Here is a 72,089-nt window from a genome sequence, read left to right as displayed (position 1 = left end):
GCATGCCTCTGAGAGGTCTATAGTGCACACATTAGAGAGTCCTCTAAGAAGCAGAGTGCCCAGCCTTGGCTGCAGCCCATGTTGGAGCTCTGTGGCTTGTCACAGAGACTCTCAATAGCTCCCCAGCTGGAGGTATGGATGGAGTGAAGAGGCTATTGGTGCTGTACCTTCACCCAGGTGGGGACAGTCTGACTGCAGAGAGGCAAAGTAAATGCTATTCCACTTGGCCAGCTGAAGTCTGCAGGCTGTGCCCCATACAACCCACACACAACCTCCACAACCCCTCCAAAATCCCCACATAACCCCCACACAACTCTCACAACCCCAACAGAACCCCACACAACAGATGGTTTGCTCAGAAGGTCAGTGCTCCACGCCAGGCCCTGCAGAGGCGATCACCCCAGCACAGAAGCTGCTGTGCACACTGTGCCAGTGTGAAGAAGGTGAGCAGGAACGACAGAGAATTGTAAAGAAGCACTGTGAGTTCGGGATGTGGGATTTCAGCTTCTCCACCCATCTCCAGAATGGGAGCAAGGTCTCCATGTGCCTCATCCTCATTTCCTCTATTTTTTTGACGGTGAGATATGAACACTGTGTTTATCAGCAATGCTTGCTCACTATGCTGGAGTCTTGAAAGCTTGTTCAGTGCACAACTTAGGGACTCTGTGTTTTCCATGCAGGAAACCAAGCTCAGACCAGCTTGTAACTTTTGAGGGCAGATGCCGCTTCCCTGTGCAGTCGTCATTCAGCTGAGCCTGTACCAATACCTGGAGGCCTTGAGTTGGGCTTCTGCATTGCTTCCAGGACTGCAGGGAGCATGTTTGCTCCACCTTTGGAGACAGACTTCTCAAGCATGCTGACTATCTGGGGACTGGAGCTTCACCATTTTTCTCATGCTAATCCTGATGCCTGTACTAAATTTCAGCTGGATGATCAGCAGTCCTTCTGGAGTTCCATCAGCCCAGCTCACTTAAGCCAAGCCCTAGTATTGCTGGGATGCAAGAAGAGACCCGTGTCCCTTGCCTCTTGGATAGGTTTATGGAGACGTAGTTTTCATTCCTGTCTTTGCTGCACTTCATTAAGCAAATGATTTGCAGTCAGGTTTTTCAGGAATCCAGCATTCACCAGCAGAACTTGATCTTCAAGGCATGCAGGTCTTGCTAATGCACCATGATGGAGGGGCAGAGTTTAGCAGGAGATTTTAGGATGGGTTTTTTTCACAGCCAGAGAACTGTCATCTTAGAGCAGCCTGTCTCTCTGCTCTGCCCAAATGGAAACCACACTCCTCCTGCCCTGACCTCGGCTTTACCTGTGCCTCAGTTCTCCATCAGCAAAGCTTCACTGCAAATTCTACATTGGGATATTTGTAAGAGAAAAACATGGGCTTTTGAGACAGTGAGCCTTGTGAATTAATGCTAGCAAATGTCTGGGTGGTCACTGTTTTTAAACTGCTTGAGTGCTCCTTGCCACACAAAAAGCTTTCCAGGTGTTGTTCAGAACCAACAACAGGCCAGGTTCGTCTGTTTTGGAAGCTGAGAGTTCATTAAGTGGGAGGCGGGTTGGCCTCAGTGCCTGAAGTAGGTTCAAAGTGTCTCTGATGTACCCATACAAATGTCAGCCCAGATTCTATAGTACAGGAGAACCACAGAAAATAAAAACACATGCTGTAAGCACTGCTATTTGAAAGGCTAGTGTTTTAGCCTGTTTCTTTTTAACTTCTTTTAACTGATGGGTGAAGAAGTCACTTGGTTAATCCTATATGTAAACATGCACACATCACACTCAAAACATGAAACAATACTGAATCAAAAATACAAAGCTCTGTTGGTTTGAGTGCTACTCCCAGGCTTTCCTGAAAGTAATTGTTATTTGTAAGCGTTCTCAAACACTTCAAAAACAAAAACCAACATTTTTTTATGCTGTGGGTTGTCTGCAAATGTTCATTTTGACAAGCTGCTGTCTGTTACTGGTATTGGACTAGTCACACAGTGTATCTTATGTTCCCTAACTGGATGACAAGCTTGTAAAACAGAAGAATAGCTGGTGACAGATACTAGCGTGATATCTGGTTATTTTTTATAGTTCCTTATTTCATGGGCACTGGAAGCTGTATGCATATGATGAACAGGATATTAGCAATGAGGAGGTTATTGGAAAATATGTCAGCAGTGGCTAACCTTGTCAGAAAAATGAGAGGCTTAACGATGAATCAGGTAGCTTCTCCTCATACAATTAGCATTCTGTTGCTGAGATGTACGAGGAAAGGTTTATAGGAAATAATGGATAGGACACAGTAAGGTTTGCTATATGAAAGACTTACCTAAAAGCTCCTGGCACATCAAGGAAAATGGTTCACATATGTTTAACTCATATTTAAACACAGGGGAGAAAAAAAGGAGATATCCTTAAAGCTCGAAACAACAAACTAGTGTCCCGGAGGCTAATAATACTTTTATCAGTAGGTCCAAAAGGTCTAAAGTGTTCTTCACACCCTTTCTTTCCACTCTAGTGAATTCAACATAGTTTCAAGCTAGAACAACAATCATACAGAAGCATTTTGTTCTCAGAAACTTCTCCTTAATACTTGCACAGCAAGCACCTGGTATTTCAGTTAATTCTTGCACAGAACTGCAATAATTAACCATCTGATTCCTGGATTACAACTCAGTGCAAATTGCCAGTCTGACAAACAAACATATTTCATCAAACAAGCTATTTAAATTAAGTACAAACAGCTCAGGATTTTAACTGCTCTTCAAAAAAAAATATATCTTTCTGGATAAAAATAATTCTTACAGTACTGATGTTCATATAAAAGGAATATAATTTCTTCCAAAGAGAAGCTGTAACATAGGGTGTGGGGCTTTGGTAGCACTCTTTATCCACAAGAAGAGCCAAGACCAGTAGAGTATTTCAAAGATGGTAGGATATTCATCTGGAGTCTCCTTTGCAGTTATTCCACAGGCTCAGTTTTTCTCTGCTCAGGACTTCACGTTCTAAACTGTCAGAATTATGGAAAGGTATTTTAAAGGCCAAACGTGACCTTCAAGTCCATATATAAGTATGTCCACATTGAGAGGTAAATGCTAAAAGAAAATGTTTGTTTCGGTCCTCCTTTCCTTAAAAGTCCTCGAAAAGAAAATAGGCCTTCTTAGGAGGCTGTAGACTCTGGCATCAGCATAAAGTGATGTGAACCTCTGGTTGGTATCAGCTGGTCCAAAAGGCATAGTGTGCACGAGTCCTTATAGCCTACATGGTAGTAATGGATTTGGTCTGAATTAGAGGACTAGAAGAAGAAAACCTCTACCACAGTTGAAAGGAAATATCTGTATCGTCCACCCAGAATAAGAAGCATTTTCCTATAATCCATGAAACCAGGTTTCCTGGAACTCAGGCTTTATGCATTTTGTTAGTTTTTGGGGGATGAAGGTCGGGTAAGAATATCCACAGATGTCAAAAAGGTATTCAGCTAAGTAAATTTGTGACCATAGGGGTGAAGGGCTTTGAGGAACTTAAAAGAATGTAGGTGAAGAGCAACACAGGGCACAAGAAGTGCAATGCAGAGAAATGCAGAAAGTGCCTGCTAAAAGGAAAAAATCAGTGCCTGCTGCACATTGCAGAGTTCATTGACTCTGTAAAGACATGTGGGCATAGTGATAGCTTTCAGCAGGGACCATATAAGTACCATAGAAATTAAAAGAGAAAGTCTACATACAAACAGAACAGGGTTCCCATGTCACATCTTCCCTGCCAGCCCCCCTGAGTGTGATGGGAACCAAGAAGAAGGAAGCACATAAGCCCAGACACAAGGCCACCTGCCCTCTCCTTGGCAGAGATTGGCAGTTTAGAAAGGACTTATGAGGCTCCAGTAAAGAGCAGTTCTCTTCTGTAAATGCTTTCAGTCCAACAAACACTTCCAGAGGCAGCTTTTGAAGACGAGCATCATAGGCTCAGCGAAGTGAAGGCATTCAAATTTGTATAGAAATTGAACAAAAGTCAAATGAAAAAAGAGGTTCTCCAAGGAACTATTTCATCCTCAGTGCTATCATTACATTCAAATCTCATTAATCACTATGCCAACCATCCAGTTTAAAGGCAGAATGACCCATTTCTGAAGGAGGGTGGTAACAGAGAGACTGCGAGTGCCACGTTCTCTCTCCAAAGGAAAGAGAAAGGCCTGAAAAGTATAAAATTGAGGTGGTTCTGGACCTCGTTCCAGCAACCAGTGCTACCCCACATACTCAAGAGGGAAGGATAGAGATGTTATTCTTCCCTGGCCACCACCACAGACAAGGTAGAGTCAAACACCCTGAGTCAGCTGAGGCAGAATTCACCTCACACCAGGTCTGGAGAAGCTGGGTGGCTGCTATGTGTCGGCTGTCTCCCTCTACTCTGCAATCCATGGAGAGAGATAAGCACTCTCATGGGTGACTCACCACCTCCAAGTGAGGTGTGTAGAGTAGGTGGGATGATTCATCCTTGGGGTGGTCCTCTCCACGGATGTTCACATAAATTATATGCCTGCCTTTCAGATGGGAGGCAAAATGAATTCCTGTCTTGCATGACAAGACATGTGTACAACCTAGGACTTCTGGAGGAATCCACAACCTCGTCTGGGACCTGATGCATGTCGTTAAGGCCTTACGTATGCAGGAGGCTGAAATTATTAAATGGTTCTCACAACTTTAGACAATTTGTGCTTCAATTATATCACATCTCAGGCCCTTTCCTTCGTGTGGTGGCTGTATCATAAAAGCCAGAGTGAGAGGAAGGTTCAAATTCTGGTTGGTGCCCAGTGTAGGCAGCACTACACTGGTTCTCATCTTCTAAATAGCAATGCAGAACATTTTATCACTAAGGTGGTAAAGCATTAAACACAGAACATTTTGACATGTTCTATGTTTCCCATCTTCCCATGAATCTACAGCATCGTTAGCAGACATGCTGAGAAGCGGATTGTCAGAGAGTCTGTAGTCTTATTTAAGAGCTTATTATGTAAAGACCAAAATTGAATAAATTAGAATAACTTAATAAGTAGCCATAGCAAAAGGATTTGGGTTTGGGGTTGGGTTTTTTTGTAATATTATAACCAATGAAAAAGTTCTTACCTCAGGTCAGAGACACGGAGAAAACCAGTAGTTTTCTGGAACCTACATCAACCCCTCAGTATGCCTGGGTGCCTGTCAGGCTGCTGTCTCCTCTCTGCTTGGAGACTAGCTGAACTGCCTACATAGGACTCAGAGAACAAAAAGCAGGGCTCAGAAAGAGTATTAGGATTTCCTTTCAGGGAAATCCAGAGATCTGCCAATGGACATGTGGAATGCCACCTCTACTCTCTGATCTTTGTTAACACATCTCTGAATCGAAAGTCCTCCTGAAGGCACAAAATAGTTTGACTTCATCATTTATGGAATAAGGCCACAAGGATGGGATCCAAAAGCTTTACTTTGCATCCAGATGTGCTTTTTGTTGATGTTTTCCCTAAGGGGATAAACATCTTCCTATCTGTCAGACTGTGGTTATGTCAAATGCTTTAAAACCATGTGTCGTAATGAACACCATTGAGAGCACCAGCTCTGTGCAGCAGATGGTTGCAGAACATGGGCACCCTGAAAAATCTAGGGGATGGTCCTGAGCCGTGCTTTTATGGTATCTGCTTTCAGCTGGCACTGGAAAATACATCACTTTGACAGTGAGGGTGCTAAGCCTCCCCCAGCATAACAACCTAACAGCAGTCCTGCCTTCTCAAGATGGTGGGAAGCATGCTTTCATTTCTCACACATACAGTAGTTGTTACACACCTGTAAGAATACCTTTTGTACCACTTTTTTTTTTCTAGATCTTTTTTTTTTTGGTCACAATTCAAAATGGCACTTTTCTGGGCATCTTGGAAAGCTAAAGCAGTGGATAAACTTGCCTGTCTCTGAGCAGAGGAACACAAAATGAGCACTGTATTTCAAAACTGGTTAATAATGTTCATGGAGGGCTTGATTCCACCAAAGTTAGTCATGCTGAGTAGCTTCTTGTTCCACAAGTAGCCTATTCATCTCAATTAGATTAGTCACAGCAACAAGGGGAGCAGAATTGGACTCTGAATAATTTCAATTAATTTTCTGCTGTAAAAAAGCACCATTAATTAATATTTCCCCTCTTTCCTTGGCATTTGCCAAATATGCTTTAACTATGCATAAATATTACTCATTTTACACATTTTCTTCCCATAAAACATTTCTCAATGGTTTGTCAAGTTCCACTTAGCTTTTTAATAGAGCTTTTGTCTAAGCACAATTCACTGCATAATCTAAACAGAAGTGCTAGCCCAGAGCAGGCATAGCTAAAGTTTAGAGTACTTGCAATTAAGGCCACATCGCTTATCTTCTGAATTAGGAGAATTATATGACTGATCTAATGAAATTACCAATGTTTAATAGTATCTTTTTTTTGTGGGAAAGTGCTTAGTTCTTTAATATTATCTTACTTAGGTAGGGAAGTGCTAAGTTCTGTATTTACTCCCTGTGGTTCAACACAATGCAATTTTGCAATTGGTAAATCAAAATTCTCCTCCACTCTCATGCTGTGTTGGTTCAGCTTCTTTGTAGGACAAGATGTCCTTTTCTGATAGCTACAACATTGGTAAATACATTGCAAATTGTGAGTATACATATATCTCAAAATATGGGTGAGGAGGATGTTATGGACATGGTTTAGTGGTGGGCTTGGCATAGGTTGGTTAGTGGTTGGACTCAATGACCTTAAAGGTCTTTTCCAACCAAAATTATTCTATGATTCTACACACATGGCCTCAGGATCAGAGGTGATGACCTTGCCCCGAAGCAAAACTGAAGGAAGGAGCTGTGCTTCTCGAAAGAGGTGCTACAGCTAGATGAACTCCATCCATCAGAGGGTATTGCACCCAGGTGGGAGGGCAGGGGGCACTGGCCCTCCTAAAGTAGGAGTGGGAGGTTGCTCCTGAGTTTAGCCCTGCTGATCCCACGTGCTAAGGGCTCAGTTTCTGTATCAGTGCTGATCATAAGCAAGGGTTTAACCAGCTCAATGAAAGGCTCAGCAAAATCTTCCAGAGGGAAATGGAATGACATTCTTCTGCCACCAACAGCACCAGAAGGAGGCTGAAGAGGCCGAGGCAGCTAGGTGAACTTTGAGGTTGAGTTTCACCAGCTCCAGTCTAACAGAGACGTCCCTGAAACACTTCTACAGACAGAGCTTGCTCTGCCACTCAGCAAGGGGAGAAGGGGAACGGGCACTGGTCGTTTGCCTGACCTGCCGCCGGGTGAATGCCAGTTCTTACTGGCACTCAGACAGGTTTCTGTCAGAAGTATCTTTAGCTGACAAAAATATCTGGCTAGCTTGGCCCAGGGGAAGCCTCCACGAGAGCCTCTGGAAACATCTGAACAACATGTTCCTTTTGCTGCCCCCCCTATCCAGTGTCTTCAGATGGCATTTGGTGAGGTCCAAGTCTGTGCTCATGTCTGAGAACTTGTCTTTGACATGCTGCAAGTGAGCTATAAAGGTTAGAGGAAAAATTGAAGAAGGGAGCATCTGTATCTGTTTTTGCCGGATGCTTAGACATTTCTCTCCTTTAGTTCTTCTATGAAACTGATACCTGCCAGAAGTTTCACTGTCACCTTATGTAACTACACCAACTTCCTCCCCTGCATCACTGCTCCTGACAGCCACACAGTCGTCCCCTCCCATACAAGCAGCTGATCTCTGTGAGGCTAACCAGAAAATGAAGGAACCAGATCGAGAACCACAAAGCAGACAGAAGCCTCACTTCCATTAATTTCAATGAGTATTGGGCTGTGTTAAGATCAGGGCCTTAGTCATTCTGAACACAGAAGGTAAGCAAAAGTCATGTTATGAATGCAAAAGACATACATTTGTTTCATGATGCTGCACTGGGTTATACAGATGACATTACAGAGGAGCAACCTCGGGGAAAACAATGTTTGTCAGCATCCTTGAATCCTGAAAATTTAAAACCCAGAAGCAGAGAAACTAAAGACTCTTCAAGCAATCATCCAGAATGCAGTGTTAATTTGCTGCTCTACCAAACTCTAAAATGCCATCCTTAATAGATAGGAACTGATTTGCCAAGTTTGGCGTTATTTCCCTGTGGGATTTACAGGGATAACAGCAAGATCAGATAGAATTAACACTTCATCCTATAATTATCTCATTTCTCTGAGAGCATCTGAAAACTCTTTACAAATAGCAGTGATCTTTTACAGGTGCACCGTGTTGCAAGCACACCATCACCTCAGAAGAATGGAGGAAGGATCACTTATGCTCTCTTCCTTAGCAAATACAATAACAGGGAAGGAACGAGGGCAACTTTTCACCACTGCTTTGCCTTGTGGACACTTTTTTTTAGAGCATTCCTTGTAAAATCATTGAAAATAAACGGTGTACATAGCTACTGTTTTTCCTTACCATAGAAAAGATCTGCCCATAGGACCAGTAGTGGCATACTACAGAAGCAGTGCTGGTTTCCATAACCTCAGAAGCTGCATTTTCTAGTTGCTGACACTGAACAGCTGGTCTGATTTGTTTCACATAACAAAGACGGTATAAATTAAGTTGCCATGTGAATCAAGGATGAATCCCACACACAAAGGGATATGTAATACCTTTTATTTAGCGTTGTGCACTAGAAGTGTTCACAACACTGAAACCTACCATCCTGCAGTGAAGGAAAAATTCGTATTGTACCATCTCTTTGAAAACCAAACACATTCCTTCAGGCTTTGATTTTAAGAGTAGGTGCATCCATACACAATATATCCATTTTTTTATTTTTACAGCTTTACAGAAACTTTCTGCAGCATGGCTGTGTTTGTCTTCAACAATGTAAGGCTTTTATCCTATTTGGCATTCACACAACCGCAGTTATATACAGGGGTTAATGAATATCCGCTTTGCTGATGTCACCTCAGGGAGCTGTGCTTTACTGTAGTGATGGAACTTCAAGTGTTATCTCACTTACCTGTCAACCTTGAGATGTAAGACTGAGGATTTCTATATTCTCACTTCACTTGTAAAAGTATTGCTGTTAAAAGAAATTGTTTCTGGCAGTGATCAGATGGCATTTCTGAATGACCTAGTTCCCCTCCTGAGGGATGATTCCTAAAACCACTTAATTCAAAGGCAGTGATCCTTGTTTCCTTAAAAACACTTTGAGAAAAAAAGGATACCAAATTCAGTGTTGTGTTTATCTGGCCAGCTCTTCTGTGCTGGCTCAGAAATACCATACTTTCAAGAGAAAGTTCATTTTTGGCATATCCGATCTAGTAAGGGTTAGGGCCTCTCATGTGGGAAAAAAACATCAAATAGGCAGCTTCAAAGAGTCATCCCACCACCTTGGCTTTTTGCTCATTTTTTATTTAGAAATATTGACCTTTGCCTGCCCTTCCAAATGCCAGCAAGGGGAGGCAACTGGGAACCTTGGCAAAGGGGCCACCTTCTCCTTTCTCATCTTTGAGCAGAAACCCTGTGCACCCAAGGGAGGGACAGGCCCTTTTCCTCAGACGTTTGAGCATACTTGGTTTGCACTTCTGGAAGAGTGCCATTGCGTTTCCCTCCCTGAAAGAGCTTTCCCAGTGTGCAACGGCCCTGTGGACACACGTCCCCCAGCGAGGGATGTGCTGATGGGTGTGCCATTTAAGGAATGATATGACTGCAGTCCCACCTGCCACCACAGCCTGCTGCATGGGTCCCCCCAGCATCCACCCCGTAGGATCACAGGGAGGTTTCATGGAGTGAGAACGCTCTCTAAATCCTGCTTATCTAGCAAGATTTGCAAAGAAGGAGCCCTCTGCCCCCTCATCTTGCACAGACGCTCTGACTCACTGGACTCAGGATTCCCATCTGGATGTCTCTTTGAAAGATGGGTGCAAGCCAAGGAGTTTGTCTATTCTTAGCCCTATCTGTTACAAAGATAGTTTTCCCCATAAAAATCTCCTTCGGTTCAGCCGTTGCAGAGAACACCTGTCTCTAAGCAAACACAGCAGCCATAGCAGTGTGAATCCTGTTCCCTGCTCATTTTAATGAGGTGTTAATATCAGAGCCTGCTAGAGATTATGTAAGTGTTAACATTGCGAAGCAAAACCGTGAAAGAAACAAAAATAAATGGAAGTCAAATAATTTGAACCCTGTCACCATGCAGCGCCAGCTACGGGAACCTGAACTTGCACTTGGAGGCAGAAAAATCATCTCACATCTCCTGTGCTCCAGAAATGACACCGCTCGCTTGCCAGCTTCTCCGACCAGCACCTTCCCACTTTCTCCCATGCTGCCTGAGGACATGGTGTATTCTGGCTGACGTGAGCTGTAAAGCTGTGCCACCCTCCCGCTCTCTGCAGCCCTGCTCCTCTCTGAGATTGGCACCCGGCAGGCAACAGCAAAGAGGAAAGCCAGGGAGGCAATGTGTATTAAAAAACAACCACACAGCCTCTTGAATGCCTGGAACATAATTGTGCAATAACTGGCTTGTGCACCCATGTGATCTTATCACTGCGAGTCAGGGTTTTCAGAGGGAACTGAAAGGAGTGAAACACCCACCAGATTCTGCCTCAGATCATCTGAAAAGCTCGGCTGTTTCCTTCATCCTCCTCTCTTCGCATTTTACATTTGCTTATCGTGGTGTTTCTCCCTGGGAGCTCCTGGGAGGCCGGGCTCCGTGCCAGATCTGTGTGTACGCAGTCCCATGGTAGGTTTGGGTTGCTGGCCGGCTTCCCTCGTGTCCTGGCTTTCCCTGCAGCTTGGAGCTGAGGCAGCCCCAGTCATCTTCCAGCAGAGGGCTGGTATGGCCAGGCTGGGTCAACCAAGTGTGGGGTGGGATTGGCCCCAGCTGTAAATGGCTCTACAGGCTGCTGCCCTAACATGAGGGTGCAGGGCAGACCTTGAAAGGTGTTGTCTTGGGATAGACAAGATGTGGAGACTGAAAAGCCTGAAGAGAATGGGGAAAGAGAGATTTTCCACACTAAACGGTTAAGACAGAAAATATTAATCACAGCAAACATATGAGTGTGTTGGCTGGTTCCTGTGCTGGGTTTACAGAGCATTCAGGGTCACTGAGTTTCTGGTCTCTTGGCTGTCCATGGCAAATACCTGAGTCTTTTCCTTTCTCACTGATGTATTTTACAGCTTACTCCACCTTCAGATGAGATCTCTGGTTGCAACATTCTGTGTATCAGCCAGGATTACCCCATGGGGCCGTGTTGGCTGCCTGCGTGTGTTTCCCATTGAAGCTATGATCAGTCAGAGATGCAGGGAGACATGAGTGACATGGGGAGGAGGAGGCTGTGGTGCTGGGTCAGCAGCTCAAAAGAGAAATGCTGGGCTTCTCTGACAGTCAGTGAAGAGAAATCAATATGTCCAGAATGTGATTCCTCTTGTTCTTGGGCAGATGTCTCAAGGAGACCAGGCAAAACACCTTTTACGTGCCTCTTACGCTCTGACTACAAAGGGAGCCCAGTTGCCTGACCGAGACAAGAGACACAGAAAGCACTGAAATCAGGTGATATCAATCCCATCACATCTTTAGAAACCAGGGCAATTTTACATATGGGTTTGATACATGACACTTTGAGACAACTACATGTGGAGACACTTGCATGTGTAACATTATACCAACCTGAGAGAAAAACACCATCCTCAAGACGATAGAAACACTACTCTTAATCCTAGAGCCAGAGAGCTGGAACACCCTACAGCATTTTGGAACTTAAAATTGGGTAAAATATCAGAGTGGCCTTAAACAGCCTCCAGGGCAATGTCCAGAACCAGTCAAGGAGCAGCCTGACCCCAGTGTTGCTGAGCCCCACGTTGAGGGTGTCGGTGCCACTAGGCCCCATCTAGAAGTCACATGTGCCACATTTTTTTTCCCTTTTTAGTACAAACTGCCCTTGATTAGTCATCGACCTGGTTTAGAAGTTGCACCGCTTACACTCAAGCTGTGAGTGGAGTACGTATTTAAATATAATAGGCACTGCAATCATTTTAAAACTGGCCTAGATCTAAGCCCACAGGGGGCTATAACTAATTTGATAGAAACTGTAGCTTCTAAAGAGAACCACCTGAGACCTCTCAAGAGTTCAGCTACAGGGTTCACTGTTCCAGCACAAAATCTTGCCTGAGACTTTGCAGCCCTTTTCAGTAAACCCAGGCAGGGTAGGGGGGAGGCTGCAGGACCAATACCCTGATGAGTATCCATCCCCACAGGAGTTACGAAGCACAGCACGGGAGGAGGGAATTATGGTTTCAACTCCCCCAAACCATTGAAAGGCTGCATTTTTGGACAGTTTTGAGTCAAACCCACATGCAGCTCCACGTTTTTGGGTGTATTTTGCCTCAGGGGTTTTTTTTTCAGCTAACTGCAATAGTCACTGATCCAAAAGGTAGGAGTAAGTAAAGTCACTGTATGTTTTAAACCTTCTATACTGGAATGTTTTGTGAAGTATGCAAATACCATTTTTAACCACTTCCCATCTGAGGTTTTTACTTCTTCAGCATTGACCAAGTACCTGTGCAAACCCAGGACTAAATGTCTGTCTTTTATCAGCAAGCACAATGCTACCAAGCAAATAAGTGTGTATATTTGTAGTGAATTAGTTTGCATTAGCAAGTGCTACCTTTTTGCATTAGATGGTACTCTTGTAGCCTCCAGACCAGAACATCACAGGTGCTGGCTCTATATAAATAGTGAACCAAACTTTGTCTGATGGTGGGTGGCACTTAGGTGCTACTGAACTAAAAGTGGCAGCTTTCAGATGGTACCATAGCTGAGATTCCCTTGTCCAACTCTGATGTCTGCTGAAGTGGAAATCAGACATTGCCCCAGGCTCTTTTTTTCAAATTTCATTTATTTCAACTTTTATTTCTTCCCTCTCAAAAAAAAAAAGGTTTTAATGGAAGCTTTGAGTGACAGTGTTGTAGGTGCTGCAAAATCACTTTCCCATTTCTGTAATGTAGTATAAATGCCATGAAATCACAATAAAAGGGACAGTAAAGGAAGTATTAGTAGTATTGAGCTCTAGGATCATCTTCATTCATTGCAGACAGTAACACAACATGCATTCTAAATTCAGTGCTACACAACTGACTTAAGATTTCAATGTAGGTAAGACTCACCAGTAAAAATGTAATTAATATCAAGTGCAATGTATTGGCTAACTAACTTTCTTGCATCAAATGAAAGCAGGCATTCCTAAAATGTTTACTATTTTATGCCTCCTCCACACCAGCACAATCAGTATTGCAAAGTTTGTGATATTTGTAATGAACTCCACATTCCCCTAGATCCCAGTCATTCTAGAACTATATTGTGCCCTTTCTTTCCTGAGGCACGGGAATAATGTTCAAAACTTGCACATGCAAAGGGAGTCTTTCCCTCAGGATTTGAGCGAGGGCCACGTCTCACTTTGCATGTAGACAGGGTTAATTTTCCCTTCTTCCTGCATTCCTTCGAACAGCCATCCCAAGAGGAAGTATCATATTACCTCACCTCTCATTTCTAGGCTTCTAAGCTGGATCTGGATTTGAATCTCTCTGGCATGAGAGCCAAGTTTCATTCAGTGTTCTGGTTTGGATCCATCTTACAATGGTGGGTGGGACCTTCACTAGAAGGGAGTTTGGCTTGTTTCTCCCTATTCCAGCTCATCTCCTTTTGCACAAACCTTGGTGTCTAGTCTTCCCTATTTTGTGCAGCTGTGGAAGACACTGGGACGAATCACTGCTTTAAAGAGGAAATAAAGCATTGCCTTCCCATGGGAGAATCCCTGCAGACAGAAAGATAGAGCAGTTAGCACTGCAGCCTTGTCCTGGCTTGTCCACACAGGAAAGTTATTCCAGAATAAGCTAGGGCTGAAAGTAAAGCAGGATAGGCATTCCACAACTGCTGTGTGAGTTGCTCAGATCCCAGCAGAAGCAGTGGGTCAAGGTAGTTGCGTGTTGATTCTTTGAGACTTCCCTATGTCTTCTTTAACTGTGTCCAGCAGAAAGAAATAGGCAAGGATTTTGATGACTTTTTATGCAGTATAATACAAAGAAAAGCAGAAGTAAACTATTGCAGAATAGTCAGAATTAAATAAAACTGAAGTAATGAGACATCCCTAGGACCTCTTTTCTTCACCTTTCATGCCATTGGCTCAGAGTAGGATGAGAGAGTAAGGCAAAGACACATGAAAAGGTGGTTTCAAACCATTTTGCTCTGCCTGGATCTCACACCAGAGAGAGCTCAGTCTTGCCTATGTCCCCTCCAGCTCCACCATCCCTGGCTCCAGCACATCACTGGGAAGTTCATGGGTGCTCTTTGCTACCTGAAAGGCACATAATGGTTCCCAGTCCAGAAACATCTAGTCTATTTTCCACACCAGCACTGATGCAGGCTAAAGACAAATGCTGCTTGGCATAGCTAGATTGCACTCTACGTTACCCTAAGCATCAGGGATACAAAGAAAGGTTGTTCTATATGGCTTTTAATTGAGACTTCATGCTTACCATCTCCTTGAACAGACTGGCAGTGTACCTTTGGCCTGCACTTCCATCCCTCCCTGCTATCCACTGCAGGGTAAAAGCAGGTCGGTCAAACTGATACAAACCCCATCTAGAAGGCATTGGCTGCCCACCTTTTTCCAGTGACATGTATATCTTTTGCAGTGGTGGTCATCAGATCTTTTTCAAAACTAGATTCTGGTGACTGTCTGGACATTCACTAGCCAATACACCTCATCTGATGATGCTAGCACTCAAGCATAATGATCATGCTCTTTATTAGATTTTTGTTTGCTTACTTGGGATAAAACTCTCCTAATGCCATGGTTCTGCTGTATGTTCACGGAGAGTCCCATAGCATTGACACCAGCTGGCATTATTTGGCATTAAACTGGTGCCTTAGGTGCTGAACAGACCTTAGGAGCAGGTGCATGTGAAGGGAAAGGTGTGTGGGTTTGTTATGGCCTCTGCATGTTCCCATCATGTAAGTGTAAAGTCAGCCTTTCCACAACAACGTGGTGGGCATTGTACAGCTGGGTGGCTGGGGCAACTTGGATTTGCTCTTTGGATGCTGAAGTATTCTTCAGCTACCACTGCCAACAGTTTGCTGGAGAACTCCATATAGTAATGAAGGGAGAGACAGTACCAGTAATACATCACAAGGCAGAGAAAGGAGTAGAAAAACGTATCCTTTGAGCATTTTAGCCAACTTTCTCTCTGTGTATGACAGTAATTAAAAAACAGTTGTTTTCCTTCTTGCTCCCATGTGTATACGGAGTTACAAAGGAGAGGCCCTTGCACACACACTGCCCTAAGATGGCCGTGGGGCTCTGCCCCAGTGTAGCAATAGCAACTAGACCTACCTATCCCCCTCAAGGCCTCACCCTCAGGACCCGCCCTGACCAAGCTCAAATTGCTAATTAATGCAATTAACCAGCACCCAACTGAGGTGCTAATTAGGGATCTTTGAGCCTTCCTCTGACAGTATGCTCTCTGTTTTAGGGACTGGCCCAGTGAGGGCAGCAATGTTGTCAGGCCGTGGCAGGTGAAAACCCTCCATTCTGCTCAGCTTCACAAGTAACCAACATTTTGTGTTCACCTGATGAAATAAAGATTCACGAGGGCTATGGCTGGCCTGGATTGAGAGCTTGTTGACCCTTGGGCCGAAGTGGAAAACCAGCAAAGAAACAAAATGTGGGAAACAGGTACAAGGGCCAAAGGCAGTGTGTTTTATTTGGGGACAAAGGCTGATTTTGACTAAATTGAATGTAAGCAAAATTTGAAAAGGCTGCTAAACGTGAAAAGAACAAAAGTTTCATTTTGAATATGTTGCAATAAAATATTTTCAAAAGGGCGACTGCTGAAATGAACACAATTGAGTGCATTTGGCATAGATTTAAAACACGTTTTTAATATCCTCTCCTCACACCAGCGTGCTAGACTCCAAACTCCCCAGCTGGCTGAGTAGAAACACTTTATGCCCCCCAAATTTATGAAAATGTTTCCCTTGGATTTTAAAAGATGCACTGCTTTGTCTTGCCTAGTAAGTGATCAGAGACTAACAAACAAAAATACTTTACCAATGGCTTAAAGACTTTAATTTTTTCCTGAGGAGTCCTAGGCTATGTCTCTTGTGAGGGAAAAAAAAAGAATGTAGCTATGAAGTCCAAGTTGAAACAAGTTTTCCTACTGTTCTGCCACAAACTGACCAATGGAGCAGGGGTTGGGTTCGATTTTTAGAGGGCCTTTGCAAAAAGGGCACTTAAGTGTTATTTTGAACTTCCATGGTGAAATCTGGGAAATTGCACTGTATTACCTGGGCCTCATTGTGTGAAACATCTCCAACTGTGAGCAATAAAATTAAAAATGTATTTGAACAGCCATAATATCTTTGGAGGGAGGTGAAAGAAAGGCACAATAAATCACATCAATTTGGTAAATCCGAACACTTCTTCCCAACACCTTTCCCTTGGTAGGTTGGCAGTAGTCCTGATATTTTCTGTGCTAGCTGGGAGTACTGTGCAGTGAGCACAGTACCCTCCTACCCTCTCCTCTCCCTGCTTTCCATATTACTTTTTGCCCAGCTCACAGGAATGCAGTCAGGGAACATGGCGATGTCTTGCTCCTGTTTTCTGCAGCAAAGATTTAATTCTGTAGTCAAACGCATCAATTCTATAGAGGTAAAGCTTCAAAAAGAGACATACGCACAGTGCTCCAGTGAAGAGTTACCATCTGCCTTCCCCTCTCCTCCTCCTCCTCAAAGGAAGGAAGAAAGAAATTTCGCAGGGACTTAGCTCTTCATTACCTGCTTGCACTGACATTCATGAGATTCCCTGCAGGATTTTTCTTGCTACCCAGGCAGGATGAACACCCACAAAAATTGGCAAGGAGTTGACTTTTAACTCGTTTTCAAAAGCTGGCTCTATTTCAAGTAGACAGTGTCTCTCTCATATCAAACCAGGAAGAATTTGGTTTTGCTTTCCTCTGAAAAACAGAAAAGGCAAGTAGCCATCCTACTGGTTGGCTTAAATACAAACAGAGAAATACGATATTTCAAGGATTAAAAGGAGTACAATTTCATCTGTCTAAGCCTGAGGATGAAGTTCCATGTTTGCATGATAATACCTTTTAGTTGAGCATCCTACAAACCTAAAGCAGTTTGCTTTCTGCATAGTCTGCTCCCCTGCCTCTACTCTAGAGATGGAGGCACTACTGCTTGCAACAGGGAACACTCAAATATCAAATTCAGAGCTCAGCCATTGTCTCAGGAGAGAGATGTTACTGCTATCGCAGTCAATAGTGTGCAATGTGTCCGAATGGTATTGATACAGAAGCAAAAAAAACCTCCACAACAAAACAAACAAAACAAACCAAACCACCAAAACCAACAAAACCTAAACAAAAAAAAAAATCCTCAACCAAACTTCTTTAGTTAATGTGTCTTGAGTAAGGAAACTTACTCTCCTGGCAGACATAGACAAAGTTTGACAGGGCTTGAGATAGATTTGACAGATGACTGAGAGTTTAACAGAAATGCAGCAGGTCAGAAAGGACTGTTGTAGAAGTGTGGCTGCAGAGTTATTCAGCATAGAAAGGTGCCTATGTTCTCAGACAGTATTAATAAACTTGAAGTCAATTTATTTTCTGGGAACTACCAGTAACTGTTATCCCTAATAGGTTATCCAAGCTAGTTCTCTATCTTGGAGCAGACACTTCTGGGCTTTGAGTTACAACTTGTCTGATTTGAGTTCCTCAGGGCAGTGAGGTTCTGTGATTGTGCTTAAGTGGTATGTTTGAGAGACAACAACCAAGCTCTACCTCAGACAAATGGAAAAAGACAAACTTGCTGTACAGTTCGTATGCTGCAGACAGGGAATGTTTTTCTTTGGTATGGCCCCTAAAGCAAGCTCAGCAAGCAAAGCACTGTGAGGAACTAGCTACATGACTGAGGCTTTTATCACTTACTGGAAGTCTCCCACAGCCTGAAGAAACGGTTGCAGTTTATTGCATCAATAAGATGCAATACATTAGAAAGTAAGAGTACAGTCAGGAAATTACTGCTGTAGCTTGATGCCACTTATCTTGAAGGTGAAAAGCAATATCACTGCCTTGTAGTCTTTAGCAATAATTATGAATAGCTAATCAACCTTAATACCTCCTATGGCAGGCAGAGAAACTGCCTGCAATCTCTGCTGTCCACAAGTACAGAAAGCAAGTAAAACCCTGAATATTGACAACAGTGGGATGGATAACACTTTCACATGCCACAAATTTATGCTTTCTAATAAAACACAAGAGTTAGTTACGCGCCACCACTTTTTCTTGATTAAGATTTTTCATAGGCCAAGCATGAGACTTCTGCTTACCATAGGAGCTTTACATGCTTTTCTTTTCACCTATGCCTTTAAAAAATATTATAAGAAATATTGATATATTCTGTTTTCTGGCTTACCTTATGTTCCTCCAGTGCTATGTCAGGTATAGAGTCTTGCTCCATGTTCATGTCAGTTGGACCAGCTTGTCTTCAAGGTGCTTATATAGAGATGGCCTGCCATTGCATCTGGCTAATCTTCTCTTCAGATTCAGGATGGTTTTGAGATAAATCTGTTGTTCAGGTTTACCACCACTTCTGTCCTGGACATGGTCCAGCAGCAAGAAGAGACTCCTCCTATTTTATGCACCTATACTGAAGGGCCTAACCTAAACTCCAAAACCACCTACTCTACTCATTGTAGACATTTGCATTTTGATCCTATGGTACAGAAGATTTGCTAATCACTATACACACAAATTGTCTGCTGGCTGGAGAAACATTTTATACTAGCAATGGAGACCTGATGCTGATACCATCTTCCTGAAAAATTCAAGCTATCTAGCCAAACAGCGCTTTTGCCTCTGTGTGTTGTGTCTGCTTTGGCTGTGGGTTACAGGAGAAGTGCCGGCAAATCTTTGTCAGTGAGAATATTGTTTTTCCTACTCCTGGGCCAGCGGGACCGTGCCAGGAAAAGTATGCAGGACCTGCCCAGTGTGACTCCAGTCCACTTCCACTCCATCTCTGAGCAGACTTTACGATGAATGATGTGCAATATCTTGCTTCAGGCAGCTCACCCAGTCTCCCTCTCCAAATCACTGTAGCTGCTAGGAAAACCAGTATTCCTCAAATTAAGACACCTACTCTAAAGAACAGTATGCCTCACAGTAACAGACATGATAAATGCTATGAGTAATGACAGATCCATGTGTTAACAGTACTCTCTATCAGCCACCTCCTGCCTCATTTCTTCTTTTGATAAAGGCTTTTCTCCTCTGGTTATGTATGAAATGCACACTTCTTGTGTGAAGGTGAATCTCTCTGCAGAAGCAGTGGGAGCAGAAAGAAAAAGCTCTTGAGTCTTGACTGCAGCTGCCAAAGAGACTTAGTGCTGGTCAAACAATTGGTGCTCTTTGCCTCAGTTTCCCCACTTGTGGTATGAGTAATGTCTTTGTTGTAATCACGCTGCAAGGGGTGGTTAATATTTGTAGAGTGGTGCCTTGGAGATGCCAAGCCTCAGATAATCCCAAGAGATGCCAGTATCGTCAGTAAATCAATTGTATCTACACGCTGAACAAAAGTAGGCACAGATGCTAGCATAATGTTGTGTATTTTGGTACAAAATGAAATAAAAATCTTGCCTTCTGTCCTTAGATTTCTTGTCAAGCATTCATCACTTCTCATGCTGAAGCAGTTAGTAATACAAAGCATATTTCTATCCTACTTTATTTTACATAAAAAAGTGAAGAACCATGATTTAATCTTAATACCAAAAAAAGGGCTTAAGTTACATTCTCCTGGGATCATCTGTAGCAAAGCATAATAAGTTTCTCAATATCTGACCTAATTATATCTGTCCTTCTAAGTTTTGTTTCCCATAAGAGCAAAATGTCTATGGTTAAAAATAACATTTGAAACTCCTCCAAGTTCCAATAGAACTTTTTCAGCTTCTCTCAAATTTAATATCTATTTTTAATTTGTTTTAATTGTTCACTCAATTTCAAAAGTTATGATTTTGAGGCTGGCATTGTGCTCTATTATTCCACTCCTAAAAATGTTTGGGTTAGATAAACTTGGAAGCAGGGTGGGGGGGGAAATATGTGTGTTTATTTCATGTTGGAAAAATACAACTATTGAAACCAGTGACAGAGAGGCACGAGGATGGAAGGATGCCTTTGTGTTTGAAAAGGAACTGGATCTGTTAGAAGTGCATCTTTTAAGTCATGTCAAGGTCTCTTGACAGGCAATACCATGCAATCCTGCAATGGCTGTTTGTATCATTTGTGTCTCCCCAAGCACCCAGTTCTGCCAGCAGTGACTGCCCAAGAGCAACCGTGATGGAAAGTGATACAGGCCCCAGCCCCTGCGACGCATCAGTTCCATTTAGAGCTTCCCATAGCTATGTGAAAGCTGGCAAATCGTGCTACTTTTGGGATGGCAGAATCCTTTCTACTCTTTTATTCCTGGTGGCCCTGTTATTAGAGGGTTGGCACAAGCCTGAGGCAGGAATGTCTTGCATCTAGGTTCACTTCACACAGCCGTCACTTAAATCCTTTGTGCTTCAGCTTCCCACCCATGATCCATAGATAACAGCATTGACCCTCCTGACCAGACATTGCAAGGCTGAAGTCTCAGTACTTTTTAGGGGTTAGGAGATTAGTTATGAGGTGTTTAAGAAATATGAGAGATTATAACTGGTCACACTCCATTTCCAGAGAGGCTGGTAATAAATAATGTTTATAAAGCACCCTCCACTGTGATGAGGCCAGGAAAAAGGGAGTCTGCAAATAGAGGTCCAAGCAGGATTTTTTGGATGGGACATTCATCTCAGCTCTTCTCTGTTGAGAAGTTGTTTTGGCCTTGAGGAAAGAAGAATCTGGAGATCACATTGACTATTTGAATATCAAGCCATGTGCACTGCAGGAGTTCTGCATCCATCACTGTGGATGGGCCATAAAGCCTCCTCCTGGAGCTTTACAAATGGTGCTGCCTGGTCACAAGTGCAGAGTAGGCATCGGTTCTGCTGCCATGGTTCGGCTCGCAGGAGGGTGCACAAGCTGAACAACAAATGTGGAGCATAATTGCCCGGCCATTCTGCTTCAAGGGTCTGGGAGACTTCAATGTCACAGCATACAAATGGGAATTGTTGGAAGAAATAGAGCAATGCAAGGCTCAAAGTGATTTCAAAGGCATCCGAGTCCAGTGCTTTCTCTAGTTCACAGAACAGGTTCAAGGCCAGAGCAGATTGCCTGAACATCCTCAGAAAGAGGCAGTGAGAAGCTGGGAGGGGAGGCAGCTCCTCGGCTGAAGAGGCTGGGCTTTATTTAAGGGGCGGCAGCGTGGTTTGGTGGTTATGCTGTTACTGAAGGATGCGTGTGCTCAGATCCCTGCAGGCTGAGCGCTCTGGTTTCCCTGGCCCTGCCTTCACCCTGAGGTTATTCTGCTGCTGCAAAACCTGATTGCAAGCTCTGAATCCTAATTTAGCTGAAGTGTCTGGCTTTTCCCTAAGAACTCACATGAGGGATGCATTCCTAGCTTTCCTGTGAACTGCCTTAGGACCAGTGAGTCTCCAGCTTCCAGTGTGGTACTTTACTACAGGAAATTCAAGGCAGAGCCAGCCAACAGCTCCTCAGAAGAACTAGTGGCACTGAACATTGCCATCCCAAGGACAAGGGGCCAGAGATGGGTTGGTCCTGCCACGGGAAAGGGGAAGGAAGGGCAGCACACTGATGGCAAGCCAGGCTTGTTACTGCTGCCTCTACTGCAGAGATAGGAAGGGTGAAGACAGTATTGCTGTTGCAGGATGGGGCCCTCCCTTTACCCCTAGCAGCCACTGCTGCCCCGGCTATCTGTGCTCCTCAGCATATACTCCCATGGGAAGCTGTGGGGCTGCATCTGCAGCACATCTGTGCCCAGTGGCAAAACACCATCCAGTCCCTGCAGAAAGCTTGGCTAATGTCTAATATCTAATATCTGTTGGAACAAATATTATTGTAGGTCCCTTCCAAATGAACTATTCTATTCTGTTCTGTTCTCTCTACCTCACCCTGCCCTGCCCTGCCCTGCCCTGCCCTGCTCTATATCACAGAGCCATCTTAGTTTTCTCAGTGGTGGAATCCCATACACCAGGTATTTTGCAAGATGGATGGAGTTAAGGTGTCTCCTCCAGAGAGTGAAACCACCATGAGGTGGCTGGGATAGCAAGCAGAGCAACCCATGTTCCTCCCCAGAACAACAGAACCACCAGGAAAAGGAGGAAAGAGGACAAGACAGCAGAGATGGGTTCACTTACATGGGGATCTTGCTGCTTCAGCTGAGGTCTGGAATATAGCAGTGGTATCACTTGTAATGCAAAGGGCAATTTTACATTTTAATTAAATGTGCTTCTGTTCTCCATTTTCTAGTTACTCTCCCCTGCATAAGGAGCTAAACTGAGTTGTTTTTTTCTTTTTATCCATCCTATTTTTTTTTAAGTATAAGGTAGAAACTAATAAGTTAGAAGTTATCTGATTTTGGAAAATGGTTCTTTTGTCACTAAGATGTTTTCTAATAAAAAGATGGTTTGCAAGCACTGAGCATATGACACTCTGATGATATATCACAGTTCTACTAAAACCACTTTGGGAAGCAGTAGATGGGAAAACTGCTATTACAGAAAATCCAGTATAGATCTGTCTTGAAATAAAAGATCTACAATTTTACCAACATTAGGCATTCTATTTTGGGATGAGACTGGAAAAAATACTCTTTTTTCCCCCAAAAGTATTGACATTTCCAAAAGCAAGATAGTCAAGAGTGATGAGATTGATTTACAGCCACAGGTACATACAAACATTCACTTGCTCCTAAATTGTGAGCAGGAATGTCAGAGGCTCATTTCTAAATTGGGCACTTGCACCTGCATGTGTAATATTCCAAACATAGTAGGTGCTTCTGACTGTTTTCCTATGCCTGACTTTGAAAAATCTGTTCCTTGCTAGATTAAGCTCATTGCTTCCCAAATATCTTATTAAATACAAGTTTGCATGTGATATCCATCCTGGAGTTCTCTGCAGGATCAGTTCCGATGTTATGTTTTCGGATGTTATTTGTTCTCATTGTTCCATGACATTCTTCTGTCCTCCCTTTCATTTCTATCTCGTCTCCTTGTAAACTTTTATAATCCTGATACACTGTTTTTCATAGTTTCTCCAACAATCTCTTTGAAGAGACCGGACAAGCTACACCATCCCTCAAATGATGGAAACCATCTCCCTAATGAGGACATTATGTGTGCCAAGAAATTGCTGAATTAGTCTGACTGGTTCCATACTGGTTTCACGTGTGTCAGCAGCAGCTGCAGGAGCTGCCTGTCCTCGCTGCAGACTGCTCATTGCACCTCTAGGTCACCACATCTGCCTCTGACAGTCCAATAAAGAGCTCCCCATCCCACACCAGGAAATCTCCACCTCCAGCTATTACCTGGTCAAAGCCCATCATGACAGATTCTTTTCAGCATCCCAAGAAACGATTCAGATAGCCCAGGTTATTTAATCTTTTCAGATAAATGCTGTCCAGATGCCTCTTTTTAAAGGATGAGCTTTTTTTTTCCTTCTTCTTCTTTGGCGTCTAGAGCAAGTGCAGATCACCCAAGCAAGGCCAAAGCAAAGACGTTTTAAGCAGAGAGATGCAAAAATAGGATCCTCTCCCATGGCAATTGTTGATTTCCAGCAGAGCTGCTCTTCAGTTGTTGCAACAGCCTTTACACAATCGCTGCTCCTTTGCTCCCCCCCCACCTAAGGAAATTTCAAAGAACAGAGCTCAGCACTCTCCCTCCCGTAAACATAAAGGCTGTGCACAGACTGAGAAACTGGTGTGACATGCAGCCAAGGTGCAAAGGCAAAGCATGGCTCTTGTAGCTCAGTGGCAGGGCTGGCTGGGGGGTCAGAGCCTGCCCACTGCAGTCTGATGACCCCCATGCAGCAGAACAGGGCTCATTTTGTTTCTAACTGCTGCAGGCTTGCTAAAGGAATTGAGAGTTTGTTCTTCTATCTCTATTTGTGAGAGCCTTCACATACTGAAGTTAAATCCAGGCTTATCCTCTCTTTTCTTTACATAAAAGCTCCCACTCAAAGCAGACATGTTCTCAAATCTATTATCCTCTGTATTGTTCATAGTGGTTCTAATTTTTCCCACGTTGCTCAAAGCTCTATCCTCAGGTGACTGTTCTCTGAGCTTTTGCAGCTCAGCTTTACCTTTCAAATAAGATTTATCCATTAAAAAACAATTCCACTGCTTTTTGCAGCTATCATTTTGTCGCATATGGATTTATTCAATAAATGCTTTTAATAGCAATATTTCTGGGCTTTGTTTGTCAAGAGCTGCCAGGCTTTTACAAGCCAGGGCTGGCAGAGACACTGAATTGCCACTCTGTACCCAGGGGAGAGTTCCCTGCTGGTCATCACAGAGGTCCTGCACACACAACTAAATGAAAGGAAATTAAAAATATGAGTATCTACATAATTCACAGCCATTAAACGATGTAAAGTATCAGCCTTCTGGCAACTTCTGGACCTCAGCAAAGCTTCTAATAAAAGCAGTGATTTCAATCTGCAGTTCCGAGATCTACTCAAAGATGTCAAAGACCGGCTTCAACACAAGTACCGGGGCAGGGAACTATATAAAGGCCATCAGCAAGAGCAAATCCAGACAGCCCAAGGGCACTGGGATGTAACAGCTGACAGGACAGAAGAGAGAGGTCAAGATCAGTATGCCAAAAATCTTTCATTCCTGGGTCAGCCTGAAATTAAGCAGCATTGCTGTTGTCTATCTGCTGCCTGCTGTGGAGCAATGTCTAGCATTTGCGCCTGGGTGTGCATGGCATCCACCCACGCAGGGCTTCACCCGTGCCTCCTGAACAATTGTAGAAGGTGGTGGCTGTTGAAAAAAAGAGTGAGTATTTTCTTTCATTCTGTTTCCCCAGTCCTTCACTTTTCCTAAGGTCTTCAGATGTCTATAGCTAAATCCTTGGCCCAAATTCTCCTCCTTGAAAGTGGCACAGTGCTAAATTTGTCTAAAGCAAAACTGAAAGAGAAAAGAGGATACATTGCCTAATACTCTTTTTTAGGTTTTACAAGAATTATAAACTCCTTTTCATGACTCTTCTGCTTTTTTTCAATGAAATATTTAATACAGTCAGACATTAGGAGGATTTCTTTTTACTCATCTTTCGTTCTTCCCATAGTTATCCACAGGCCCATAAGGACTTATTAATTAAATTCTCTTGGTATGGTGTTATCTCCCTCTGACCATCTCTATTTTCTGTACTGCAGCTTGTGTACATTGTCGAGAGGAATCAGAGAGAGTAAAGAACCAAATAAAAGGATCCCTCCAGGAATATAGTGTTCGATTATACAAAGCAAACCTGCAGTTTAGATTGCTCATCCTTATTTCCCAGAGGAGGCCTCAAATGTCTTTGTTGTTTGGCTTTCAATAAATAAATAAATAATTAAAAAATTCCTTTTCTGGTGAAATCATTTTACCTGTGAACTGCAGGCCAGGCCTTTGGTCACATTTACCCATTTTTCTATTATCAGCTGTTACATACTGTTCTTCCCTGTGCTCTGCCTCCAACAAAACAGCTTCAAGGGGCTTCGCAGCACTCGCTCCCCATGGCTTTGTGCCCAGGCTCCAAGACCTTCCACCAGCTCTGGGTTTCCTGGAGGGAGCCTGGCTTCATACAAACAACACAGTGGGTTCTTCTCACAAACGACAGAGTGTCATAAATGCATTACTGTCAATAACAGCAACGATGAGATCCCTGGAGAAACCAGGAAAGGAATGAGCATGGGGCCCAAATCCCCCTCTCATCTCCTGAAGCGCTGTGCCTGTTTTATGGACAAAGAACAACTTCTGCTCCTGGACTTGTCAGTCAAAGCCAGCTTCCTCCAGGCTAAAGTTACTATAAATAACAGAGTAACTCTTAAAAACATAAATGGGGAGTACAGTAGTATATATAATTCACCAAATGTTTCAAGCTGTGAACTTCCGGCCTCCTTGAAGGCCGCAAATCTGTATGACTCATAGCCATCACACCTATGTTATATGTGCATACATATACGTGCTTTGATATGTTCAGCATTTTGCTCTTGTCTAAAAATAAAGCTGTAAAATGGAAAGGGAAAATCCATTTACTCACTTGATGCTGGGAACCTGATATTACCTCCAGTTTGCTGTCTTCCCAGCTGGCTAGATATTGTATCGTTTATGTTGGACCTCCTCCAAGATTAATGGCATCATCTGTACAGTTTTAACAGCCTAATCTTGCTAAATCTCTTTGTTTTGAAATTTGATTGTGCCTGATCTTCATTATTTTAATTGTTTAATGTATTATAATTAAGGCTCAATTAGATCTAACAGATTCCAGTTCTGCCCAACACGCTCACATCGTTTGCAAGCTGTGGGGAGCACAAGCCAAACCTGGCTGATTCCATGGTGGATTTTCAGTCCAAAAACTGGGTGCTATTTTTGCCACTGACTTATGTTTGACTGCAGGCAAGTCATCTATCTTTCTGTTCCTCTGAGGGATTCCAGCTTTCTGTGTTTATAGCCTAACTGGGTCTCAGTACAGGTTGACATCTTTACACGTGAGTGTTAGGGAAATAACAATAACAACCCACAGCCCATCCCATACCCAACTGCCTTCTAACTGGGACTGGCTCCTGTTTATATGGAGCACAGGAAGAAAGACGGCAAATGTAGAGGCCTGTAGATGTGCATGTCATCTCAATGTAAAACATGGAAACCTTCTTTTCTTCCCCACCCAGAAGACAGGCTCTTTGCCTACATAGCGGGATATCTTCTACTTGCTCTGCATGATGCAGCCCTATGCCAGGACAGTTGTCTCCTGGAAATGCTGCAACGTGCACAAGCCCGGCCTTCAGATTCCCTGCACCATCTCTCCAACGAGGTATCTTTGTTCTGCTTTCATCCAGGTTGTCAGTTGGCTGGAGCTTAAGAGCCAATTGCTTCTTCTGAAGATGGAGCTGTGACAAGAGCAAACAGTGAACACAGTTGCCCACCCTCCCTTCTCTATCACCTTAATCCTGCTTCTCAGTGGGAAGAGCATTCACCCAGATTCAGTTCACTCTTTCACCTGAGAGAAGACAAACACATTTCATCAGGGCACACCCTTGCACCCTTGCTATCAGACTCCATGAAGGGACCTTTAGCTTACTCTAAAAATTCATTGTATTTGTCCAAAAACCTATGACAGAACATTGATCCTGAGAGTAATCGTAGCCTGCTGATCTGTGGCCAGAGCCCACAGCCAAGGGTGAGGAGACTTAATTCTGCCCCATGTCCTAAGGACTGTTTCTGTGACATATCTGATGATTATTAGTGTAAAGTAAACAAACTCTGATTAGTTTTCTGAGTACTGTGATTCTGTGAGTACCAGGGTTCCCTAGCACATTCCCTGCAGCAGTAAACAGTATAGTGAAAGACTGGAACCACCCTATATATAACACATCAGACCTTGGCTTACTTCATCATAAGAAAAAGAGACGGGAAGAAGCACACATATGCAGAAACCTGCCATTTTCATCTTTACAAGGAAACCTCACATCGATGCCCCCCAACCTGATGGCGCTGCAGGCAGCCAACTGCACGGGGTCACCAACTGGGCCGTAACGAACATGAGCTGACAGGAGATGCAGCAGGTGCCCCAAGGGAGCAGCAAGTGTGCTTGGCCCAGCAAAGGTGCTCCCCCAGCAGCTCACAGAACAAGCCCCACTGACACTGCACCCCTCGCAAACACTGCCAACGGTTTTGTGAGCTCAGCACAAAAGTGTTTCATCCAGGTTGATTGAGACTCTCCCACAGAAAACCTGAGAAAAAACAGTATGTTACTTGGGAACCTGGGTATAAAAGAAGCAGAGGAAAGGATCTCTAGCAAACATGGAGAGACAATTTAGATTTTAAAGCCTTAGGGAAAAAAAAAAAGAAAAAACGTGCCTGCCTTATTTTTAAAGCCCTTTGAACACTTTCAGATCTGTAAAAACACTCAGATCAAATGTAGTGTAAATAAGATACCGTGTATTTTTGTAATCTAGTTGGAGGATTCTTTTCCACCCCCCAAACTAACAGAGGCTTGGTTTTAGATAGAGAAACGTTTTTATATTGCAATTTATTTTTTACCTGAAGAAAATGCACTTTTCAATTACATGCAGGGTGAGTTAATAAATTTGAAGAAGTCTGCAGGCTGTTAGAATGGGAAAAAAAACCAATTTGTGAGTTGGCAGTGTTTGGGCCAGGTATTCTGACATCCACCCCTTTCTACTGAGAAGATGCTGATGGCTGGAGACAATTCAGCTGACAAAGCTGCTGAGCATTTCTGAGTCAGGTGGGCAGAGAGCACTTCACACCCCAGTAGCCATGACCACAGACTGGGAGGAACCCAGCAAGAGCTATTGTTGCCAAGGGAGAATTTGTCAGAGCAAGAAGCTTGCTGGGGAGTGCTGGGGAAGGGAGGAGCAGGCCAAAATCACCAGCAAGACTGATCTGTGGGGAGAAGATTGTGGCAAGGGGAGGGAATTTCTGGTTGGTGGGAAAGCACCAAGGCATGGGAAGAAGATCACTGTGGTGCTGCTTGTGTCAGAATGAATGCACTGAAGAGCCCTCTGAACATCTTTTGAGCAGCTTTGCATTATTTACTTGGAGAGGTGATATGCTGGAGACCTCAATTTTTCTGTGAATATTGGAGTGGTGCCAGGGACCGTGTGAGCCAGGGCAGGACGTGCCTAGCAAGCTCCCAAATCTTCTTGGGAGTGGCACGCTGCACAAATGCCAAGGGAAGCTTCACTTAGAGCTGAGGTAAGGGTATGTCAGCCTAGCTTGTTACCCAAGAACCTGCAGGAAAAAGCTTCCCTGAGTTTGTGCCCAGCTGTTTGAGGGGTAGGTTTGGTGTTGCAGATCAAGCACTTGTGCACTAAAAGCGTCAAAGTTTCATCAGAAAGAGAACTCCAAACCATGTGTGCCTCATCACCAGCTATGTGTAGGAGACAGAGAAAAGAGTTTGGAGAGCTTCCCGGTCACTGCCGAGTACCTGTAGCATATCCTGCACTGACTTATGGATTTAAGCATGTTCTGTGGCATTCGGGACACTACTAGAACGTCCTGCCTGAACACTAACCACAGCTCTAGCAGGACGTGCCCTAATCTCTGCTTTGTCTTACAATCCACTTATTAACATTCTACTCTCACCCTGGATGCTTTCTGATAGCTGCAGGATACAGTACAGGTATTTCCGTCCTCTAAGACTATCTATGGATTTTGTCTGTACTAGTGATTTTTACTGCTTCTTTTTCTACAGCCAAGTTCTGAAACTAGATATGCTTCATACTTCTTTTATTACTCTCCTTACTTTTTGTTTTCAGAGCAGGTAGAATGCTTTCTACAGTAGGTTTTTTGGGTTGAGTTTTTTTCCCCTAAAACGAGTCTCCTTTACAGAAGCACCCATTCTCTGCTTTTGAGTTCTGAGCTTTGCTGGTGCAAACCATCTTCTCTGAAAACTAGCAATGGTACGTATCTTAATCTGTGGCCTAGGAAGTCTTCCTGTGAGCTCTTGTCTCCATATAACTTTCTCCATTTGCAGGCATGAGCTGTAACCAGCTCTGGTGACAATTTATCTGTTAAAAAAGAAAAATGACATTGTAAAAGCTGGAGCTGATCAACAAATCTGCTGATGAAGCTCAGAGGAACTCACGGCATTCTGAAGTTAGTCTACTGCTGTTATTGCTGTTCTCATGCTGCTTATCGTGTCACAGAGATCATTTGGTTACAGCCTAGTTGCACTCTTAATTAGCCTAGCCAGAGGCCTGCCAAGTTTGGAGGAGGGGGGAGAGAAAGTTTAACTGAGAAGTGAGACATTAACTATTTGAGAGATAGTAACACCCATAAACTTGGTAGTCTCCCTCATTAGTTTGCCTTGCTTCTCATCGAAACCTCATGTTAAAGTTGTCACAAGAAAAAGAGAATCCAGAAGTTGGGGAAAAAAAGGGTACCTGCCCTGTGAGGCCTTAGGCCTGGATTTTTGGCTTCAAAAATCTTTCCTCAAGGCTTAGGTTTCAAAATCTGCCCCAGATAAATTACAAGATTGGTTTGGTAACTCTGGCCCTGGTTGGCAAGTGCGGGGGTAGGATCTTGGCCCCTTCTGCAGATCCAGTTTTTCCATATGGCCGCAGACAAACCACATTTGCCCAAGAGCTTTGTCCCTACAGAGCCTTATCCTGCAGGACTGGGTGTAAATGGCAATTTCCTGGTGACCTTTAAACGACTGTAAAATTGTAACTTGGCCACACTGCAAGCACTCCCGCTAGTTTTATACTTCCTGGGGGTTATCTATTATGCAAAAGCAGACAGGTTTCACAAGCTGGGAAGTTGTGCAGAAGAGCAGCTTTTATCACAGCCCAGTACTACACGTGTGTGTATTCTTTGTTTTGTCATCAGCTCAATGGTGTCCTGTTTAGATAATTGACCAGAGAAGAACTACAAAAACTTTCCATGTGAGATAAGGTATCCATCATGATGAAGAACCTGACAGAAGAGACAAAAAGGAGACAAGGCATTTTTCTTTGTTTCTCAGGCCAAGCTAATTTGTGAAATATACACCTCTCACACATTTTTTTCAGCTGTGAGACAACTGTAAGCCTCCATACCTTACAGGAATATTCTAAACACCATACAGTGTTGGTTAGATACACTATTTGAAATATGTGTATAGATTTAAAAATAATAATTTGCTTACTTCTAGTTAGTTTCTTTTAAACTAGGTTCCTAGTCTCATCACACAACAGCTGGGTCTTTCAAATGTCAGAGAGCTGGCAGGAGGGCACAATAACAATCTACACAGGAATCCAAACAGATGTTTGATGGCTGTAAGTATCAAAGCAGGAGATTCTCCAGTCAAGATGGAAAGGGGTCAGCACCAATTAATTTTGTTGCAGCTATTGATATGAGTATATCCTAACAGTCTGGTTGAACTCAACGGGCTCCCATCAGGGTATATCTGAGACCTCATTACTAAATCAGACAGAATTCTTGGGCCAGTTAAGTTACAGGAATTGATGCTGAGCCAGGAGAGCAGGGGGAATACAAAGATAGAACAGACTGTAGAGGTTCTGGGAGGAAAAAAGGCGATTAGGATAGAAAGGAAGAAGAGTCAGGGCAAGAGAATCAAAACGATCTGCAAGAAATGAAACAAACAAGCTGGGGTTTGATTGATTGCTGTCATGGACTTGTGCTCCTTGTCTCCTAAAACCTCCTCTGTCACAACAACCTCAGGTTCTGTTCCAAAACCCAGCCTCCATATAGGACACATGCTATGCTCAATCTAAACTGTTTGAGCATCCTCTGGCAGGCTGTCGGCTCTCAGCCGCTATATAAAGGCTGCTTCCACCTGCCTTTTCCACAGCGCAGGCATTTAATTATGCGCTTTGTCCTCTGTACAGCTGCAGTTTTTCACAGACCTTATTTATCTCAAGATTTCAGCTCGTCTTTCAAATTTGGTTGAAACTGGGTCCCAAAGTTTTTAAGGGGAATTGCTGAATGTACAGAGAGATAAACAACACAGTCTCATAAATCTCATTTCAATGGCAACCAGGCTAAAAAGTGACGGGTTTTAATTTCTGATCCCGTTCATGCCAAATGTTGTCTAACATTTCGGCAGCAATCTGAAGCCCTGAGAGCCTCTTTCAATATCCTATCAAGAATATAAAATAAATTGTGATAAATGTAGTGAGTATAAAATAAAATTAGTTTAAATTGGTTGCTGGGATGCAAAACTGAAGTTGACAGGCAGTTGGGAGGATACTTGCAGTAAAATGCTTATTTTATGTATTTCTTTGGGGCTTAGCAGCCTGGAGCTGTCAAGATGGTTTTGCACATGCTCGGCAGCAAAAACAAGGGAACTGAGAGATTTTACCAGTGGAAAATATAAGTTCCTACTGCATTAAGCAAATCTTCAAGATTAGAAATGCTATTAATGCTTATAACTTGAATAAAGTCACTTAAATATGTATTTAAGGGCCTAAGTTTCTCTTGTAAAACTACATATTAAATTTCTTCAGCAGCCTGTTGTGATAATTTTGCCAAGGGCTTGTGAAAATCAAAACAAAATATATCGGTGAGTTCTCCTTCACTCGTGCCTCTGTTGAACCATTCAGATAGCAATAAGAGATTAATGAGGTTTTTCTACTCTAGAAATTGTCATTCCTTAGACCACCTCATAAATTGACCTTTGAGGTGCTGTATCATTTCAGCATCAAATGATCGTCTAACACACAATTCACTGTGTTAATAATACTCTGATTACCTTATAAAAATACGTGTTCAAGATATTATTCATTGATCCTTTTAATGGCAAATGTTTATGGTGAGAGTTTGCGTGTATCGTGTAGCAGTCATGCTAGTTCCTTGTTGAGGTTGTCCAGAAATCCTCGGGGCCTACTCTATAAGACTGGTATGTCCTAACACCTTAGCATGGTTTCTGCTGCCTTCAACTCTAACAGCTATGGTATATTTCTAAGGAATACAAAGAAAATAAATAATTTATTGTTTAAAAAATAAGAGACAAATTCAGGATAAATGCATACCAGACAAGAAGCTCTGAAATTAAGTGGCAGAACTGATTTGAAACAAGACATCATGGAGTCTTTTTCCTGACGATCAACATTAAAATAACATTAGCTAGTAAGAGCAAATAAATAAAAAATAAGTCCACAAAGAAATCAAAGTAGGTATAATAGAATTATGTTATTCTCAAGTTTGCTTCAAGACATCCTGTCTCTTCTGGTAACACTTTTTAAGTATTATCTTGCTCACTCAAAAGCAGTTACACATAACGGAAATTAATACAAGCTAGAAAGAGTTCCGAGTTCCCAAATCCCCATGGCTATTGTTTGCAAAAAGAAAAGAACTGTTTTCGTCTATAAGCCAACAGAATTACTCCAGATTCAGTAATTCAGGGTGCAATTCAGCCGTGTGTGGTGGGCTGGGATAAGACCCATGCACAGTTAATTTACCAACACCAAATTAAATTGGCTCAAACTCATACTTGCAGCCCCGGAGGATCCACGTTCAGCTGATGGCTTGTGGCAGCACAGCAGGTGCCCAACCGCCTTCACGCATCCTAGGTCAGAGCACACCCAGCTCGGCACCATCCACCTTGCTTCCTGTACAGACAAATGGAGAAGAAAATATATATGATATATTCTTTCAGTATATCTTTGGAAGACACACAAATAGCATCAGACAGGCAGCTAGGAATGAGAATATAATCAAATCTTAATATATAAATCAGCTGTATTCCACTCTCAGGCCTCTGTCTAGTTAACTGTTTTCAAACACTCATGTTAGATCTCCTTTTTGTTGTTGGTATTAGGGATATTTCATTTGATTTCTTCACAGTTCTGATGACTGCAGCAGCATCCCTAAAAGGCTCCTTAGATGCGTCTCAAAAATAGTCTGATTAATCAACCTTATTTGAGAGTGATGAACTTTGTTCTTCCATGCAGCTTTTGGGTTTGCATCTAATATTCTAAAATTGACTCAAGTACAGAAACAAACTGAATCTTCCCTGGGAAAGCAGATACACCCAAAGCACTGCCAGGGTGCCTTCTTTCAAAATGAGCTCTCAGCGATTTAAGAATTTGCACACTAAATGCACTTAAACACTACAGTGAAAGGAATCAAAGGAGATCTGTATATAGACCTATACATACATGAGAGCCTCATCACAAAGACCTCTTGAACCCTCGCTTCCAGCTAACTGGTTACTGAAAGCTATTGCAGCCCTTCAAGTGCTGCCACGTCCTGTTGTTCTCCTCCATCTCATACACTAAATGTCAGAAATAAAAAGTTCTTTAGATTAAATTCAGCTCTTAGTGACTCCTGTGCAAACTTACAGTCTACCATAGCTTTCAGGAGCTTTTTCTAAACAAGGAAGAAGGGCGTTTAGCTTTCTTTCTCAGAAAGGTCAGTAGGAAGTACAGAGCAGTGCTGATTTATCTCCATGATTTGGTGACAAGTTCTATGAAGGAAGTTTCCATTTTATATTACTTTTTTTTTTCAGAATCAGGGAACATGGTAACTTATAATTCATCATTCCTATGACATTTACTTGGTGGGTATCCTGACATCCTTCTTGGATACTTGTCACTTTGGTGACAAGATGTTTGCAAACGTTTTAAAATCATTTTTGTGAAAATGACCTTTCGGTTTTACTGACAGTCCAATCTGAGAAATCATCTCTGGGGACACTTCCAACCATGGACCAACTCTCTAGTATGTCTATCTATCTATCTATCTACACACATACATACATACATACATACATATATATATATATACTTAAACCAGTTGACATACAAAAATCATTTTAGGTACAGGATTACTTACGCAGGACTCACTGGTACTTTCATTTTTAGACAAATGTGTCGTCTTTTATAAAACTAGACTATGGACAGACAGGTGAGGCAGTTAAAGAAGGTTCTGAGGACACCTTCAATGAGACAAAGGCCATGTGAGATCCAGCAGCTCTAATTACTTTCCACTTAGTGATGGAAAATAGCAGCCTTATCCACAATTTATATGCTTTATCACTGGCATCTGACAGAGAGTCAGAATCTGACTCATTTTAGAACACCGTGGGGCAAAAAATAACAGTCTAAAAGGCATTCATCCTTTACTAAAGTCTCTCAGTTGGGTCAACCTACAAGAGTGTCCTGGAGATGAAGGGTGTCAGTTGAACTAAAAGCACAGTCAGACTACAAAGAGGAATTAAAGGTCTTATTCTCTTGTGCAAGCTTGAAGTTTGGCTTGGAGTTTGGCTTGTAAATCATAGGAAAGAAATAAAGATAGCTAGGACATATTCCTAAAAATATTGATGTTTTACTGCAGAAAGGTGATACTACTTAGACAATCTCGCTTTTGCTAAGTTGAGGGAGCAAGAAGCTCAAAGCCCTACAGAAGCACACAAAGGCTGCATAAGAATACTCCTATATACAGAAGAATCATGTAGCCAGAGAATCAGCACCAAGAGGTATGTAACAAAGTTGCAATGGTCAGGATTTCCAGCAAGCAGCTTTTGAAAAAGTAGCTCCTGACAGGCAGAGAGCACAGGACAGCTGCCAACTCTCCTTTTCCTCCACAGGCTGTAGATTTGCAGAATCATCTCCTGGTCTCTGGAGGATTGCCCTTTGCTAGGCTGCCTTTCCTCATTTTCCTGTTCCCAGGAAAAGAAAAAAAAAAAAAAAGGTCAATCAAACATCCCCAGTTTCTCGCAGGAGCCTGGTTAGCACCAAGAGGAATCAGCGCTGCACCTTCCAGTCCTGACAGCATTCGATGACTTTTAAGAGCTACTCCTTATGGACTTCCTGGCCTGCCTGGCCTGGCCAAGTCCTCAAAAATCCTACCATCCTCTTCTAGCATGTGGGTAATCCTGCCTTGCCTCCCATCCACTTTTAATTAAATATGGTTAAGCACAAGGAACAAGAAGCACTTAGGGAGAAAGGATGGGAGGGCAGACGGAAGAACTAAATGCTTCTATTAGAGGGAGAATAAAAGGGGATCATCTTCTCCCCTCCTCTTGTCCCTCCATTTCTTCCTCTCATGTAAGAAAGTAAAGTAAGAATGGCTGCAAATAAACATACATACATGTACTTTTATATGCAAATGTGTCTAATTCTTCAAATGAGTTTGTGCTTGGAGCTGCTGACAAGCTCGCCTGACAGTCTGAGATAGTGAAAGTGCAAGTCATCGAACAAAAAGCTGTGTGGAGAGCAGCAGAGAAAATGCATTTGAAGAAAAGGGAAACTGATGAAAACCTATCTTTTAAAGAGACTGAGTTCTCTGGTCAAGACTGCAGTGAGTAAGACAAAATAAAACATTCCACACTGGGGGAAAAGTGCAGGAAATATAAGAAAAGAAGACAGTAGGAGAGACTGCATATGCAAAGGTGAGTAATGTCTAATTCCTTGGATCTGTTTCAAATGGCAGCATTCATGAAATCCAGAGGAGTGGAAATGGTGCTCTGCAAAAATAGCCCACTTAAAGGGGAAGGAGTGAAGTGTCTATTGACACATGGGGCTATTAGCAAACAAAAACTATGGTTAAGGGCAATTAGGGTTGTTGCAGGAGATGTTCCATTCACTCCAAACCCAGAAATATGGAAAGAACTGAATGGAAAGGCTGATGTTTTCCTTCCACAAAACCATTAACAATGCCTACAGTATTGCAGCCTCCTTCACAAGGGCTTCCCCTATATTTGCTGGAGATACCAAAAAGCAATGTGTACCTGTGCTTCAGCTAACGCATGCTCCAGTCAGGATCCTTTAAGCACTTTTAAGGAATATTATTTTTCCTGCATCAGTTAATTTTTTTCAACATGTTACCACAATATATTCAACTACCTCTGAAAAAGTATAGTCTATATTTGGGAGGTTGCCATTTCAATTAGACTTTTCTACAAAATAAAGGTTTAAAGCTTGTGTTAAAAATGAACTCTGTAACATAACTCGAAGCAAGTTGCAGCAAATGCTGTGCCATCGTACCATCTGTGTTCAAGTACAGCTCTCAAGCTCTCCTCCTATTGCTTCCTAAAGTGGAAAATAATGGTAAAAAATAAAAACAGATAAGATGAAGACACATTGTGTATTGGAATACATTATGAACCTGAGCCTTACGATGCTTCTTTCAGAAATGAACCCTTCTGTATCTGTATACCCCCAACAAAGCACCACAGGGGTAGTAGAAAGGAAGGTTATGCTCCTCTCCATGTGTAAATTAAGCAACGGGGAATTTCTCACCTGACACAGCTAGTAAATTCTGGTGAGCTTTCCTCTGCCTGACACTGCCCACTTTTGCTTTTTTTTTTTAGCCCTCTTCACAAGCATTCCAGCAATATTCCACAGGAACATGAGTGGAATTCATTAAACCTTGGAATAAATGGAAGGCACTAGAACTGATGAGAAATCAAAAAAAAAAAAAAATCCCAAGCTCAAAGCCCATTGTTAAATCAATGTCTAAAATAATTTGCTGGACAAAACTTATACAGAGAGAAACATACATTATTGACACGTCCCAATATACATCTTAGGCCATGAGAAAGGGTAGTGACACAGCCATAAACCAGTCCTACAGGTAAAATGCCACCAGAGAAAACCAAACTGTTCTTTACGTGAAACAATTTTAAGGGTAAATGAAAAAAAGCCCTTTTCTTTAAAAGTCAAATTTGTCATGCAGAGCTTAAAATAGGACCTTTCTGATATTCAGTCAAAACACAGGATGGCTGTGTTGGAGATTTAGAATGAAAACCCTCATTCTGGTCACTTTATCACACTCTCAGGTCTGCAGTCACATCATTGCTGCAGGTGGAGTGGAAGGAAGACGGAACATGCCAGGAAGCTACCCCTGAATTGCCTGGAAAAGACAAAGAGGCACCCAGGCAAGAACAGGAGGCACGAGGCAGATGGCAGAGCATCCAGCGGCAGAGAACCTGTTGACGCTCTTTTCTCTGGCACAGTACCAACCTATTCCCAGCCAGTCACTTGTCAAGAACACAAATACATTCCTAACTTCTCTTGCTTGCTGAGAAGCACCTAATTCTTCCTGTGTTATTTCTACATGCTGCCCCTACCAACAAGTTCTTATGACTCCATCTGCATACATGCATGTCCCACCCTGCACTGTGGCTATTTCTGAGTGAGTTGCTTTGAATGATAAGTCAAGTATTTGTGATCCGAGCAGGAGCTGCTCAGAAAGCTGCTGCTAGATTTCCAGTTGCTGCTCCACAGCTGGGATACTGTAACCAGCTCACGTGACCCCAAGGTTTCAGATGAGACCTTTCACTGAAAAGGAACAAAGCAGAGTGCTCACAGGGGTCTCCCACAGGCACCAAGCACGGGGCAACCCCAAGGGAGGGAATCTCTGTCTACTGCTGGAGATGTTCCTGTTTTGTGGCATTACCATATACAGTGCACATCTGGAAGAGCAAATCTCCCCAGTCTCTCTATTCTATCTGCTCCTTTTCAATCGCAGAGCTTTCTCCATCTTATTTCTAATTCATTGAGATAGTGCTGATCCCACAGCCAGGAAAGTCAGGACACCACATACTTGAGACAGGGATTCAGGCTGGGGCATGCTGTTCCAAAAGGTGACAAGTCATACAGGCTTTGAAGACCTTTTGGAAACACTCGAGATTTAGGGGAAAGGAAAAAAAAACCCAAAGCAAGCATTTCCAACAACAGCAATGTTTATTATTTCAATACTCTTCCTACTCCTGTTACGGCATTCTCCTCAACATTTACACGGTGCTGCCCGAAATGCCCGTTCGTCTTTCCAAGGGGGAGGCTGCAGAAGGAGCGTGTTGCAGGGGCTGAACCGGGCCGTGGCCGTCCCCCGCCAGCCACAGGCCGGGGTTCCCAGGGGCTGAGGCAGACACCGTCCGCTCAGCACCCCAGAGCAGTCCCCGTGCCGGCAGCCCCCCGGCGCTCATCCACCAAGGCGGCCTCCGCCGCAAGCGCTGCGGCCCTGCAGCGGGAGCGGTGCCGGACGCTCGACCGCGCACCGCAGGGCTTGGCAAGTGGCGGTTAATGAGGAAGAAGTCGGCGCTGGTGGAAAACACAAAGGCAGGAGAGGTCGTCATGGGTGTGTGGCAAGGGGAGGGTGGGGGCGGTGACACCCACACACAACCCACGGCCGCGTTAGGTGGTGCCACCCCCGCTTTTCCGCGCCGCGCCCTGTTCCGCAGGCCCAAGGACAGCTCCGCCACCGCCGACCTCAGCCGGCAGGCAGCGAAGGCCCGCGAGGGCGAAGGAGGCTCCCTGCCGGACGGCGGCCGGAGCGGACAGGGCCGGGCCGGGCGCGGCGGCCGGCAGAGCCCCCGAGGCCGTGGCTGAGGGGCGGGACGCGGCCTCGGCCCTGCCCGTCCCGGCCGTGCCCCCCGATGGGCTCCGCGGCCGGGGGGCGGGAGGGAGCGGCCCGGGGCCGCCGGCTCTGGGCGGGTACCGCCGTGCGGCGCGCCGCCGGCGCCCGCGGCGGTTGGCGGGGCCCCCGCCCTGCGGCGCGCCGGGGGAGGCGCGGGCTCGTGCTCGCGCCCTCGCCGTTGCCATGGCGCCGCTTGACGTCACGGGCGGTGCGCTGCCCGTGCGTTGCGGCGCGGTGATTGGCGGAGACGCCGTGTGTGGCGCTGGGAGAGAGGCTGCAGCGCAGCGAGCCGCGAGACAGGCACAGTCCGCGCCGGCCGCCCGCCCCGAGACACCCGTCGCCGAGCTCCCGCCGCGCACAGGTAACGGGGCCCGCCGCGCCGCCCCGCCTCTGGGCCCTGCGCCGCGTCGGGCGGCCGCTCCGCGACCCTGCGCCCTGCCCCGGGAGGGTTCGGTTGCGGGGGGCGGCGGCAAGCGAGAGAGGCGGCCGGCGAGCCGTGCCGAGCACTCCGCTGCCCCCTCCCCCTACTCTCCTTCGGCCTCGCGGGCGGCGGCGGGGTGGCTTGGCGCGGAGGGAGCGGGGCAGCAGGAGCGGCTGCCCTGCGGGGGGCGGCTGCGGGGGGCGGCTGCGGGGGGCGGCTGCGGGGGGCGGCTGCGGGGGGCGGCTGCGGGGGGCGGCGGGGACCGCGCAGGTGAGGCCGCGGCCGCCCCTCCCCGCCCGCGAGAACGGAGAGGGGGGGAGGGGAACGGGGGCGGCGGGCGAGGGAGGGGGCCCGCAGGTGAGGGCCCCGCCCGTGGTGCGGCAGGCGGGGGCGACCCCGCGGGTGCGGGGGTGGCGCGGGGGACGCGCCGCCTCCGCCGGGCGGGGGCCGGGGCGCGGGCGGCTGCCGCTGGGTGTGGTCTCCCGCCGGGAGCGCTGCCCGGGCGCGGAAGCGCCGCAGCGGCCGCCCCGCGGCCGGGCTCGCTCCCCTCCCGCTGCCCTGCCCCCGCCCATCCGCCCCCTGACCGCCCCGGCCGAGGGCTCCGGGCGGTAGCGGCGGCTCCCCCGGGGCGGGAGGGGACTCCACCTCCGCCCTCCCACCTCCCCACCCCCTGCGTCCCCCTGGGGCTGGACCCGGGCCCGCGGGCTTCCCCTCGTCCGGCCGCCGCCGGGGCGGGGACGCGGCATCCTCCGCCGCCGCCCCCTGCGCTGGGCGGAGGTGCGAGGGATTAACGCGCGCTGAAGTGGGCTGGGCCCTGGCGCCGATCCGCCATGACAAAGGCGGCCGGCGAGGCGCTCGGTGTCCCCGCGGCGGGCGGATGCGTCGGCCGCGGCGCGGGGAGGGGCGGCTCGGAGCACGGCTTCTCGCCCCGGGGGGCCGGGCCGCCCGCTCCTCCCCTGGGCCGCTCCATTTTCTGCTGTCACTTCTCGTGCGGGGGAACCGCGGGCAGCGCCCGGCCCTCGCCGCGCCTGCGGGCCGCTGGCCTCGGCTGCCGGGAGCGATGGGCGGCCCGGACAGGATGCTGCCCGGCCAGCCTGCGGGCAGAGCAGGCAGACCGGCGGGGGGGCTGGCGTTTTAACCACACTCGCCATGATCGTACCGGCTGGTAAATAACCGTAGCCAAAACCTTGCTTTAAAATGGCTCCTTAACCCCGCTGCTCACGGTGCGGTTAGGTTTTCGACACACGTTTGCAAACGCTGCAGAAGAGCAACTGAGTTTGTGCGCCGGTATCGGATGGAGCAGCTACTAAAACTTTCCCGTTCAAGTGGCTGGGATGTTAAAACGTGCTCCCTTTATTCCTGAATGGAAGATAATGCTGTTATTGTCTTTGGTAATTTTATGTAAAATTACAGAAAAGGTTAACTGTTGAAGATGCTGGATTGCAGTTTAGGGAACATAGACATGCATAAAGCATATGTGACCAAAATGGCTTCTTGCTTGAATAACCTAGTCAAACTTTAAAGGATGATTTATACCAAAGCACATTGCCAGACCCTCAAAATGATAATGATAAAAAGATAGGGGATGAGGGAAGAGTCATCTTTTCTCATGTACCAAAAAAATCCTCTTGATACCTCTGTATAGCAGAGCTTGAGTATTATTTTAGTTTATGGGTTTTTTTAAATGCTTGTAAGATGCAGGTTACAAAGCATCTCAGCCAGGTTGTGCTATCTCAAATGCTGATGTTGAAGTTGTGTTTTTAAACAGTAACATCTCCTTTTGTCCCTGAAAGCATAGCCTCTCAGGCTGAGTAGCAATACCTGCCTCAGAAAGATCTACCATATCTCATTTTGGGAAAGGAAGTTAACATGGTGGAAGGGTGTACACCTAGAAAGTTGTGTATTTGGTGCATTCTGACTGTGTAACATCCAGTGTGGGATTTGGTTTGCAGATCGCTATGCCAGGTCTTTCTGCCTGTAACTAAGATTCTGTTAAGGCCTAGAAGTTTGTCTAGCTTTTATTTGGTCTCCCGTGAAAAACTTAAGATTGCATATTTTGTCCATTTTGTTGTCTTGGTAATTGGATGCAGTTGATCCTGCAGCCTGAATGTTGTCTTATGAGAGAGCAGTGGCAAAGAACTGGGATCATTTATGTGTGAAAGATGGGAATGTGCTTTCAGTTCACCTTTGGATGTTTTTGTTTGCATTTATTAAAATAAACATACTTTGTGAAGCTACCAATTTTTCAGGAGGAATCGGTGACTTGAACTCTTCAATGCATGTATCCATTCATGTGTTTGAGTGCTTGGATGCCTTGTCTTCTGGATTTCATTTGGGCTTCTTACAGTTCCAAACTACTTAGAGAATGATTGCTGCACGTACAAAGTTAAAATTCCTTTGTCCTTGATCAATGTCTGAATAACACCTCGCTATTTTTCCTCTTTAGAAATATCAGCATGGATAAAAATGAGCTGGTGCAGAAGGCCAAACTGGCTGAGCAGGCTGAAAGATATGATGACATGGCAAGTTGCATGAAGTCTGTGACTGAGCAAGGAGCTGAGTTGTCCAACGAAGAGAGGAATCTTCTCTCTGTTGCCTATAAAAATGTTGTAGGAGCCCGTAGGTCATCTTGGAGAGTCGTCTCAAGTATTGAACAAAAGACGGAAGGCGCTGAGAAAAAGCAGCAGATGGCTCGAGAATACAGAGAGAAAATTGAGACTGAGCTAAGAGACATCTGCAATGATGTGCTGGTGAGAAATAATGAAACTGTTGATCCATTTCTACTTAAAAGTTGCAGGGTAAATTGTGCTGGGTCCTCTGGGACTACTTCAGTTCTGTCAGTAAAGCTATGTCCTTCTATGCTATTTCTGAAGGACAAGGTTTAAAAAAAAGTCTGACTTTTCTTTCCCTGTAATGTATTGATTGTTTATATAGAAGTCATCATAGTTAGGAAAGCAAATGAATTTGGAGACGTGTTGAAACATTATTGTGTCTAATGTCATAGTTATGAAAAATCAACATATTGCTTGGAACCTGAGCTAGATATAGGTTTGGTTTGGGGTTTTCTTCTCTACCCTTCCCCTTCTATGCCATACTGGTATCCTAGACCACTTTGATTTCTGCAACTTTAATACGCTGCTCTAGTTGTAAGAGGTAGTTCTTACTCTACGGAAATTGTGCCCCTCCCTGGGTAAGATGATGTAATGTTAGTTATGACTCAGCCATGCAGAAAACTGTCTGCAGGAAGAGGCAGTAGAAATGCTGTGATACCCTCTTAAACTTGAAATTTTTAGTAGCAAACTAAAAAGGTGTTCAAATTAGGCATTTTCTGTGGCTTGTAGTTATGTTAAAATATGCATGTACCTGGCAAACAACCTCATATTTTCATTAGAAGACTGGTTTATGAAATCCAAACCTCTTCCACATATTTATTCCAGATTGTCAGTTTCTTTTCAACTGTGTATGCCTGTGGTGCCTCAGCAAGCACACAATGGATATCCGGGCCTGTGGCCACCAGTGAGGTAGATGTTCCTGTCAGCAATAGAATTGTCCACAAGTCTGTGGACCCTACTAGTGTGTCATCCCATATATGACAAGGGATCACGTGCCTGGAGGTGACAGAATGACATGTGATATGAGGGAACTGTTAAATAGCTAAAGATGTGCTTGAAGGTCTGATGCAAAAAGAAAACGTAAGATCAGCGAGCAGCATGAATTTTGGTTGCTGTGTAAGATAGCTAAGTGACCTGGGCGGTGATGGCTTCTGGAAGACTGGTTCTCCAAGGGTGTGTAAAAGTCAGCATGGGTAACTCTTGAATCTTGGCTTCTTGATTACTGAAACACACCCAGTTTCGTATGCTTTGTTATCTTGGTTAAGAGTATTTCTTAAACTTCCACTCTGAAAATGGAAATGTTTACTACTTCTTGTGTCTTTAGGTGGTGGCTCATCTATTTAAGCCAGGGAAATAAGGATCCATGTCTGGTCTCAGTTTATTGTTTTTTCTTTTAAAAATTAATTAGTTGATTTTATTAACAGGGAAGTCCTGGTGAATCCCGTTGGATGCTTTCAGTTCAGAGTGATCTGAAATTCTTTTGTAAACAACATTTGGGTCTAAGAAATCATTTTAGTTAAGTCATTTGGCTTAGTGTTTGCAATTAATTTTCTTTTTTTTCTGATAGTGGAAACCAGATTGAGATGAAACTAGCTTTTATGGTGCATGCTAAATACAAAAATTAAAACAAACCCCCAGCTTTTGAGTTTCCTGCAGCAGCTCAAGTACCTGGGAGGGACGGGAACACACGTAGTGAATCTTGTTACGTCTTTCAAACCTCAAAATGGACTTGACTTTCTTGTTGCTTTTAATGGGATACATACATTATTCAAATAAATTATTACTCTTTGACATGCTGCTACATTTAGGAAGCTGATGTCTTACTAATCTTCAGTGTTGCTAGTCCAATTTTCTTTAATAGATTAAGGAAAAATTACTGTCCAGAAGAAACAATGCCTTAGGCAGTGAGTAACAGTAATAACCTACTTTTTTTAGACTTAGGTTTAAAAAGAAAAAATACAAGTGCTTTTTTTTTTTTATTCAGGGGATAGGATTTTTAAATGCTTTCACGTGGTAGGCACTACCTTTGACATGGCTAATTATGTTGAAGAAATTTAAGTTTATACTTAAAAATTCACTCTTGTGTTCTTTGTTGGAATGCTGTGTTCACATACATTCCTACTCACCTTGAAATGTGACTGACCATATTCCTTTATTTGACATCCAGTTTGCTTTAACAGAGGAAAAAGAATTTGGACTAGATATTTAGTTGCTTTTTTATGAACAGGAATCTGCACAATGCTACATGCAAGTGTAGAACTAGGGTGTGGTTTTTCTCAGAATAACCTCTATAATTTTTGTTCAGCATAATCTAGTCTATAACTGTTCACAGAAGTGAAAAACAAGGCATACCAAATCTTGATTGGTGTCAAGTATGCCATTAATAAGATCTGAAGTGTTAAGAAACTTCCAAAGCTTTCAGTCACGAGCCTTATCAATTACAGTACAAAAGCAACTTGGAAACTTTTATTAAGATTGTGAATCTGTTTGAGCTGTTGTTGTGTCTTCAATTGCCTGCTAGGCTCTTAAGTAATATTTAATACCCTAGGGTGTTACATCACAGCTGAGTGTGGAAGTGGCTCGTGTCCTAACTTCAATGTGGAAGGGAGGAAACCACTTAACAGAATGTGTTTGTGACTTGCAGAATGTAGCCAAAGCTGGCTTCTCTGCAGCTTCTCTCTTCTCTCATCTGTCGGAATCAAATTACCATTGGATTGGAAGAAGTAGCTCTTCTAATCCAGTAGACAAAGCATGCTAAAGTCTGCCTGGGTTCTGTTTTCGACTCTTCCTCTAATGTACAAAGTGAAAAAGAGCAATTAAAGCTGAGCTTTTTTATTGCTCTGGAACTGTTAGACTCAATAGTATAAATTTTAGCAGTTACATCCTTGCTGTTTTTCTAAATCTTTCCTCACTTGAACCTGCCAGGGAGTACCTCTACAAACAGCTGAACTTGTCCTCTTTCTTTGTTGCAACCTCAGAGTGCTGCTGTACAAAGAAGAGACACCTAAAATGTCTTGGTCCAGCACCAGTTCTATCAGATACACACTGAAGTGCATTCAGACCAAAGTTTTAATTTGGAATTGGTCTGGCAATGCTGATAACTGCACATAATTGTGGCATATTGTGCATAGTGTGTGTTACTTGCAGGATAACAATAAAGATTCATTTCCAAATTCAAAAATAATATAGTGTATATGGGGAAGTACATTGCCAAACTTGAACATCTTAAATGTATTCAAGTAATATAGAAGATTTCTAGCCTCAGAAATTTCATATTGATACAGGAAATTAAGCTTTTTGTTAAGTACTTTTCCTCATGTTAGCTAAGTGTATGTTTCACATCCTGTTTTACTTTCTGTAGTAGAAGGGAGGGTCTGTTAAAATACCAGTATAATAACCTTTTATTTGTCTTTTCTGTATTAGAAATTGTTGTTAACCTAACAGGTGTGGATTTTCTTCAAAATTATTTTTGTAGGTAATGGGTAACAGAGCTGTAACTGAAAGCGGTTCAAATTTTAAATCTGTAGGAAGGTAGTTTTTTTTTTTTCAGCTAGTAAGGGTTCAGAGAGGAATGTATGGAGAGGTCTTTGAATAGCTCACATTTGATACTGCTTGCATATTGGAAGTTCTCAGGAGCTCAAAACTACTACTAGTAGCTTTCAGACAGTCTCCAACATGAGTGAAATGTGAACTAATCATTTAAAACGTAACTGAGTATCTTCACTTTAGCATGAATGTAATTTTTTATGGTTACACTCCCATCCCTAGGCTGGCACAAACGGCAGTAGTCCCCTGCATGTCCTCGAAAGTGAACTGTGTATGACAGTTCCCTTATTCATCCCCCATGCCCAGTCTTCTGGGTAATGTCTCTTCCTCCTCACAGTGCACCCACAGTTACACCTTAAGTCAATCTGTTTGCCTGCAGTGCCCAAGCCCTCTGTTTTGTCCTTACTTTTTGCTTTCTGGTTGGAACAACCAGAAGGGAACGACCTTAAGGGAACAAACTCAAGGAGTTTCCTGAGACCTTGTCTACCCTTCAGGGTTCTGCAGTTACTGTTGCACATAGGTGCTACACAGCACTTTTCCCCTACTCCCTCCCTGCCAGAAAAGCTGCAGGTTAATGATGCTGTTGAGGACCTACTCAGTAAGATGAATTATTTGCTTTCTTCACCATGTTGCTTGCCAACTTCATGCTTAGAAGCATCAGTTGGTACTCCTTGTGTGCTTACACTATCTTTGCACTTGTTACGGATGCTTCACTTTTTAGAAGTAGTCATTGTTGTGAGAAGAGAAGATACAGTTAAATCTCAACTAAGTGATACTAGGTTTGTGATTCTTTCATGTGTGTATTTTTTAAGGCGAGTAGTTTAGTAACCTGTCATGGGGCTGCAGTTCACTGGGGGAAAAGGAGAGTAATTCCATTCAGAGTGCACCTAAATGACTTCTTAAACAACATACCATGGAATTAATGCTTCAAATACTCAAACTATTGTGGGATTATTTTTCTAGTTGCCTGCAAACATCTAATAGATTACTTACTATGTTAGCATCTATAAAATGTGTTTTCTGCACTAATTCATAATGACGTGATTTGGAAATCCAGTCCTCTCCTATAGGCAGCCATATACTTTTTGACATGCTCGTGTGCGAGGTGTTGGAATTTTTTTGAAGTCGATCACTATATGCTCTGTGTGTTGTTCTGATGATCAAAGAGCACAGGTAACCTATAGAGAGAGTGGTGCTAACAAGCAGAAGAGTAGATAGCTTATGATCTCGAGTGGCTGATTATATCATACAAGCTTCTACCCTTGGAAGATGTCTGATGCTAATAAAAAAATCAGTGTTCTGACTGAAAACTGCTTTGATTACACTTTGTTTGTGTCAAGATCTGTCCTTTGATCCTTTATTTGATGTTTTCAGAAAGAGGGAGAGGGGTTTGTAGAAGCTTTGGTGTGTAGAATGTTGATCATAAAAGGGATTGGTTAATTTTTTGAAATCTAGATGTTTGGTGCCCAAAATCTTTGTCTTGAAAAACTTTGTCATTATTTTAAGCTGTTGTGGTTGAATAATTTAGGTTGGAAGAGAGTTCATTTAGTTTCATTCTGCTCAGAACAGATTCAGTTAGGTCACATCACTTAAGGCCTTGTCAGTCAAATTTTGAATATCTTCAAGAATGGAGATTCTACAATCTCTATGGACAGAGTATGACTCTGAAGAAAAAGAAACCTCAGTAGTCCTTATATGTAATCAGAACTTCTCATAGTCCAACTTATCTGCTGCCTCTCATCACTTCACTGTAGACCTCCACGAAGAGTGTGGCTCCATCATCTCTAGGCAGCTATACAAAGTAGAAACCGCTGATCTGCTCTTTGCCAGGCTGAGGAAAACCAGCTCTCTCAGCCTTACTTTGTACCTCATGCGCTCTTGCCCCACAATCAGGCTCGTGGCCTCCACTGGACTCACTTCAGTATATCTGTGTCTCTCTTGAACTGTGGAGCCCAAACTTGGACTTAGAACTCAAAATGTAATCTCAAATTGTTAAAATTTGTATTAAAAGATGGTAATTGGTATTATGCTAGTGGCATATGTGAAAATATGTGAGTACCTCTGGTTCACAAATGCTTCTCTCAATTAACTTTTATTTATTGCAGAGCAAAATGCGGCCAGGATTTACTAGCTTCCAGAATGGCTATAATTTAAGCTTTTGATGAACTCTCCAAGTCTAGATTTTTCAGTTAGGGTTTGACTGGTATAATTGCTCATGTATATTGAAGGTAGGAGGCTGAGACAATTTGCATCAACCTCATGATTTCACCTTGTTAATCCTTTAAATAACTTCCCTGGTTATAGCTATACCTCTTCAGGGGTGTGGGGGGGGGTTGGTTGGCTGTTGGGGTTTTTGTTTTGTTTTGATTTTTTTTTTTTTTTCTTCAGTGAAGACACTGCCTAAACTAGAGCAATTTGCCTTTTTTGAATAAATTTGACTGTTGAAAAACTGTTGAACTCTGGAGAATTAAACATCATTCATGGATTATCTGAAATATGAAGTTACTTGTGTTGGATTTTATTTATTCTACATTATTCATGTAATTGTTTGTAAATGCACCAAGCTTCAGCTCATATTTGAAAGTATTTTAGATTCCAGAGTATATAAGCAGATTACTGGTGGTTGGGCTGCATGAGCAAATGTGAGCTAGTACTTATTAATCTTAGCAAGAAGTGCATCCATAACGTTGATATATGTGTTTAACGCACCCATTTATCATAAAATCAACAAAGGTGCTCTACATAAATGCAAAAAAATACTTAAACATGCAGTTGCCACTGATACTTAGCTATGCACACATATGTGTGTATACATGTATATACACATCTATATCCTCTTGCATTTATTGTAACCAAAAGTCTGCTGTGTTGATTTCACTTGGCATTAATGTTTTATAGTTGGCTTTGATGTTCAAAAAGGTATTGTGTTTATTTTGTTCAAAAGCGTCCAAGTAACAACTTTATTTGACAGCAGCATTCAATGTTCAAATACTTTATGCACTCACTGTTGGTAGACAATCTGAAGCAGCAAAATAAAATAAGTTGGTCAGTTTACTTACCTATGACAGATATTCTCCTCCTTCTGTGCTGTTGAGGTCTATGCTTGTAATTTTGTGAAGCTGCTAAGTGTGTTTGTTCCACTGGTTGGTTATATAGAAGACTAAAAGCTGTATTGCTAAGATATTGACTTTAACTCTGCCTGTGAAAGCTGTAAGGGGTAGAAATATAAAAGAATATGACAGAGTTAGTGCATTATCTCTGTACATCTGTATAAACAGATGCCACATTATCTCTGGTTTTATCTAGATCCCTATGTCTTGTTACCATGTGCTCGACAGAAATAAGCGTTTCTGAAACAGGTTTTTAAGCCTTCTACTTGTTCTCTGCTGTACGTGGACACAGCAGCTCATGGCTCAACCTAAAGTTGGTTGTCCTGCTCAGGCAGTAGTTGACTACCATTTTGAAATAGTTTGAGAAAGAAAGCTTGTGCTATTTTAAAGATCATTGAACAACATTAAAGATTGTGATGATTTCTTAAACTTGTTTTTTTTACAGAATGTCAGCTCCTGTGTAGTTGCTTGGTTTTCCTGTCATCTGGCAGAAGATTGGCAGTGCCTCTTCTAATGAGACCTAATAATAAGTCATTATACTGCTGAGATGAACAGTAAATCTTAATGCAGCTCGTGAGGTAGAGAGCAGTAGTAGGTTGTTTTTTGGGTTTTCTGGGTTATGTTAGTCTTTGTGATGATGTGGGTAACAAAATATTTAATAATGGGTATCTGATCTTTAAGTCATGAGGTTCTCCTGGTGCAGAGTAGGCTGACATGTCTATGCATTTTTTTATTGACATTGTATACTACAATGAACTCCTAAACTACTAACACAAGAGGGATTACTAAACTGGGGAGGTATTTTTGCCTATGCTTCAGAATTTGATTCCTTCACTGGCATGTATGTGGTAAACTTACTTTGATAAAAAGCTGTAATGACTGGCGTGAAGGACTTGGAAAGTCTTCAGAATCATCTCACAGACTACATCCTGATAATAATCATATTTGCTTCCCTTGGCATAAGTAGTATTTGGAAAACAAAAGCAATAGAAGGAACAAGCTAGTATAGGGCATGATAGCCTAAGCTGGGAAGAGTAGTTCTGCAAGCAGAGCTACGTATATGGTTGTGACAGTATGAACTGAGATGCTGTTCTTTATTCCTGCAGTTCCTATTCTTTTTATGCAGACTAGTGGTGTGTCTGTATGAGCCATATCTTCCCTTTAAGCACCTCATAGGTGTTTTAGTGCATACACCTGCTTCTTACTGGCTCAGTTGTATCCCCCAGTGTACGTGTCAGCATGAGGGTGTTTTTTCAGGGCGTGCTACTTATTCCATGTTTTCCTCCACCTGCCCATATGTGATACTGCTTTTGTTCTTGTGTCTAAATAAACACATTTAGACCATTTTTGTAGTAATTTTTGCATAAGCTAAAATTTCTTGCCATTTTTTTCTATTATATAGGATTTTCCCTTTTCTCCATTAGTCTTTTAGTTCTTTTTTCAGTTATCCCATCATATTACTTAAGCCTTATCTCCTTCATTTTCTCTCCTGTACTTGGTGCTGGTGACGCTGCATCTCAAATACTATGTTCAGCTCTGGACTTGTCACTACAAGAAGGACATTGAGGTGCTGGAGCGTGTCCAGAGACAGGCAACAAAGATGAAGGGAATGGAGAACAAGTCTGATGAGCAGCTGAGAGAGCTGGGGACGTTTAGTCTAGAGAAGAGGAGGCTGAGAGAAGGCATGATGACTCTATACAACTACCTGAAAGGAAGTTGTAGGGAGATGTGGGTCAATCTCTTCTCACCAGTAATGAATGATAGGATGCAAGGAAATGGGCTCAAGTTGTGCCAGGGGACGTTTTGTTTGGACATTAGGAACAACTTTTTCACTGAGAGGGTTGTTAAGCATTGGAATGGGCTGCCCAAGGAGATGGTGGAGTCACCATGCCTAGAGATATTTAAAAGATGCATAGATGAGGTGCTGAGGGACATGGTTTAGTTTAGTGATAGGCTTGGCAGTGTGAGGTTAGTGGTTGGACTCAATGATGTTAAAGGTCTTTTCCAACTGTAATGATTCTATGATTTTTTTTTTCCCCTTCCTAGATCTTTGCTAGATTGACTACAGCAAAACTACCAGTCAAATGTATGTTTTTCCTGCCCTTATCAATCCCAGTGTCCCTATGCATGTCACATCTTCCACTGTTGCATGAACTCTGCAATCCAATTCCTCCCTACCCCCTGAAGGTTCTTTTTTCTCAACTGCTGAATTCCTCCCCTACTGAGGCTCTTTGTTCTCACCTCCCCTCTTCCAACCAGCTTTCTCACCTTTGTCAAACTCCTACTGCTGTCTGTGTGGGCACCTGATTTGATAGGAAGAGAGAATAATGGGTACGGAGAACAGGCGGCAGCTTCTTGCCTTGTTCGGCAGGTGTTTTAACCAGAAGGATCTCCAGTGCCTCAGCAGCTGCTAGGATTTGACAGATTTGATTGTATTCTTGTTCTAGTCAGCAAACGAGTAGATATAAATCTGTAGCAAATTTTGGAAAATAGGCTTTGCTTTTGGTTGGAGTAGAAGGCTGACAGTAGAATAGTCCTTTTGGTTTTTTAGGAGGGTTGGATGTCACCCATGAGGCAACAGTTGCAGAGCCTTGATCCTGAGCTCCGGGTAGAACTGTAATCAGAAGCAGCATAAGGAGCCTGTCTCGAAACAGCCTGTGTTTGGAAAGGGATTGTCAAAAAATATTCTCCTTAAAAATGCGATTATTTATCACTTTTCTCCAGTTCAATTAGATGTGTGTAAATAAATTTTGCGTTGTTCACAAAAAGTTGGATTGCCAGTCTGTGCAGCACAACTAATTGCAGGTGTTGTTTTACAGCCTAAGTAACTTTCCAAGCTCTGGTGCTGAGGGAGAAAACACAGGCATGGAAATTCACTCGCTAGCTTTTTGTAGGAATGATAGGTGTCTTGAACTTGTCCAGCACAGGTGGCCTGTTTTGATAATTTTGTCATCAAAATACAAGTCTGTAAAAGAATGTTTTAACAAAGGCAGGCTACAGTTACTGTGCTGGTTGGTTAGTGGGTTCCCTCAAAGTGTGTACCTGGAAACACTGATCTGAATCAATATTGTTGTATGTTTACCTAAATACACTTGACACTGTATACGTGTAGTTCTCTCAAATACTTCTCCACCAGCTGCATAGTTGCCCTAGGAGCGCTGGGACATGAGGAGCTTGGTACTCTCTGGGTTGCAGTTGGTAAGTGAACCTTGATGTATCTGGAAAGCTAAATCGTAAGATTCAATGGACAACTTTTGTTGCTTGTTCTAACAGAGTGCTTCAGCTGGATGTCTCTTTTCTTAATATCTGTCACAGCTTTCTTATTTTTCTTTCTCTTCTCCCCTACTCATCTTCTTTCTTTGTAGAGAACAAAGTAAACAGCTACCTGGATGATATGAAAGTGCAGCGTGGGCTTTTGATTCCTGATTGGAAATGGTACTGAAACTCTTCAAATAATCTGACGTTATCTGGTAGTCTTCTGAAGGAAATACAGACTTCAGTACCAGTGCTTTTTATAACCTGAACTTTCTTTTAGTTTTTTAAATGAAACCGAGAAGTAGATGTAAGACAAAAGTAACACTTTCCCATATGCAGGTAATCAGGTATCCGTAGCTCCTCTGTTGTGTATAGTGGGTATTATAGTTGTGTTGATGTAAGGGGTTTTTGGCAATGTGTGGAACATGGACAAGTCGTCTGCTGAAGGGTGCTACCTTCAGAGGAACCACATCTGGTTCAGTCAGTTCCTAGACATTGATGTGGGCTAGGAGAAGCATGACATTTTCTTGCTTTCTTCATGTGTTTTCTCAGTGGCATCCTCTTTTGGGCAGCATCTGCAGGTAGGTTAGTAGTCCAGACAGCCAGTACAAGAACAAAGGAGAGATTGTAATGTCTTGGAGAAAGATAGTGGCATGCTGCTTACATCATGAAAACGTTAGGCCATTGTCAGTGTGAAACAAGTTTCAGGCTGAGCTTAAAAAAACATATACTCTCTTTCATGTCTTTGAATATAGAAAACAAGGAGTTCTTCCATGTCACCTTCATTCCTATGCCATATACCACAGATGGATGGCAAGCAAATTAAAGTTCAGCTAATGTTCCTGTGTCATTTATCTTCAAAACTAGAAATAACATCTTAACTATGTGGCTTTCAGTACTGACGTGAAAACAAAAGGCCTGCCTTGTTAACTCTGAGCACAAGTGATACTGTTTAAATTAGCTAATGTTTATCAGTGTATTATTTTCATATTTTGACATTTTGCAGCTTGGTTCTTTCATGAAAGACCAATATCTTTTTGTCTTAACAATGTATCCTAATAATTACTTTTTGATACTTAAAATCAAAGTTCCTTCTTCTCAGTACTTTATATATTACCTGTCCATTTGCAACTGTATTTTTCTAGAACCTGATGATCCTGTTTTGTCAGGAGAGAAAAGTCTCAAATAAAAAATTGAGCTGTTGACACAACCCTCAAGTGCATTGATAATGATATAAAGTTCTCAGGCAATAAAATGCACTGAGAACAAACCTTTAATAAAGGGAAACGTGCACAGAACTATAAGCAGCAAAGCAAAACATGAGGCATTGAGTTTAGCACTGTTTATGATGAATTTTGGAATAGTCTTCTGGCCCACACAAGTCAGTTGCCAAAGATGTTAGGACATCTTTCAAAAGAAGGGTAGTTTTAGGCTCAAAATTTCAGGAAAGGGTTGTTCAAGTCTTCATATGTTGGCTTCCTGTCTTCAACTGAAGTTCTCGCCACCACTTGACAAACTGAAGTGTCTGCTTGAAGTAAGAAGCAGAGGCAGACTTCTTGTAGAGGGTTAGGTGTTGCTTTTTGTTACACAAAGTTAATACTTGTTTTCTTTCCTTCACACTCTTAACAGTCTGACAACTGTTACCTTTCAGACTTTATCTTGCAAAACCACAAAAACAAGTCTATAGGGTCTTTCATCAAAATGGGCTCAAAATGGCACTGTGCTTGATGTTGCCATCTATTGCCTGTCCTGCTCTGTCAAAAGACTGTGTGTAAGAATTAAGAAAATTAATATCTTACCAGTGTGGTATTTAAAGTAAGACAGGATTGTAGGTCACCAGTAGAATAATACAGTTGTGTGCATGCAGCTTCTTTACATCTTTGAAGATAAAGACCTTTCTCTAGTGCATACTTGCTGAGAGTGGGGAAATGTCCCAAATTGATGAGATTTCTTGTCTATGGTATGTGTGAGCATAGCTGACATCTCCTGAGTTTAAATGTGCTGCCTGTCCCAGTCCAGAGTACCAGAAAGCTGTTAGCTTAGTCATAATCGCAGTTGCAGATGTGAAGTGTTGAAGCCTGATCTTTTAACAGCCAAATTTAGTACATGCTTTTTTTTTTTTTTTTTTAAGTAATAACTTTCCATCAGGTCTTTCTGGGAAGACTGTATGTGACTTTACTGTGAGAAGTAGTGGAAACACTTGTACAAGCTGTTACAGGTTTTGACTGCAAAGTGCTCTATAAGATGCTTCTGCATCTGCCTAATTGACTAGAATGCTGTGGTTTGTTTCACAACAGTTGCTGTCAAATTAAAAGCTATGACAATTGCGGGTGGGTAGTTGTGGGGGGGTTAGGGGTCAGGGACTGGTGTTTTGGTTTTGTTTAAAAGGCTGTTTCCACCAGATTCTGATTGAAGCACTGTCATTAACTACCCACGGAGTTGTAGTTAGTGCATATTAGCGTATAGCAAAAATTTGGCGCAAGAGCAGGAATGTCGTAAGCAAGCATGAGGGCTTCGTCCCATGTAGCTCTAATATAGCCATGCTGCATGGACTTCAGTTGTCAGGGTGTTGTGTGCATTGCAGGGATGCAGATCACCTGACAAACTCAGCAATACCCTGTGGTGAACAGCTGTATATTGATAAATGTCATATCAGCTAGTAAAGGAGAGAGAAGGTAGGCATGGGTTCTTGTACTTCTTTCTTTTGCCTTGAACAAGCAACCTGTCAATAGGACTTAAATATCACATTTTATTCCACAAGGAGGAATATCTCATCCTGCAAAGAGTACAGTTAGTCTACTGCTACTTCAATAGAGGCTAAACCTTTTTTATTTCTTTAAAAATGAAAAAAAGACTGTTTACCATACCCAGATATGTTAGCAGATAAAGTGTTAGACTGAGTATGCCTTTTGTGATCCCTGAAATTTTGTTCTCTTCTGTAATTGAACTCTAAAAGGTCTTACTGGTCTCTGAAAGTTTTACTGGTCTCATCTCTGTGGCTTTCTGTAGCCACGCTGCCTCCATGCAGATTGTGGCTTTCACAGACACTCTCTAGAATAGATCGGTGTACTCTGAGTCTTCAGACTAACTTTAAAGGAGTTTTTTTCTATCAGTAAAGAAATATATCCTGAAATAAAAAGGCTTGTACAAACAGGAAAAACTGGATATATAGTACTAGATAAATAATAGAGGAGACATCTCCTTTCAGTAATTTCACATGCTAGCTTTTAAATGTTAATCGGCTTTCAGGTTTTGTTGTTGCTGTTTATGAAATATTTGGCATAAGTCAAATTCTCCCAAAGTTATGTGGCCTACCAGTCCTACATGTTTGTATAGAATAGAGTTTCTCATCCAGGTAGGAGGAAGCCATGAGTGCAGTCTCAGAGTCAGAGCCTCTTTGCACAGGCTGTATTCTGTGATTAGCTCTTCAAAAGGATTTTTTTCATTTGTCAGACTTCTAAATTTGACAAATCTTGAAAAAGTTTTAAATCCAAGGTTTATGCACTGAGCTGCTGCTGCCCTGCTGGCATGTACCAACCAGTTCCTCTTTCCTCTTCTCTGTCTACTAGTGTAATTCACCCATTCAGTTAGGTGTTTGCAAACAAGTTTACCTCATTTGTGACCTAACTGAAGTTTAAGTCTGGACATTTGGTTGCTGCTGTGGGAGTGAGCAGAACTGTACTTGTTAATCAAACAACCTTCTTTGTAGGTGATGAGTAATTTCTGTTTCTAGAGACACTGAAGATATTTTGGTCTGACCAATTTATGGAGGGTACAGAAGGAGGGCAACTCCCTGTGGTGCCAGAAGGGTGCAGACTGATACACCTGACTTAATTGCAGTCCTACTGAGAAAAACTAATAAGGAGCCTTATTTCAGTAGGTGGGAACCTTCAGTTGTCATTGAAGTTGGAGTTTCTTGACACTTATGTCATAGCTGTGAAACTTGAAGTTCTGTAATGGCAAGAAGAGGGCATGTAAGTAGTTACAGAGCTGAAGCGTGACCCATACACCCTACAGCCTTCTGCTTCATTCCAGCAGTGCTGGGACAGAGGTGGCTCTGAACTCTTCTTCTCACGTGGTGGTACAGTCTCCAGAAGGGTGCCCCTGGCCTGAGGCAGCTTGGCAGTCCATTTGTCTGCTTCCGTAAAAATACTGCTGCTGTCCACTTGCTTGTATTGTGTTCCCTTTGTTGCCAAAGGATTGTCTCTGCCATCATTCAGACAGGAAGCAAGAAGATGCAGTATTTTTCAATGCCTCTCTGCATGCCTATAAAATGAAGCCCTATACTAACCCCCTACAGCACTGGGAATGTCTAATGGTAAAGAGTTGTTGAATAATTACCATCCAGAATACAGAAGGTCTACTAAGAGGCTTTTACCTCACTGGAGCATAGACATAGCTGAACCTTGTCAGACAGACTTCTTCATTACCATGTCTGCTGAGAAAGGAATGTTAGCAGCTATAATAGGGTACTTCATTTTGAGGGATTTCACACAATTTTGAGTCTAACATGCTAAATATTAATGATTTATATAAATGAATTAGTAATACTAAAAAAGGAATAAAAACCCTAAACCAACCAAACTTGTTTGCTGCTCTTCCTCTTTCTGTGAATTACTGTCTTGTGTAGCTTTAAGTCTGTTGGCCTGTTAAGCAGAGCAAGTGCTGGGATGCCTGTCTTGCAGTACAGCAGTTACAGCCTGCCATATTCTGGGTGTGCCTATCCCAGGAGTATATATATAAGCTAAGATAGCCACTCAACCTGCAGGATGCTCTCTGCAGGAAAGTACTGTAAAGCAGCCATTGTTCTGTGGGTTGGAACTTAATTAAATTGTCCATTTTTGTGGTATCACTGGAAATTTGAGCTAAAAAGAGTGAGGCAAAATTGAAATGTCAGTCATCTAATTTAGAGGGGGGGAAAGACATTAAAAAATCCTTACTAACACGTCTTTTAAAAATTGTTTGCTACATAGCCTCAGCAAAGTACATGTAACAGCTTCTGATTTAATTTTGAGTGTTGAAGAGTACTTTTCTACCTTTTTTTTTCTGTCTTTTTAAAATAACTAGCTTTTCTTTCAAAGTCTGACTTTAAACACTCAATATCAAGAAGTTTGACAAGCTTGTACCTTAATTTGACTAAATGTGTTGGAGCTACTGCTTTTTTCTTTCTTTCTTTCTTTCTTTTCATCATAATAGAGCTCTTGCTAAATTACATGACTGCCTCAGCTGGGAACTTGCTATGTTAATTTAATAAGCAGTTAGAATAATCTAGAAAAACCTGGTCTTAACTGGCAGCCCACAGGGAGGATTTTGTGGAGTGACTCCAGAGAGCTCCCTTTGCATTGGAAGACAGAGGAAGCAGCTGTTAGGGCAGCACATAATGTCTCATAGAGGATCATTTTCAGTGCTACAGAGCTGACTGTCTGATTGTCAGCTGTCTGGAAATGCAAGAATCCAGATTCACTGTGTAGTTTCTTGCTGGCAATACAAGTAGAGTGTTCCAATTATTGGGAACTAGGTTAATGAGGCTTATAGGTAAGATATTTGGGTCTGTAATTTGGCAGCTGATACTTCAGATCCTTTTATTATCTTCTCTGGATGCAGATTTTCTTCCATTGTGTACCCTCTGCCCAGATTCTTTGGATTACCTGGGGTTTTTTTGGCAAGGTACTTCATAATGACTTGTAGTTGTACGAGACTCATCTGCTAAATTAACACAGCCTTCTGCCCATTGAGTCACAGCACGCAGCATTCCTTTTTATACCTAGAATTGTGATCCAGAACACGTTCTCCTTAGCTGAGTATGCTATGTGGGATGTGAAAGAAACGGGCAAAAAGTAAAGCTGTCTTGACTTTGAAATAGGTTGTAATATAATTGAACTGTTGGTTCAGCATGTTGAAGTATGTATGTTCAAAACACTATGTTCTTTGTCTCTCTTCTAGTCTCTGTTGGAAAAGTTCTTGATCCCTAATGCTTCGCAAGCAGAAAGTAAAGTTTTCTATTTGAAAATGAAAGGAGACTACTACCGTTACTTGGCTGAGGTTGCTGCTGGAGATGACAAGAAAGGTATTGTATGTCAGCATGTGGCTAAATACTGTCAAATTAAATGGCTTTTGGTGGGCCAGTGACATGACTAATTTTAGAATAATCCTCATTTGGGTGTAAATTTCTATAGTAACAGTCTTACTGTTACCTGAAAAAAATCATAGGTTGTTGGCTTTCAAACGAGGTATGAAGGTTTCCATGTACCCCTGCTGTTTGAAGCAGGGAGCAGACATTCAGTCACAACATCTTGAAATCAGCTCCAACTTAATGTGTGCATGCATCTGTCTGGTTTGTCACTGAAGTACAGGTTTATGCATCTTCACCCTGGCCAAATATTGAATTTTTACCTCTCTGTAGGAGGACAGAGTCTTGTAGCTATTCATGCTATTTCTTCTGCATTTCTGCAGAGTACAAAAAGTCTGCGTAGGTTCAGTGAGAAAAGAGATTAGAAACCACCTAGAGAAGAAAGGGATTAATAAAACTGATCTTACTGTTAGGAAAAGGTTTTCCATAACTGTGATAGTTCAGTGTCCAAATGTTTCTTTTACTGCCTCCAGTTTCTTTTATCTTCGTGTAAGAGCTTGTCATACTTGCAGGTAAGTTGCCTTCACCTAAATTTAGTTAAGTTAAAATAGGACACTTACTGTATTAGATGGCTTAACTGCTGTATTTGAAGAGCTACTCGGGCAACACAATGACTCCATGCAGAGTCTGTTTCAGTTCAGAGCAACATGTTATGTTTAGATGCAGCCCACTGAAAACAGTGCCAGGCTGATTCCTGGAGCCAGTGTAAGACTGGTGGCAGTGTGCTCTGAGGAACAGTGTGCTTCATGGAGCCCCATCTGGGAACTTCTGCTGGCCCCAAGCTGTGTTCCTGCAGACTGGGTTTGGTCTGTGCTCAGTCTGCAGGACTCTGGGGTGCTTAGGAGTACACAGACCATCTGGGTGCTGGGCTTGGGGCCCCAGGAGCTGGCAGGGGCCCAGCTGCACCACTGGTATTGGGCATGTGCTGCCCCTGCCACCTGTGCTGCCCTCAGGCTAATAAACTCGAAAGATGTCTGCACAACTTCACAGAAACTAGATAGAGCTTGGTATAGAGGTAAAACAGACTTAGCAGATACATCTTGAAATGATTCTTTGTAGCATATTACAGAGGTTTCCAGTTTCCCCAGTCTGCTGGATGATAAGGAGTTGCATAAAGATGCTAAGGCTTAGTGTGAAAGGGCTTGGTTTGACTTCTGATGCTTACTACATAGAAACTGGCCTGGGATTTGGTGATGGCAGAATTGCATGTACAACCAGTACTTCAGGTCTGTTACTGTACAGAGTAATCACATTTTCCTTCAAGTAATCTCTATTCACAGGCATAGGAGGTACAATAGTTTGGGTCCTGAAGTTGCTACTTTCTGTGTTAAGGATTAAGTTGTAGGCTCTAAAATTAGGCTGTGAAAATCTTAGTTTAAAGTGATTTTGAAGCTGATTTTTATGTAACCCAGTCTCCTGGTTGAGCAGGTTTTAGTGGGTTTCCAGGTGAAGAAAACTTTTTGAAAGCACATCTAGCTCACAGTTATTCTGACTCCTAAGATTTGTGGGTTTTTTTTCTGCTGCCTGACCTTGAAGAAGACCAGTTGATAATTACTGTTTAGGAAATAATGGCTGTTTAGTTTCATCCCTTTGCAGTAAATGCAGCAACAGTATAAAGCTCCCATCTCTAGGAATTAGATTTTTCTCTTCATAAAAGAGATTGTTTTGTTGTCTGAAGTTTTCCTACAGCAGTCCAGAGGGCAGGAATGTCAAACAGGTACCTCACCCTACTATCCTAGCCTTGAACTTTGGAACTGTATGGAACTTTCTAAAGAATTCAGGGTTAAAAATCTTGCAACTGTTTTTATACTGGGTCACTGATTTAAAAAATAACAGAATACATCAAATTGTGCATTAATTTCTGTAAATCACTGCTCAGAAAGTAACTCTTCTCAAATAAACAGAAAAAAGGTATTTTTAAAGTGTTATTTTAAAGAAAAATGATGAAAAATAAAATGCTCCGTTTCATTTGTTGAGGTTACTTGTTTTCCTTGCTGTTTGTTTTGCCTTTCCTGAACGATGCCACTTTCTAAGGCTTTCCATTGTGAGAAGAGTAAACCAGCTCTCACTATTTCTAAATTTAATTTGCAGTAAACCTGGTTCTTCCCAACTGTAATGCATCAACTTCTGGTCATTTTCAAAGTGTTGTGACAGTTGTCTGATTTTTCTGAAGCAATCTGTTGTTAGCAAGGAGTGTAGTGAGGATGAAGTGAATAATTGTGCAGTGAGTGTGCTCCCTCTTTCTTGCTGAAGAGAATTTGTGAATACATACAGCAATTGCATAGACGTCCTTAATATTGGTATTTGGTTATTCTCAGACTTTGAGTACTTCTCACTTAAATACTGACTTATTTTAGATTAAGGACTCAAATTCCTGTATTTTATAATACATGTGACTGGCAGAGATCATGCTGGATGCATTTCTGGTTTGATCTAGAAATATTCAGACTGGAGTTGCTCGCATCTGAATTGAATGACTTCCTGCCCACCTTTTTCTCAGCTGCAATTAACAGTCTTGGAGAGTGCAGGAACAATGGTCCCTTTGTCTCAATGTCTGTGCCTCTGCCTCCTGTAGTCTTCGAGGTCCTGCTTGGAGGCTGTGCTGTGATCTGGCTTGTGCAGGCACGGTATTCTCATAGTCAAGTGGGCTCAGCAAGAATGGAAACTGTTGAGGTCTTCAATCTTAGTATACACAGTATAGTTGGAGGTTTCTGCCAAGTGTTTTAACTTGTACAATTCAACCAATTAATTGGTGGCAGAAGATTAAACTGTAAAAAGAGAGACCAATTGTTAATTTTCCTTCTCTACTTCAAAGTTCATAGGTGCTAGAAATTCTAAGTTAGGTCTGCATTGGAAATGGAACTATGTTGGAAGCTTTTAAAAATAAAACTTCAAATTTGTACCTTTTCGTGTAGGTGGTGAGTTTTATGTTCCTTAAGGTGCTAACAAACTGCTGCAAACATTTGTAAATACACAGAGTGGCAGTGAGAAACTGGAACCTGTGATTTGGTCAAGGACAACTTCCTCTGAATTATATTACATTTTTTAATGATTTTTAAAAGATCTTATAGGGACTTGTTAGGTCAAGTGCTCATTCACAGGCATTCACTCTTAACATACTTTGTTCATACAAGCATGAACACAGACCTGATTGTATGTCTGGATACAGTACGTGAATTACTTACTTGTTGTGGGTTTTGTGTGTGTTTGGTTTTCCCCAAAGGGATAGTGGAGCAATCACAACAAGCATATCAAGAAGCTTTTGAAATCAGTAAAAAGGAGATGCAGCCAACACATCCTATCAGATTAGGTCTGGCTCTGAACTTCTCGGTGTTTTATTATGAGATTCTCAATTCCCCGGAGAAAGCCTGTTCCCTTGCAAAAACGGTAAGTCCAGGGGGGAAGAAATTCCACTTCAATTATTTGCATAACCCTTTGTAACGTAGCTAATGGAACCATTTGTTTTTATAACACTAGGCTTTCGATGAAGCAATTGCTGAACTTGATACATTAAGTGAAGAGTCATACAAAGACAGCACGCTAATAATGCAGTTACTGAGAGACAACTTGACAGTGAGTATCCATAACATTTGCATATTGCTGGTCATGGGACTGGGCTTCGTGGTGCTCACAGCTGCCCTGTCCCTTCATGGCTGTGGAGCTGTCTGTCACTTACTTACAGATGGTTTACAGTACCTCATCTTGCTTATCATTCTCCTGCCTAGCCTATTTTTTTTTTTGCCTGCATGCTAATCAACACAGTTCTCTGACAGATGACAAATTGAACAAACGTTTCATGGGGGTTTTATTCAAGGAATCAGGTGTGTTTAAGTGACGCAGTTTGGGCTGTGACTGGCAGAGATTTTGCTTTTTGCTTGTCACTTCAGAGGTTGCATCAAATTCCATATAACTTATTCTATGTGATGGCACGTGCAAGTAGATCCTACATGCAAACTTCACACAAAGCTAGCAATCCATTGACGGGCCTATTGTTTGTGGCTATTTATTTGGTTTTAAGCTGGAATGGGTGCTAGCCAGGCTGTGTCCATCACAGTTGTAAAAGAACTATGTTAATTCTTTTTTTTGCCCTTGGACTCACAGCTGTCTGTGGTGTAAGTTGTGGATCAAGATTGTGGCGTTCTGTTAGAATAATCAAAATCTTCATCTTGTGTGGGTTTAGTTTTTTTAACCTACTTGAACTTTAAAACTGGCAAAGATAACCATCTAAAGCAAATGAAACAGTAAATGTAAGCAAACATGCAATAGTGTAATTAATGGCACAGTTCACTTCCTCATCTTCGTGGGTGAAAAGCTGCAAACAAGAACTGAAAAAATAAGAAGCACCTCTTGTTGCCAAATGTAGCCCCTTGTTCACATCTGGGATCAGAGACCTTTACAAAATAACTGGACTTCTTTTAATGTCACTAGAACTAAAGTTGTACAGTTGCAAAAAACTAGAGTTGCCATATTTTCTGCTTTTGTTTCCAACACTTTATTTCCTTGTTCCTTGGAACATTTTCCACTAAAATGGCAACTTAATGCTACTGAAAAAACTACTTGTGATTGTTCCAGCTGTTGCTCACAAAGCAAATGGAAGAGATTTCTCAACCTCTGTAGTGGAGGCAGATACAGGGTTGGCATTGCTCTCGGTGTCTGTGTGTACTGTCCCCTTGAGTGAAGTTGCTCAAGAGCTGTCCTCTGAATGAGTGGTATTGAAACAGAGAATAGAAGCTGACTCTAATTGCCAGCTTCCCAGTCAAAATAATGTAAAGCTTGTCATAGCAGTTGGAAAGCAAATTGCTTCGTACAAGAGCAAAAGTTGAACTGAGCTTTCATAGTGTGTGCATTACAGTAGTGGGCTTGATAATGGATGTGAGCTTTCCATTATTGGGGGGAAAAGCTGTAGACAGCTGCAGGACTCCATGGTCTTGAATGAATGCTATGTCTTGCCTCAAACACTTGATGTGACCTGTACCAGTGCATTGATTCCAAGTTTTTTCTACAGCTTCTTGAGGTAGAAAATAACTTTTAATGTATATGTGACTGACAAAGAGGCAATGAATTTCATAACTAGCAAAACAAACATTTTTACATCTATGCAAGTCTGTTTTGGTCTGTGAGGTGAGCTTCTGACAGTGATTCAGTGTGGTGATCAGTTAGACACAATAGCAGTTTCCTCGGTTGTTGATTCTTTTTATGTTATCTTATATGACTGAAGAAGAGTCCGTGTTCATTCTCAGTGGGGACTGAAGACAGAGAAGTGTTCAGAAGGTTGTTTAATATATCAAGTCAAAATCTGTTTTACTGGGATTGCTAGGTAATTCCTTCTTTGCTCTGTTAGGAAATTGTTTTGTTTAATTTAAAAAAACAATCCCTTCCTCCAAAGGGTTTTTTTCCCAGCAGATTCATTAAACTGTGCTCTCAATTGGTAATCTTCCTCTCATAACAGACAGGCCTTTTTTATTTGATGACTAAGGGCTTATTATATGTACCTATCTGTAGATACTCTAGAGGTAAGGGTTTAGGATAGAAGCCTCTGCTAGAACTGTCCTTACTAACTTTTCCTTACAAGAATAGCACTGAAATTGAGTATTATAATCATGTGGTATAGAAAGGCATTAGTATGCTGCTGTCTTCAGTAAAATAACTTGTTGCTTAATGCCTTCAGCAAGGAACATTTGGTGCAGATACCATGTATTCTGTAGAGAGCAAGAACAAGGCCACTGTCTTGTACTCCTGGAGAGGATAGAATGTTTCTGATGATGGATTTATTTATTTTTAAAGCATCTTGTGATACCTTAGTGGTACAACACTATAGGTAGAAAGAGAATTAGTTGTTCTTAGGTTTTGCTGCCTTATATCATAGAGCATGAAGGATTCAGGTAATGCTGCCATAACTCCATAAAGTGAGAGATTACACATCATACTGGGCTGGTAATAGTTTGGAAGCAGCCAGCGTGGCAAATTCCTTAGTTCACAAAATAATTGCTTTTTCCCTGGTTATTGCTCTGGAACTGATGCTTAGTTTCCTTAGTTGGTACTTAATCTTGATATAAGGACCCTTAGTATAATTTTTGTGGAGCTGAAAATAAAAGTTTTGTGCATACTAGGTGTTTAGGCTGATTTTCTTCCTTCCTTGCCCTGCCCTCCAAGTTTGTAAGCACTTTGTTCCAAAAATTGCTGAAGAGGAGCACAACTGCCTGAATTAGAGCCAAAGCATAGAGATTTTGGTGAAATAGTTTTGGTTTAAAAAGCAAAGAAAACTTCAGATGCCAATTCTGAGGAAAAGGTGGCATTCACTTTAGTGTTGGATGTGGAGACCTTTACTGAAGCTCTTCCTTCAGAAATGTGCATGCAGCTTGCTTGAGAAGGTATAAATCCACAGGAAACCAAATATTGTTAGTTCCTGATCCTCAGGTCTCTGCCTGTGGGTTTGGTTCTTGCCTGCTTGTAGGTGTATTTGAGTGAGCTTGGTGGATATGAGACTTGGGTTTTGCCTGCTCGTGACCTCCCTCATGAAGTACAGCGTAGGGTTGGGTCACTTAGGACAAGATTTTCATTTCGGTAGTAACCAAGGACTGTGTCATTGTGTGCTGTTTTCTTTTCCATGGTGCCTGGTTGGGCTGCTTACAGAATTAGTATTTAACGTATCATCTTGCTTTCTAATAATTCCTTCTTAATTATGAGTCAAAATTGTCCGTGTCTTACGTATCTTCCTTTGTTTTCTTTCACAAACAGTTGTGGACATCGGACACCCAAGGAGATGAAGCTGAAGCAGGAGAAGGAGGGGAGAATTAACCAGCCTTCCAACTTCCGTCTGCCTCATTCTGAAATTTACACAGTAGACCATTTGTCATCCATGCTGTCCCACAAATAGTTTTTGTTTACGATTTGACAGGTTTATGTTACTTCTATTTGGATTTCTATATTTCCCATGTGGTTTTGTTTAATATTAGGGGAATAGAGCCAGTTAACATTTGGGGAATTTATCTGTTTTCATCTGAGGTGGCCAATATAGGGTTGTGAAATTTTTATACCAGTTTTACATGTTTGGCATAGTACTTTTGGTACATTGTGGCTTCCCACAAGGCCAGTGTTAAAACAGCTTTCTATGTCAAGCAAAGACGAGTGCTTGCATATTGGTCTATCATGATGGAAAAAAGGGACGATCAGTTGCAGCCACGGGTGTAGTTAGTGCGAGTCTTCAAGCTGGAGCACGCAGGGCTGTGGATAAACTGGTGTCACAAAGATATTGCATGTCAGCTCAACATGTGAAATCTGTGGAATATACCAATTGAGTGTACATCTTTGTTTGCAGCTGAAGTGTTCCTTAAGACAGTTTGATAACCCAGTCAGCTTTCTCTAGAGAAGGACAGAGAAACGGTTCACATTCCATTATTTGTAAAGTTACCTGCTGTTGCTTTCATTATTTTTGCTACACATTTTATTTGTATTTAAATGGTTTAAGCAACCTAAGAACAAATGTACAAGTAAAGATGCAGTAAAAAATGAATTGCTTGATATCCATAATGACACTGTATATCAAGCACAGCAGTAAAACAAAAACCCATGTATTTAACTTTTTTAGGTTTTTTGCTTTTGTGATTTTTTTTTTTTTTGATACTTGCCTAACATGCATGTGCTGTAAAAATAGTTAACAGGGAAATAACTTGAGATGATGGCTAGCTTTGTTTAATGTCTTATGAAATTTTCATGAACAATCCAAGCATAACTGTTCAGAACATGTGTATTAAGTTGATGTAAGTGGAATAAAAGTTTTATGAATGGACTTTTCAACTACCTTTGGTGTAGATTTCATGTCATCTGTCTTCACCCACCTGCTAGAGAACGGCAGCGTTATGCACGAGTTCCACGTGGTATAGAAAAGCTTAATATGTGTCCAGGCATTTAATTATTCAGGGAAATCAAGATAGGTATGAAGCATCCAAAAATTGCTCTAATTAATTGATTTAGATGCCCACAGCATCCTGACTGTCCAGCTGGGACTCTGGAGATACCTTAGCAAACGTGTGGTCTCCAGATGTGTGGCAAAAGGCGCACAAAGTTCTTGAAGAGCTGACCTTTAGAAGAGGTGTCGTTGTGTGGAAACCCACAGCTTGCTGCTGTTGGCTCTTTTAAGGAGAACTGAGCAGGAGCCTCCACAGGGTTCAGACACTAGAACTTAGTCTGTAGAAGGGCTCCCCAGAGGACTGATGCTCTTCCTTTCCCAATCCTCAGGGAGGTCTACACTGCTGTATTCACCAAATAACTATGGCATTTGTAGATACTTGATTTGAAACGGAAATAGCTACAGGGAAATTGAGACTAGTTTTCGGATAGCATCACATCTCTCTCAAGAACTGAGACTCTTGGAAAACAGTTTAACTGTACAAAAACATCTTTTGTTGCATTTATGTAGTCAGCTTGAGGGAAGCTCGAGTGGCTGCCTTCTTGATTGAGCTGCACTTGTGTGGTGGTTTAGCCAAGTGTCCACCAAGTCATAAAATCACTCCGCTCTCCTAAACTGGACAGGAGAGAGAGAATCTTAGAATTGACTGGCCCCAACCTTGTCAGCTACAGGGGAAGCTTCTGGCAGCTCTTTGTTTAAAGAAGCCATCCCTGTAGCCTCCCTGCTACCAAAAAACTTGGGCCAGGCAAAACCACTACGCTCCATAAGCACAGTGTAAGTATTTTTCTGCTTTATGTCCTGTTTATTTAGATGAGAAATTACTTTGGCGTCACCAGGTTAATCTGGTACCTGGAACAATACACAATGCGAGAATGCTGTTGCTTTACCCTTTTGCAGTGTAGCAGACTTAAGCGGTTATAGGTCTGACTTTTTAGTTCACAATAGGCTTATTCTTGTAGTGTAAAAAACCAAAAAGGAGGTGGAGATACATAACTGCATTTGGAATGTGATGCTTCATTTCTAGAAGCAGCTGAGCCCTTTGTCTCAGAATTGAAGGACTCAGATTGGTTAGACAAGGTGTGTAAGACAGTGGTTAGGGACAATAGTCACTATTCCTAGAATTGAAAGTTGATAATCTGTTATAATAAAAATTAGAATCTGATGAAGAATGGGAAGAAGGGAAAAGTATAGAGGGCAAAGGTTAATGAAGCTTTCTAAGGGAAAACTCGGTATAACCCTCAATTACCAGTGGAAAAAAGTTACAATGGCTTCTTTAATACATGAAAGCACTCATCAAAAAGAAAAAGCAGTAATCAAATACGTTTACAAAACAAAGGGCTGCATTCCAGTCTGGAAGCAACAAAGTTGGCAGTGCATGACTTACAACATTCCTTTGGGGGTATTGGAGCCACTTCTAGAGAGGAAAAGATTGTAGCTGGCAAACGTGGGTTTCATCTCTTCAGGAAGGCTTTAATGAAGATGCTGCCCACTTCCCTCACTGAAAGGAGGTGACTTGCATGGTAAACTGCTGCACTCTAAACTTCTCAGTTTTAAGCAGTGTGAAATGGCATGACCTAAAGATGCACTTTTTTTCTTCTTTAGCCTTTCTCCAACTATTTAAGAAAGTTTTGAGTTATGAGGGTTCTGTAAAGTTACTCCAAATACCTGGAGAAGTCAGAGTATTACTGACAATAACAAAGCACGTAATCAAAAGGGGGACAGGTGCGATACAGCAGAAATGTTTTGTGCCTTTAAACACAAAATAGGAAGGTATCTGTACATTGGATTTTTGTGCTGTGATGTATTTTAGTTTTGTTTTGGTGCGTCTGAGTTGTTTTTTTAAGAAAGCCTTCTTATTTCAGTACCTAAGCTGATCTTTTCAAATATCACAGAAGGTTCACCACCGAGCCTTTGCTTCCTCCATTCCTCTGCTAGAGTGATTGACAGCACTGGATCGTGGCAAAAATGTCCTGTATTTGAATGATCAGCTGCCTCTTATTACAAGCATGTTTCCATTTCTTCTCCCAAGATACAAACAACAGGATGAGAAGAAATGGCCTCAGCTTATGCCAGGAGAGGTTTAGATTAAGAAAAAGTTCTTCACCAAAAGTGTGGTCAAGCCTTGGAGCAGGCTGCCCAGGCAGGTGCAGGGGTCACCATCCCCAGAGGTATTTGAAGGTACTTAAAAGTGTAAATGTGGTGCTGAGGGACATGGTTTAGTGGTGGCCACAGCAGTGCTGGGTTAAGGGTGGCACTCAAGTGATCTTAAAGGTCTTTTCCAACCTAAACAATCCTGTGAATCTGTTTTGTGTATTTTTAGCCTTTGTTCTGATATTGAAGACCCTCTCAAAACGTGGCTGCGTTGCTCCATATGCAGTGCATGTCCCCTTCTGAAATGTATCTTCCAGCTTTGCTTAGCAGAGAAGGCCCAGAGGGGCCTTGAATTCTTTGAGCCTTTAGTGCAGCGGGAGCACTCCACACACACATTTGCACTGGAGAGTGCTGATCTCCAGGAGCTGCATAGCGGCTGCCAACAAAGGACTGGACAGGCAAAACCCTGGCAGTGGTTGAGGGTGTTTCACCTGCAGCCTGTGATGCGCTGAGGGCAGCAGGTGCCCAGCTGCAGCCCTCCCAGGGAGCCCCTGTGGGCAGGTGGGGGCTGTGCCAGTGGGTGTCACAGGCACTGCAGAAACCAGCTCCCACAGCACACGCGGCACTTGCCCTTTCCACATCTTGCCTTTTGCTTCAGGTCCTTTTGGAGGGCTGGCAACTGAGTTAGCTACACCTTGCGTGGGTAGGGTGTGCAGCTGGCTGTGTGTGAATGGATGTGCTTCCTCCTTTCCAGTAGCTGACAGCTCAGCAAGATCCTGGCAGGCTGATATTTCCAGATCCTGAATGACAGAAGGAAGGAAGGACAGTCTTATGGATAAGAAAATGTATCGGAGGTGAAGACTTAGCCTGCATTCCAGATTCTCTCTTGGGATTCTTTTGTGGTAAGTAGCTTTATTTTCTTCCAAGGTGGAGTTAAAAGTTGGAAGATCAGGAACCCCAGCCTTTTTGAAGGTGGTTGCTCAAAGTACCCTTTCAAAGAGAGAAAAGTGCTGGCTACTGAGGTGGCGTCGAGGTCCCTCAAAGCTCACATGGGGAACGTATTAGAAAGTGAGATCTATTTTAGACAATTGCTGTAGCCTTCGAGCAGAGTTCAAAGGCCTTGCATTAATCTGGTGGATATTATGGAAAATACTTTTTTGCCTGCTCCAACCTTAGAAAAATGAGTATTACCTGTTAGTTGTTGTAGTAGGAGCTGCTAGTTGTGATGAGTAAGACCCAAGCATGCTTTTCCTCTCTTGAAAAATGATACAGTAAAGGTTGCTTGATTCGTTTATTCTCCTGTTTTAATGCAACAAAATCATTTGCATTAGGGACTCCTCTTTTTTTCTATCATCTTGCAGCCTAGTCTGAAATAACAAAAAGGAAAGTAATTCATTTTAAATCTGTCAAGTGCTAATTGCCATGACAGCTACCCTGCTTTTTAGAAAATTCAGAAACATTGGTGACAAGAGACGACTGCAATATGAATCCAGAAAATGAAGCTCAATTCAATGTTCTTTACACTGTGCACTGCTGTCCCCAAGCTCTGCTTTTGACAGATGAGTGACAGGAAAGTGCTCCAAAGACTTTTCATCCTGTGTAATTCAGTTTCCAGCTGCAAGCAGAAAAGATGAGGCTTCTCTCTTGATTTGGTCTCGGAGTGAGAGATCCACCTTGGGTCGGAGTGATGAGTGAAAACTGTCTTCGGCCTTCTTCTTGTCAAGCTGAGGTGCAGCTTCAGTGAATGCAAAGCACAGTGGACACAAAGCAGTCTTTATATAGTGCTTGAAGCAGAATGAACTACTTCAGAGGTGTAGATTTGCTTTGCAGATGGAAGGGGGCACACAAGGGGTGTCAGTCACAAGATCACAGAATCATGGGGGTTGGAAGGGACCTTTAGAGATCATCTAGTCCAACCCCCCTGCAGAAGCAGGTTCACCTAGATCAGGTTGCACAGGAACGTGTCCAGGTGGATTTGAAGACCTCCAAGGAAAGAGCCTCCACACCCTCCCTGGGCAGCCTGTGCCAGGGCTCCCTCACCTGACAGTGAAATAGTTTTTCCTTATGTTTAAGCGGAACTTTTTGTGTTACAGCTTCATCCCATTACCCCTTGTCCTGTCACTGGATACTTGGTCAGGGGTGTCATGGGCTGAGGCTGCAGCTGTGCATCTCTTCTCTCCACCATTGAGACAAGGGATGCACCTGCCGGCTTTCCCCTGGCCTAACAGCTATCAGCAGGCAAAGCTGTGTGGGGGAGGGCCGAGTGCTACATACCACATTGCCGTTTTCTCTCCAGTTCTAAATAGGCAATTTCAGATTCTGTTCCTGTGCAAAATACAGCAACTATTGTGGCTTGGAAGTAGGAGTTTCTAAGGGCTCTGGAGGTTCACTGTGCAAACCATGTAGTTTTACTTAGCCTCTCAGGAACCTACGTTTTTGGAACACTGGAGGTTCCTGCAGTGAGCAGGGCAGATGTAGATGTGTTTGGAGAACTTTCTGGGAGAGCTGTTCAGCAGAGAAATGTTTTTTGTTTATGGAAGCTTTGTAATGCAGCTGCTCACCCACTATAACCTGCATTGCCATGTTGTGGTGGCTGAAAGGAGCCTTGGAGGAAGCTGAAACATACAGAACCCTCTAACTCAACTACTAGATACACATCTGGACTGCTGTAATTCATTGCAGACCTCTTACTTTATGCAACTCCTGACTGGAGAAAGAGGGCATAAAGAAAAGATTTCAGGGACAGAACTTCAAATAAATCATGCCCTGGATTATGTGTCAAGGGCTTGGGAAATAGTCAAGCAAAAGCAGCACTTCTAACCATAGGCTACCTTTCTCTTGTGTTTTGATTTCTTAGGCTTGGTGTTTCCTATGTTGGGGTTTTTTTTTTTCTTACTAGAGATGTGCTTCCCTGAAGCAACTTAGCAAATGATTTATTGTCAGGCAAGAAATGGCCAGTGAAGAGAAAGACTGGTTTTGGTTGGAAGAATTCCTCCTTTACTGTTTCTGTTTGCTCCGTGTTCTTTCTTCTCCTTGCTTTTAATCCCAGTGCATTGCATAAACTGTGCCATAAGACTTGAAAGCTGGAGTGTTTCAGCAGGAATCTACATATTTGTGGCGAGTAAAGCAGTATGTGCACACTGGAAGCATTCATTTACTGCGCCACTGTTGCTGCAGATCAGAGTGCTGCATAAAATCTGGATATCATAGACCTGAACTGCCACCACAGGAGACTATCCCAGGCAGACTGGCCCCTGGGGGCCTTGTAGGGCTGACCTAACCCTTGTGAGTTTCCATGTGAGTTTCCAAAGCCAAGTCCCAAGCTGCTGAAGTTTTTAAGTTCCTTAGAGAGGACTCGTTGAGGTATAAACTCTTACGGTAAAATATCCTTATTTATACATTAATGTCAGGCTTAATTCCTTTGGGTTATTTCTTTACATCTAAATTTGATCATTTCATTTCTTTACACTTCACAAGGAATCCTTAGAGGTGTTCCCATCTGGATTGACACTTTGTGCTGCAGTATAGCCACAGGCCAAGCAGAGGGGGGGAAGGCCCATGCCCAACCTCCTGCTGCAGAGCCTGGTGTTTGTTCCTTGCACTGAGTGGTTTTTAAGAGGCTCATTATCGTTTAACCTTCTGGGACAGGGTAGTTAAGCTGGTTTGTGGTTAATGCTAAGCCATTTAGCATTAGCATATCTCATTCCAAGTCCTACTGCCCTGAAAGAACTGGAGAACCCATCTAGGTCAGTGAGGTTGTCTCTGGATTGCCAACAACTGCGTTTCATGAATGAGAATTTTTATGACCAGAGATAAAGATGAACCTTTGGTTGCTTAATGTGTCCTGGAAGGATCAGAGGTGAGGGGCTGGGGGCTTCTGTAGAGAAAACTCAACAGCAGCAAAACATCTGTCTGTGTGTGGAGAGAGTTGACAGCGTTTCTGGATGCCATTTCACGATCCTCTTCAGAGTGGAAAGGCTATCTCCTTAATGCTTATAGCCCAGCTTTCAC

The 72,089-nt window shown here is 42.8% G+C and overlaps 1 protein-coding gene across 1 annotated transcript; it reads left to right on the top strand.

Moving 5' to 3' along the window:
- Window positions 1-39,236: 39,236 nt before the first annotated feature.
- YWHAZ (tyrosine 3-monooxygenase/tryptophan 5-monooxygenase activation protein zeta) lies at window positions 39,237-65,878 on the top strand. The gene is made up of 6 exons (XM_061994868.1): window positions 39,237-39,365; window positions 41,872-42,175; window positions 57,892-58,015; window positions 61,302-61,465; window positions 61,556-61,651; window positions 64,817-65,878. Exons 2-6 carry the CDS (start codon window positions 41,882-41,884, stop codon window positions 64,874-64,876), a joined length of 738 nt encoding a protein of 245 aa, XP_061850852.1. The 5' UTR covers window positions 39,237-39,365; window positions 41,872-41,881; the 3' UTR covers window positions 64,877-65,878.
- Window positions 65,879-72,089: the final 6,211 nt, after the last annotated feature.

This window comes from Colius striatus, chromosome 4 (assembly GCF_028858725.1).
Source record: "Colius striatus isolate bColStr4 chromosome 4, bColStr4.1.hap1, whole genome shotgun sequence".
Taxonomy (NCBI): Eukaryota; Metazoa; Chordata; class Aves; order Coliiformes; family Coliidae; genus Colius; species Colius striatus.
Note: the sequence above shows the minus strand (reverse complement) of the source record. Positions and strands in the feature narration are given on the sequence as shown.

What these genes read in the sequence shown, in the direction of transcription:
- YWHAZ (XM_061994868.1), top strand. Translation starts at nt 41,882, where the DNA reads ATGGATAAAAATGAGCTGGTGCAGAAGGCCAAACTGGCTGAGCAGGCT. An exon ending in TGCTGGAGATGACAAGAAAG is followed by an intron (nt 58,016 to 61,301) that starts GTATTGTATGTC and finishes TTTTCCCCAAAG; the next exon opens with GGATAGTGGAGCAATCACAA. An exon ending in TACTGAGAGACAACTTGACA is followed by an intron (nt 61,652 to 64,816) that starts GTGAGTATCCAT and finishes TTTCACAAACAG; the next exon opens with TTGTGGACATCGGACACCCA.